Source organism: Neopelma chrysocephalum, unplaced genomic scaffold (assembly GCF_003984885.1).
Source record: "Neopelma chrysocephalum unplaced genomic scaffold, ASM398488v2 Primary Assembly neopelma1_80b, whole genome shotgun sequence".
Lineage (NCBI taxonomy): Eukaryota > Metazoa > Chordata > Aves > Passeriformes > Pipridae > Neopelma > Neopelma chrysocephalum.
In genome coordinates this window covers 11,596,392-11,668,480 of record NW_020897742.1, presented here as the reverse complement: position 1 = coordinate 11,668,480, position 72,089 = coordinate 11,596,392, and the positions used below count along the sequence as shown (strand labels likewise).

Sequence of the window (72,089 nt, the reverse complement as noted above, 5' to 3'; positions counted from 1 at the left end):
CTGGGCATATACCAACCCTAAACATCATTTCCTGCCCCACTTTGCTTTCTATGAAAATGTACAAGATGTAAAGTTTTTTGGGTCACTCTGGAGACCTATTAGTCTTTATGAACAGTCAAAAGTGAGCAGTAGAATTTTTTTCCAGACTGTTTTGCCAGTGTGTCCCAATAAAATGAGAAGGAAAAGTACCAATGTGCTTGCATGGTGAGAACAAGGAAACAACTGTGTTGCTCAGACCATCAATCTCACTGAAAATGTTTGTTCTGTACTAGATAATGTTGAAAAGGAGTTATGCCAATGTCTCAGATGCTTTGTACTTGCCAAGTCTGAAACAGTGATGTTTAATTAATTGTGGTTAGGGACCCCTGGTGGCCTAGTGGTTAGCATGCGGGACTCTCACCGCTGCGACCCAGGTTCGATTCCTGGTCCCCCGGGCAGATGGAGCTCATTAGCCCTGTGAGGCCATCCATCTATGAGAAGGTCACTCTAAACAAACCTACGTCCTGAGGACCTCACTGCCATTGTCCAAGCTTGCTTGGCCCTGGCAGATGAACCTTAGGATTAAAGGGTGGGCTCAGTTCAGCGCAGGCTGTGTCTCACCTAAAAAATCCATTGCGCAGGTTGGAAAGGTAAAAGACCTTTCCAAAATCTTCATTCGCGAAGACTGGCCATTATTATTATTAATTAATTGTGGTAGTTTAGTCTAGGCCTTCCTTGGTGATCAGTTTGTAACCAAGGAAATGCCCAGATTTACCCGGTATTCCCTACGATTTTTACGTAAGTCGGAGTATAAGAAGAAAGGAGGAGAGGCCTTCATCCTCTCTTTCCTTCTGGCGGTTTTGGAGGTGTGGGTTTCCCTGCTGTTGAGTCTGTCAGGTTGGGGAGTGAGGCCTGGTAAGGCCTTGCTGACCTTGGGAGGCGGAGGTTGCCGGCGGTCGTTCCAGCGCAACTTTCTGTTGTCCCAAGGAGAGTAGTAAGATATTCTTTTGCTAATTCTTTTAGTTGCTAGATCTTGGGCTATTGATCGTGTATATTTTATTTTAGTTTTGTTCCTTTTTCCTTCCCCCTCCCCTTTCCTTTTCCCTTTGAAACTGTACATATATTTCAATTGTATATAACTGTAATATAAGTGTAAATATATTTATATATATTGCTTTAGCTGTCTCTCTCTCGTTTCAGTTCTCTTGGTTTTTTTTTTCTCTCCCCTTGGTTCGGGGGGCAGGGAGGGAGTTCTGGTGGTGAGGTTTGGAGACTTGGCAGGGAGCCAGCTTCAAACCATATCATTAATATAACCAGTATATGGTTATTTAAAAGAATATTTTAGTATCAGAACCCATTTGCTTCCATTACCTGAGAGATGCTGCAGCCACAGATCAAACATTCACCTAATAACTATGCTATTACCAGGTGGACCTGAGGAAATTCGCTTAGGAGTACTTCAGGATCTGGCTGAAGGAGTTTGAGAGTCATTAGTGGTTATAGCTGTGGTTCCTGAAGGATTGGGTCCCAGAAGACCGAAAAATGGCAAATATCTTTCAGATGGAAAAGCTCAGGATTACCACTCAATAATGCTTAAAAAACATTCAACAGTACTTGACAAATAATCAGAGCTATCTGCAAACCTACAGAAAAATAAGAGGATAAAAAGCAGCTAATGTGTTTACCAGGAACAAGTCGTGCAACCAACCTGGTTTCCTTCTTAGGTGACATTACAAGCAGGTGAGCAAGCACTGTAGTGCATGGCTTCCATAAGGTGGTGGCAAATGATATTCTAACACACAAGCTGGGAGAATACATTCTTAAATGAACTGCAGTCATGAGATTACAGGTCTTGTCTAAAAACCTACAAAGAATGAAGAGTATTCTTTGAGTGTCTGGCAAAAAAGTACAGAACGGGCTGCTGCACACTGCTGTGAACAGGAGCTGCCTGATATTTTTACTAATGACTCATGTTATGTGAGTGGGAATACATAAAACATCAACCTCAGAAGGTCCGCAGGCACCGAAAGACAGGAGCAGAATTCACAATGATCTAAAAATCTGCCAAGTGCTCCAAAATCAGCTGTGGGATTCAAGAAGGACAAGCACAAAAAGTTTGATGCTTTGGCAGAAGTATCAGCTGTGTGAACACAGGGTGAGGAGCAACTCAAGATCTATGGAGTGAATCACAGCACTAGGCAGCAGTGTCAAACTCTTGCAGGAGCAGGAAGCAGCCTCATGGGGAGGTGAAGATGGGGGTGCAGGCTGCAAGGCATTTGAAGGGGTCCTCCTTCTTTGCACATTAATGGTGAAGGCCCAGCAAGACCGCTGTGTCTCGTTTGGGGCACTACCCTTCAAGGAAGATGTGGACCAAATGAAGAGAGCTCAGAAGAAAGTTACAAAAGTAAGAAGTGCAGAAAATGTGACCTGCACAGAAAGACTGATCAAACTGGTAGCCTGGAGAGGGGAAGACAAATAAATACCATGGACCCAACCATCTCCCCGGCAGCACTGGCAGTGGACACTGTGCCTGTAGAAGGCACCTCTGCTGACCCACAAATAGCAGGTGTTCTCTTTTTCTGACCTACCTGTAACGCTCTGTGTTACAGCACTCTGCAAAGCCAAGGCCACCCTGCTTGACAATGCCTTAGTGGATATGTAATACACGCTGTGCCACGGAATTATGCTGAAGACAGCTGATTTGGACAGGAAGCTCAGGGGTGCTCACTTTCCTGGAAGCTGCCAACACACCAAAAAACACTTAATACTACAGGATCACCAGAGGGAAGGGGCCTTCAAACATGCAAATAGGGGTGAGCCACCACAGAACTTTTTTGTCCAACAGGTTGGCATCCTGGGACACTGATGTGGATGGCTGCACTGCCAAGTGCTACCAAGGGTTTTCTGGTATGGGGGCAGTGCTGGGAAGGGGTGTTTTGTTTTCAGTTTTATTTAGTAAAGGATGCTCCAGCAAAGTTGATCTCCTGCTGTACTGCTCATTCTGACTGGAAAAGGGTCCATAATATTGGGAGGGGAAAAAAGAAAGTTGGGCTTAGATTTGTAAAGGCACTGATTACAAAGTCATGGCTTACTGTTTCAGTTGCCTTCTTTAGGTACCTCAAAGCTTGACCTCATGGAAATGAGCTGTACCATGCCAGGAGGGTAACCTCTGCTCCCCACGGTGGCAGGGGGAAGAAGAGAGACTGAAGAGCAGCTTAGTGAGTCTGCAGCATACTAGTTCCTGCTGAGGCAGCTACTTCAAAATCACAGTATCACAGAATATGCTGAGTAGGAAGGGACCCAAAAGGATCATTGAGTCCAATTCCTGGCCCTCCACAGGACCATCCTCAAGAGTCACACCATGTGCCTGAGAGTGTTGCCAAATGCTTGAACTCTCTCAGGCTTGATGCTGTGACCACTTCCCTGAGAAGCCTGTTCCAGTGCCCAACAATCTTCTGGGTGAAGAATCTTTTTCCAGTATCCAACCTAACCCCCCCAACACAACTTCAGGCTATTCCCTCAGATCCTGTCACTGGTCACCACAGAGAAGAGATCAGTGCCTGCCCCTCCTCTTCCCATCACAAGGAAGTTGTAACTACAGTGAGGTCTCTCCTCAGTCTCCTCTTCTCCAGGCTGAACAGACCAAGTGACCTCAGCTGCTCCTCATATGGCTTCCCCTCAAGGCCCTTCACCATCTTCGTTGCCCTCCTTTGTACTGAGCCTCCATCAGTGCTTGGACAGTACTGGTCCCTCAGGACCCACCAGGCAGTGGAAACCTCTTCCCAACACATGCATCCATCAACAGCCTCTGGACACACAGCTGGAGGAGAGCCAACGGTGCCACGCATTCATCCCGAAGAGTCCAGTAGCCAAAGCACCTGTCTCAGATGGATGTGACACCAAGCTCATGGCCAGGAGTTCTGTGTCTCAGCCCTGGCTACCTCCCAGTGCCAGCCACCTCCCAATCCCGGCCACCTCCCAGCCCCACGAGGTTCTCCCAGAAGCAGGCCTGGGGATGAGGCAGGTCCTTTCTGCAGGGCAGCTGGGCATGAGGACACCGAGGGAGCAGGAGCACAGCTGTAGATGAACAGCTAACATGGGAAAGGAGGCCAAAAACTTTGAACCACAGATCTCCTAGCACCTGCCCTGCTCTTTCCATCTCTCCAGAAACAAATGTAATTAATCACCAAGAATAGATTGATTGAACTGCAGCATAATAATTTATTAAATTTAATCAATTCTCCTTTCCATTATAACTTCTGAGACAGATCCATGATCTTGTCTGTGCTCTGCAGAAGATTGTTTGCAAGTGGTAAACAACCTCAGTTAACTCTAGTACCATACCCAGTCGAGTACCCAAACAAGTCACACATGGCAGGATTGCTCGGTTTGGCAAGTCTGCCATCACACAGGTGGATAGAGGCAGCAGTCTCATGTCTACGGTCACCTCTCCCTGTTCCAAAGATGTGGGGTTGCTGGAGCCATGACAAGTCTTTAACGTTGGACTCAAAGGTCACAGCTGCACATCCACGTTTCCCGAGGCACTTCAGGTACATCTCTGAGATCTCCATCGTATGAGCCCCACTTTGCCCTGCTGACTTGCAGGTGAAGGTGGTTTCCAGTTTTGGTGCAGGAGCCTGTAACAGACAGATAACATACAAATGCCAAAAATTATGTTTCGCCATTGTTTCTGCCTGTCAAAAAACTTCCTACCAAAAATTCTGTGTCAGTTTTTCACCAGAAGTTCTCACCAGAATTTTCCCACTGGAGTTTTCCTGCCAAAGGATCCTGTTATTGTTTATGGTTATCATATCTCTTCAAACATCTGAATAGGGCTGCGTGCCAAGAAACCACACACAACCTCCTTTGAACACTATAAAAGTTGAGGAGAAATTTGGGAAAAGTAGGGAAAGAGGAGTGGGAAAGAGAATTGGCTATAGCAGCTGAGAGTCTCCCCCCCACCTCACCCTCACCTTTTCTTCTGCTACCATATGCTGCCTCCCCATCACCAGAGACTGGACCTCTGCTGTCCATGGACCCACCGTGCCACCTGCGTTCTCCACCCTAACCATATTTCTGAGAGCCGAGAGGTGCAGCTGGACCGGGACCTCTGCAGAGCCTGGGACACGGCCAGTTTGAGCAGGGAAGCCCACATCCTGGCTGCATTCCAGAGAACTAAAGCTGTAAAAGACCTCCTGCAGCTAAAGAGATAACATCCAAAGCGGCAGAGACATAGAAAAAAAAAGGGCAGAAAACTGCTTCTCTCTCTCCCCCCCACCCCACAGACCAGCTCGACCGGAAAGGTAGTTTTTGGTGGTATCTTTTCTCTGCTTCTAAAAGTAATCTTAGCATTTTCCAACCTTTTCTTATTTTTCCCTCTTTCTCTTTGCATCTCTTAGCAATTAATAAAAACAGTTTTGGTATCAACAGATAACTTGTATGAGTTTTAATTTTGCTCAAGGGAATATTTGAATCTGAAAGTTCTTTCTGCAATATTTAAGCAGATTGTAACAGAGCCCAACTTCAGGTATGTAGGATATTCATTTTTCTGACATTTAACACACCGAGTGGGAGGAGGAAAGCTGTCTGTGACTTGTAATGTAACTGCTGTACTATGAAACATCATAAACCGTGCACCCAGATGTTCTTTTTTTGGTAACGGCATAATAATTTTATGCAAATATCTGCTCTTTTCAGTACTGTTTTTCTCCTATTCTGGAGTTTTCACTCTTTCTATGTGTCCATATCATGCCCGGTTCTAGTGTTTGATTTTAAATACATGTGATTTCTTTCATTATTCTAATTGTTGCACATGGCTCAATTCACCAGCCTGATTTATTTTTTTATATCAACTATTCAATATCATGCAACCCTAGTAACAGTTTATATGCCTAAGGTAAAGTTTATGTGATAGCAGAAATTCCTAGCTTATTTTTAGGAGTGGAGCTTTTATTTCATATGCTATTGATCATCAAGAGACAACATGTTATTGCAAGTTTCCTTTAACTGTTCCTATGGCACCAGCATAGGGGAAGCATGAAAATCAATATTTCAATCAATTATGTTTCTTTCAGAAATTTACATGCAAGTAAAAAAAAGATTAATAAATTTAGTGAAAACTTTGATTTCGCTGTTTATCTGCTGTTGAAATCTAGCTCTTCTTTTGACCAGCTTTGGAACAACTCAATGAACTTGGGCAAACGTCAAACCAAAACTATTTTTGACAATGTTCTGAAAATATTGGCCGCCTTTTTCAGTTGGACATGCAGAGGGGTTTAAATTTAGTAAGTTGCTGTCAAAACTGGCATCATTTTATCATGGCTGCAAAAGCCAGTCAACGCCCTTGCCGTGGTGAAGGTGATTTCCTCTGTGCAGGCCCCTCACCAAAACATTAAGTCAGTATAAATGAGCTCTGAGTGAGCACAGCTATCCTGCAGCCAGCAGCAGCGTGCTGGGAAAGAAAGTGGGCCTGGAGCTCTGGTCCTTAGGATCTATTTTGATTCACTGTACATCATTTTTCCACGTTGCCTACTGAGGCTCTTTTGAAAAATGATGTTCATGGTTCATTTTAAGTAACCTCTGGTGCCTCGTAGCCTTGCTCTTTGAAACAACTCAATCTGAATATCCATCACTGAAAGGCATTTGAGGGCAGATTTCCAGACAAGATCCTAAACCATCCCTGTGACATGCACATGTTCACAAATCCACCTGTGCAAACTCCTGTATTTACAAAAACTTTTTTTTTAATGCATAATTATTTTTGCCAAATCAGAAAATTCCTGAAGGCAGGAACAAGTGAGGATTCAGTCAACTCCTTCCATCTGTGCTTAAAAGATAAAGGAATATGTGGAAGAGTGCAGAGTGCTGAAAATGAGAATAAATCACCTCTTAGCCGTAGCTGCTTATCCTTTGAAGTCCCATGAAAATTGCAGTGTCAGCAAATTTAACTTTTCCTCCTTTTGAGAAGGGATGAGGTATTATCTTTTTTGGGAGCCTGCCTGGGTGTGACTGCCATTTACCAGCTGAGCACACAACGAGGCTGAGTGGTTTAGACAAATGAATAGTCTTTCTCACCCTGCCAAAAAACTGCCTCATCTGTGGAACACCTTATGGGAAATAAGGTAATATTTGAAATAAGGTAATATTTGTCACTTTGAAACAACTCTAAATATCTTTAAAGAAGGTAGATGCTATCAAATTGATGCAAAAGCTCCTGGGTGAGGGTCCTTCTGGTGTGCCGTGGTCTTCCACATTGATTCCGCTTGTAACACATCCTGCTTGCCAACATATCTTCAGAGAGAGTACGGTGGAACATGGGGAATAACTACCACCATAGGAAATGCGGGGGGACAAATGTGGGGGCCAAGCTTTTTTTAGTGGTCTAGTTTAAAGTATATGGAAACTGAAATTACAACAAGGCTAGAGTTGTGGGGGGCAGCTTCGCAAATCCCATCCATGTGTAAGTGCCATAGACCAAAGACTACTTCATAAAATGTGCATGATAGGGGATTTCTGGGGTGGATTTGTACTTGAAGTACTTCTATGTAGGGTGTGTGGGCTGTTTTCCCCTTTACTCTGGGCCCTCATTCCAATTTTGGACATTTAGATTTAGTGTATCTAGCTAAGTCCTGATTTAAGTGCATACGCTTATGCCACCAATGTTTCTTTAGCCGCCTTAAACATTTCTAGCACTTCAGATATCTTCCTCTGTAATGTCCCTTGGAAGCACAAGTCTTATAAATTCCTCTGTGTTGAAACAACACATGAACTAAAAGGGGATTCGTTGGGTTAACATAAAAAGTCTCAGGTCCTGCAGTGGGACATCGTGTCTGCATTCAAGTCTTCCCCACAGAGAAGCTTCTTTTGTCAGAACCACACCATGCACTGTCCATAAGACAGTCCCCAGTAAGATTCGTTGGCAGCTCTGTGTTCCAAACTCATGGTATTAAAACTGCAAGTGAGAGATGCTATTTGCCATGTTATGGCTGGGACTGCCTGCAAATGCCACACATACCCTCCCCGTGTGTCCTGGGTACTGCAGCCCTGCCACGGGATTGACCACGTGCTCACTTGTGTTGCCCCTGCTGCCAGAGAAGTGTCCTCATTTCACAGACACCTTACAAAATCGTTGGGAGGTTTTGGTGTGTATTCAGGGAGAAGAGCCAGCATAGCATCTACCGCAACAACCCCCTTCACTGAGGTGGTCCCAGAGCAGCACTGCAAGCCAAGATCTGCCCCTGTATAACAAACATATCCTCACACAGTCAAACCTACTGGCAACATATGGATGGGTGGTTGTTATAGGAAGGATTCAAGGTAAGAAAACTTAGCCCCATTGAGAAGTTTTTCTATACACTTAGTGGTATACTGAGTATATAACATACATATATTTGACCCATCGAAAAGGGCTTTTTTTACACTTACTGGTATACCCTGTGGGACAGGGCAGAGTAATACATCAGAATATGCCGCGGTCCGAACATGAGGAGGGGTGCAAGTAGAATGCCCTATTCACGAGTGCACACTGTCTTTTGTCAGCTCGGGAGGGGAAAGGGCCAGAACATAGGGCGGAGCATGCAAGCAGGGGAACAATTCAGGATAGGGACACAGGCAAAAGGGGGAGGAGTGGGGGAAGCAGGGAGCAGGTAGCAGGCAAACTCATGGCAAGCCTGGGCATGTGGAGGTTGTGCACTGTGTAGTGTGAATACAATGAAACTCCATAATAACAGTAAAGTCCATATGATAACTGTAAGGTCCATATAATAAAGTCCTGCCAATTGCTGTATGCTTTTCTCCACGCCTGGAACTGTTCCTATCCTGAATCTTGCTCCGTCACAGGAATACACTGTAATTAAACTATAAGCAGATGAAAACTTTCTCTTTACTAGCAGGATGTCAGAGAGAAACACTAAAATGAAGTGTGACTCTATGAGACATCGTAACTTGGGAGCTTGGGAACTGTAAATAAGTAGAATCTCTTTGAAGGAATAGCTGAATTACATCACGGAATATAAAGCAGAAAGCAGTTCAGTTTGTGGGATGGATGCTACAAGGTATCTCAAAACCCTCAATCCTACATAGCTCCAGCATTGCTCCATCAGTTTTGAAATATTCAAATTTTACTCACATTGATTCAACTCCCCTGAATTTGTTGGTACCCTGCAGAGGTACTGGAGGGAATGATTTGACAAGGTAGTCCTTCGGCATTGAAACTGATTTAAGTTTTTTCCTCTCTTGTACCTCAGCACTCCACAGGCAGCATAGAAGGTCTGCTGGCCATGACTGTCCTGGTGTTGACTTTATTGGGTTTGGATTAGGATCTAAATTTATGCAAATCTGCCATCAAGTCAACATCACAAACCCCATAATTTTGTGTTTAACCATTGTATTCTCCAGATGGATATCTTCTTATGTTGTAGAGGTGTTTCTGAATATCAATAATGAAAAAATTAGGGATGTTATTTAGCAGCCCATGTTTTATGTACCGTTATTACCTTACCCTTCTAAGAGTATGAACTTTCATAATATGAAAAAAATACTCCCGCCAATTTAAATGAAGAAACTAGAAGATCTGTCATAAAATCCATCTGAAAGCAGTTCTATGGAACAGCACAGAGGAAAATATACACACATTAAATAAATAAAAAAATAAACAAATCAGTAAAGACCAGTGTGATCAGATGAATGTTGGTGTGGTTGGAGACTGGGAGATCAATCACTGTTCTTGGCTGTCTCTACACATTTCTTCCCATGCCTAGTTGCCCAAAGCTGTTTCTCAAAATTCTCTGCCACCACTACACTGTCCTTTGCATAATAACTATCACTTTCTTTTTTCTAGAGAATCCTGAATAATTTGTTCCTGTGAGAAGTGACTACAATGGTAGGCATTATCTTGAAAGTATGAAAGAGCACATTTGCACAAGTAACACTTTCTGAGCACTTCAGATAATCAGCTATTCAGATGTTTGTATTGAGGCTGCCTCACAACTCTAAAGAGTGACGTGCATTGTCTTTATCCCAGAACATAAATCTCACAACTCTTTGGGAAATCTCCTACCAGAGCCAGCACTGTCAGGGAAGAAGCCATCTTCTGAAATCTTTACTCAATATTTCATTTTTGTCTGAGTTATTTCCTGGGAATTAAACACAATCCATAAAAAGAAAATAATAAACAACTGGGCAAATATGTCAGGGCAGGGATGTCCTGCAGCAGTGGGGTAACTTTAAAACGGCTGCTACATAATGCTTTTATTGCTGCCAATATATTTAGGTTGAAAATGCAATCAGTGGAAGACCAGTATTAAAATGAAGAGAAGCAAGAGCTGGACACCACAGTGTTATTTCTCATTTTGAAGACATGCTAGGGCACTTCTGTTCTCCTTATGCCTCCTCTTCAGGAGTCACTCTGCACTCTTTCCAGTCAGTAACAAAACTGCCTGTCACTGCAAAGGCACAAATCAAACCTGGCTCATGTATTTCATCCGAGGGGTTTATGTATACATATAATATTATGTCTAACAATAACAATACAAATATTATATTATGTACATACAATGCATACAATGCATATACTCTATATTATATGTATTATGAAAAATTTACAAATATAAAATAAAGTAATATTCGTCTATTATTACATGTATATTATGTAAACATTCTATATGTATATGTTACATATATTATATAAACTATATCGCATATATACTGTGGATTATATATTATAGCATATCTTTATATATCAATAGGTCATTAAGTAGCTATTCTTATATATATGTATTGTATTATTTACATGATAAAATATATACATATATTTACCTATTCCTATATGTTTCATACAATTGATATACAAAATATGTGCATGTATTTACTATATATGATTGCAGATATATTATTAATCAATGTATTTATATGAGGTATAAACGTAGAATTATTTAACTATATTTATTACTGTTATTATTATTGTTGCTGTTATCACTGTGTATTTATGGGTTCCCACTAAGGTGTACCCCATTGCATTTCTTCCAGGCATGGGGAGGCAGGAGGAAGACACACACCAGCTCCCCGTTGCTGTTGCCCAGGGCCTTGTCTGGTCTCACATCTCCACAGTGGCAGCAGCAGCAGCTGTGTTTCTGCACAGTCCTTGCTTCTCAGCCACACCAAGCCCCCTGCCCCTCATCGTCAGCTTTTTGGGACTCTATTCCCCCATCAACACCACCAACGCCAGTGGAAAATCAAGTGAAAAGCAAGCCAACACCTCACAACTGTGTACAAACCTAAGGAAAACAACTACAGCCTGTGACAGTTTGACCTACATCCTGTGAAGTCAAAGAGGACCTAGAAGTGGGCTCCAGATCCCTGGTCCTCTTGCTGCATTGGAGACCTTCTGCCATCTCTCTATCTTCTGCAGTGACTTCTCCTCCAGCTTAGCTTTTTACACATCATCCCGGGGTCTGATCCCTCCAACTCTGCTGCTGAGCTCAGGCAGCAGCCAGCCACCTAGCCTAGACCAAGACCTGGTCTGTCTCCACACAGCACACAGGACATCTGCCTGCCTGCACTGCACGAGGGCTCGGGGATGGACAAAGCCTTGTCAGCCATGTGGGTCCTGGGGCTATTCTAGAGGCCAGTCAGCACAGCCCTGTCTTTGCTCTGTGACAGACAGAGCCAGAGGCAGCCTGGGCCACATTTTGAGGCAAAAAGTTCACTTTCTTATTTTTATGCATTATTGTGTTAAAAAAACTCAAAACAACAAAACCTTTCAATGATTTGCAACAGGTTTTGCCAAAGTGTTCTATTTCAATGTCATGGTCTTCAAGCTCCCATCATCCTGTTGGAGGAATCAGGATTGCCCAGTTTAAATCTTTGGAAATAGTCTTTCACTAGGGACACTGATTATGTTTCTTACCGTTCACCTTAGGTTAACTTTTGCTTTTGGACATTTAATACCTATTACAAAAAAAATAGCAATGCAGTTGATGCAACTTAGGGTCATAAAACTATTCAGTGTTTTTTACTTCTAATCAACAGGAAATCAAAATCTTTTCATGTGTGACTTCCTCACCAGTTTCTTCACCTTATAACACTTCTGTAAAGCTTCTTATAAATGTTAATATACAATTACAGAGCTCATAGCTTCTTATAGGACTGATTGCTTCACCGTATAGAGCCTCTTCATCACCTGATAGCGCTTCTGTAAAAGGCAGCTGAAGACCTGATAGCAACTTGCAACTTAATTTTACTCAGGGCTTCACAGATAACACATCCTTCTTCAGGGCACTCTGAGGAAGGAGCCACTGCGCTGAGTCAGAAAGCTTAAATGACAGTGGGCTCAAGCACTCCAAGGTTACAGGTTTATGGATTCTCTTCCTGAGCACTGTCCATGCGCTACTTATCCAGAACCTCAGGAAATCAATAACAGCTCTGATATACAGCTCCTGGAAGGTATACAAATATATAATTATATACAGATATATAATTATTTTGGTTTATGGCTGTATATTGATATATAAAAACTCAAAATGGAATCCCAGTTTCTTTCTAAGATTGTCAGCAGAAATGCAAGCAAAGGTGCCATGTGATGAGGATTTGGAGCTACCAACAAAAACAGAAAAGCAACCTCCCCCCCAAATGCAATGAAACCACCCAACATCCAGATGTGCTAGAGCTGCAACTTTCTTGTATTTAATGTACTCATGAGATAAAGCAAAGGTATTCAATGGACTGATGTGTCAGAAACCAGAGCACTCTCAGCAGGCTCCAAGGCGCAGGCAGGGCAGCCACATGTGGAGAGAGTCGGTGAACTGCTCCTTTCTGAAGGGAAGCAGGAAAAAACACCAGCCCATTGAGCCTAGAGAAACCAAAGTCAAAACAGGAACTAGAGTAAGACTCAAGAGGAAGAAATGAAAGGAACTTTCAGGCATAGCCAGGAAGGGAAGGAAGCTGGGAACCTTTTCTGTCTTCTCTGTTATTCCTGCTCTCAGCAGGAAAGCAGTTGCATCACAGAGCCACCTGGGTTCATTGGCAATTTCTTCATTTATCTAGTAAAAAAGTCTTTCAAGGTATGTTTTTTCTTAAATTAATGAATTCATGCAAGAGAGCATAACCTCCTCACCTCACACAGCTGCAGAGGTTTCCTAAATATGCAAATACAAACAAATGCAAACTTAATTATCCTGATCCCTTAGCATAAGATTGTTGGTTATTTATTACCTTTGTCCATTCTGATTGAAATCCTGATTAAAATTAATTATTGAATAAGATATTCCTGTTGTTTCCTCAGGCCTCTGAGCTTGATGTTGCTCTCACGATTATGGACCTGTAGGCACGATATCCTTTGCATTTAATATGTGTTAGCTACAGCCCTGCAACAGATGGCCTGAACAGTTTTACTCCATGAGAAATATGTCTAACTCTCAGCGGACATCAGGAGTTACCATTTGTTTTCCATCAGTAAGAGACATGTATTTGGGCAATTATTGTTAAGCAGTTGAATGGAAGTGGCTTGTCAGTCCCTGGTGCACGGCTACATTTGTGTGAATCAGGACTAGTTCCCTTGAGGATGACAGGTGAAATCCAGCTTTTGGGAGCACAGTCTGATCTGAAGAGAAGCACTTGTATCTCGCTGCCTTAAAGCACAGTGTTGTGTTTGCCTTGAGCTGAATGTTTAACCAGGCCTTGTTTTTGCCACGATGTGAACTGGGAGCTGCTTCAGTGTTGCCCTTGTTTCCAGTGAGCAGACACAAGAGGAGGGATGAACACTCCTTCTTGTCTTTTGCAGTCAAGAATGGAAAAGTGAATTAGTGCAGGAGTGACTACTACAAATTGCTATTTTTTCCGATCACAGAAGGACTATACAAACGATTTCCAAAAACATCCCTCTCTTCCTTGTGCTATCCCATGAAGCCACACTGCTCCTGCTCTTTCAGCCTCCTTGGTGCTTTTTTGCTTCTGGCACAGTGATGTAAACAATTTCACTACGATTAAATACCCAAACTCCTGCATTTGGGATTAGATCCAAATAGTACTCTACCTAAATTAATTCCTGCTTAAGCCTTCCTATGTGGCCCAGTGTTTTGGCCTGCACTCTGCTGTTTAGTTGTTGTACTCCATAAAAAAGTATCACACAGGAGGGTAATTTCAGAAAAATTCAGAAAATAGGTGCTTTTGCCCGAGCCAGCACTGTGCTGTCTAACGGAAGACCATCAGATCTAGATGAAGACCCTGATGCTCCTTCTGTGGCACAGTTCCTTTAGAGTGCAGGAGTGATCTAATCTTATTTAATCTAACCAGTTACATTAGATCAAATCTAATCACATGTTAGATTAGACGCCTAGAAGAGATGTGTTAACCAGTCACATCCTCTGACAAAGAGCCATAAAGATCAGACTGGCTGCATTTCTGATGGCAGATCTGCCTTTGGGGAGAAAGAAGGTCAGAGAAAAGCCATAGGCTTCAGCTACTGGTGTGACATGATGGGAAAGCTGCTGTAAACCAGCCTGTGCTAGGACCACTTTTTGAACAAAAGTGTTGACATTGGACAGTGCCCTTGAATAAACTCAGGATATTTCCTTCTATTGCTGCAATAGATGTGCTGAACCCATGAAATATTGGTTTCAGGATGGAGGGCTTAGGAGAACATTCAAATTGTCTGTCAGTCAGGCTGTCATTGCTGTTGACAGGTGGTGATGAGAAAGCAGGCTATATATTTCTGTCTGTAATGTGATGGCCTTTTGAACTAATATCAGGAGACTATGACAAATAGGTTTTGCCTTCCTTGACTGCACAATAGACTAAAGATGTTTTTATTTGAATCAATTCCTCCTGTTATGGAATTCCCTATAGCAGCCTGGACTGCCTTGCAATCTGTGATGTATAACAAATTAAACTTGTTGTTCAGGCTCAAGAACTCAGAATAGATGATGGTATCCTTCTGAGACCCATTTCTTACAGCTGGTAGTTATTGAGGAATGTTTACTTGTTTCAAAATTTTTGATTGTGGTATGAACTGGTAAGCACAGAGAAAAGCCTAATGACTTGCAAGGAACTGATAAAATGCACATGTTCTTTTTGCATGTTTAATTGACAAAACAGCAGAGCACATGCAGGTGCAGCCTGGCCAATTCTTGTGCGCTCCTTTGCCTTGAAACCCTGCAGTCTATTTGACAAGTTTGGCTTGATTCCTGCAGATGCTGACTGAAGAGAGATCATCTCTGGGCTAGAAGATCAAGTTTGGGTGAATTCCACCCAAAACCAGCTTATAGTGGAGCTGGACCACAGGAGGAGTACAGGATCTAATTTGAGGCAAGATCTACCTTTACCCTGCACCCTGTCTAGGTGAAAGTAGGATTGTCTTCCCTGTGATGCTCAGTATTCTCTGAAGATCCAATGTGTTGTGTTCAGATAAAAAAATACTGTGAGCTTATCATGAGTAGCAGATAGGGGGAAAAAAGGTAATTTAGATTAAAAGCTGTAAAAATAGCCAGCTTTTCTGAATACCATCTTTCTTGGGATAAAAGAAAAAAGAATCCCCCTTTTTAATCACAGAAGGGAAGTGTCATGCAGTGAAGTTTCTTCTTCCTTATATTGTGGGTGTATCCCCCTTACAGCTCCCAGGCCATATTAGGGGTTGTAGGAGAGCTCTTCTGGACTCCTATTCCTTATGCTAATATTTTTTTACACTGTTTGATGCTTTGGCATTTTTTGTCCTCAAATGATAATGTTAGAGGATTTATTGTTTTGTGTGCATGACTAATTTTACAGATTTTACCTCTTCCATTGCAGCAGTTTGTTTACATTTCATAGTCAGCATAACATTGTGAATGCAAGGAATAATCTGTGAAGCTGATTAGGGATCTGGGTTTTAGCAAAGCAATAAACATGTGAAAGCAACTTGTAAACTTTTGTAGCTTCACTGCTGAGCTCTCCCCTTTACTACTTGTGTTAATTAGAATGTATGTAAATCAAACAAATGTAAATGTCAGCAACAACAGTTGTTAGCAAAAACGTAAGAGTGCTTCTGTTTCCTTCTCTGTTGTATTTTCTCCTGATTTCGTTATGAAGGAGCAGTAAAATGCAAGACTACATGATTTCTTTCCACTTTGTTGAAAGGAAATGTGCAAAGAAGTAGAAAGTTTTAAGCAGGAATGAGAGTGATAGAGAGGAAACAGAGCAGAAATTGGGGAAAAGAAGGGAGGAAAACTGGAAAAACATAATGGGATTTGGAAGTATGAAAGAGAAAAGGAAAGCCTCTGCTTGGCCACACTTGTTTCAGGGATTACTTTAAGATTTACAGCTTATTCATTCCTCTTTCACATGCATCCTCTGTGTTAATTACATTTCAGTGAAAACAATTCAGCCATCATTCATTTTTTTTTCATGTCTAGGCTTCGCAAATGAAGATTTGGGAAGGGCTCTACCCACATTTCCTACAAGCGCACTGGTAGCTAAAGAGGCAATGCGAGATAGACAAGTCCAATTGCAAAAGGCACAGCAGAAAGACTCCTTGGATGGTATTGGCAAGATACGATTCTTTCTGTGTTGTCTTTTCTCCTCTAGAGTGATCCTGTGTGCGTTCTCAAAAGAAGCAGCAGCGTTATAGATAGTGTGTCTCCAGACCTCCCGACTGGAGGCCGGAGTAGACCAGTTATGGTGATCAGTATGGCCAAGGCTGAGATGTTGTTTCAGGGAGTCCTTGTATCTTCTCTTCAGGGCTCCTCTCTTGCAGCAGCCAGTGGCAAGTTCACCATAGAGCACAATCTTGGGGAGGCGGTGGTCCTTCATCCTAGAGACCTGCCCTGCCCAGCGCAGCTGTGTTCTCAGTAGCATGGCCTCAATGCTTGTGACTGCTGCTTGTTCTAGAACAGATGTATTGGTCACATAATCTGACCAGTGGATGTTTAGGATTGTGCGGAGGCAGCGTTGATGGAAGCGTTCTAGGAGTCGCAGGTGGTGGCGGTAGATGACCCATGATTCGGACCCATATGAAAGAGTAGACAGCACTATGGCTTTGTAAACACTGATCTTTGTACTTTTCTTCAAGTGTTTATTTCGCCAAACTCTTTTATGGAATTTTCCTAAGGCACTATATGCCTTCGCTAACCTGTTGTCTATCTCCCCATCAGTCTTACCATCCGAGGAGATGAGGCTGCCTAGGTAATTAAACTGCTGGACTGATTTGAGTTCTGATTCGCCAATGGTGATATGGGGATGATGGAAGACTTTCTGAGGTGCAGGCTGATAGAAAACTTCTGTCTTCTTTAAGATGACTTCCAGCCCAAAAACCTCAGCAGCCTCTGCAAAGCAGGATGTTAAACACTGCAGAGCTGCTTCTGTGTGGGCAACGAGGGTGTCGTCAGCATAAAGCAGCTCCCGGACAAGATGATTTAAGGTCTTAATGTGTGCCTTCAGTCACCTTAGGTTGAATAGGCTTCCATCAGTACGATATCGAACGTAGATACCATCTTCATCATCGATGTCTGCCGTGGCCCTTTGGAGCATCATGCTGAAAAAGATTGTGAATAGGGTTGGTGCAAGAACGCAGCCTTGTTTCACACCATTGGTTATTAGAAAGGGCTCAGAAAGTGCATCACCATATCTGACTTGGCCGTGCTGATCCTCATGAAGTAAGACGATCATTTTAAGGAACTTGGGGGAACATCCTAAACGTTCAAAAATCTGCCACAGACCTTTTTTGCTGACAGTATTAAAAGCCTTGGTGAGATCAATAAAGGTTACGTAGAGACCTTTGTTCTGTTTCCTACACTTCTCTCGCAGTTGTCTGAGAACAAATACCATGTCTGTGGTGCTCCTGTTGGCTCTGAAACCACATTGGCTTTCAGGTAGAAGTTCTTCTGCTATAGCGGGTATTAGTCTGTTCAGGAGTATTCTTGCCAGGATTTTGCCAGCAATGGAGAGCAGAGTAATACCTCGATAATTTCAACAGTCTGATTACTTAATGTTAATGCCATACATTAATAAAAACAGTGGTCACTTGCTGTGGAAGACTCTTAGGCACATGTACCATTCTGAAACTGAGGAGAAGTAGTTAGCAACAGAAATTTAACCCACTGAAAACTGTTTATTTCTCAATACACTGAAAACTAGTACCTAACCTCAGGCTAGTTCTGTGGGAAAGAAATCATTGCAAGACAAGTTGTCCTTTTATGAGATAAAGATGTCTGTGGATGACAGAGGCAAGGACACTTGAAGTCTCTGTTAAAAATCACCCTTTGCATACAAGCATAGCAAAATACAATAATCTGCTAGTGATTTGGTAACTCGCACTTATGATTAAATGGATCAAAAAGCCAAGGGTTGGGTATCATTCCTCTCGGTGAGTAGACAGGATCTTGACAGATGGTTCTTTACTTGTCCTTCAGGATGGGGGGGGTGCTCCTGTCTCTTACAGCCAGTAAAGTCCTATGTTACCTACACTTTTATTCCCATTTTCTTCTATATGTGCATGACTGGAATGTTACAGGTGTTGGCAGGATATCTGGTAAGACAGTGAAATCATCTTATTTTCAAATTACCTTCTCCCAGTTTCTTACAAAAGCTTTTGGTATGAACTATGGTTTCATTTCAACAAGTAAGAAATACACCTAAAAATCCCACATAGCAGCAACAGATGCTTCACACTGCATCTTCCAGTAAAAGAAGAGTTTAAGAGCTTCTGCTGGATTTATGATGAGTAAGTCTGTGCCTTGGCCTAGGCTGTATTGAAGGCTATGTCACCACTGCCAGGCTTTAGCAGGGGCTACAGATGATTTCAGCAGAACTCATAATTTGGATATCAAAGTTTTCTGATTTCAAGTTAATGGGCAACTTTTAAATACCCAACTAGAGCCCTCAAATTCATCAGATCAGTTCTCATATTTTCATTCTTTCCATTGCAAGAATTTGCCTTGTGTGCAGTGATCTGTGCACCCTGCTCCATAGGAGAATATGAAGACAGTCAGCTATTTCTTGGATAAGACTATGTTTATTGGCAAATAATCTCTTAAGCACAAAGATCATACAGAGCCAATTTCCCATTTCATATTTCCAACTCTGGCCTTCAGCTAGCATTCTGTCCAAAAAGTGGTCTTCTGGTTTTCTTTCTGACTAACAAATGTAACTTTTCCTGTCTGCATGGCTTTCTGCTGAAATTCTGCCTGTTCTATAAGTCACACACACACATAAACGCCGAATTAATTAATTCCCAGTGTTAGTGTTTATATTCAGTCTGATCCTTGGCAGTCACTACCATTGCTTTAGGTCTGGCTGAGCAGTGGGATACTTAATTGTTTGCTCATTTAGTCAGAAGAGAGAGCAGCCAGCGTAACCATAAAACCCAGTGAGAATTGTATGTGACCAGCTTGAAAAACAAAGACATATTTGCTGGATTTCACCCAATTGCCTGCAAAACAATGCTTCAGCAGCGCATGCAGAGGGAGCTGCCATCTTCCAGGCTAAGGGGAAGGTACAACGAGTCTCTTGTGTGGAGAGCAAGGATACCCTCACCACTTCTTCATCCTACAGCGCCTGGGGGGCTGACACTGTCCCCAGCACTGCTGCTGCTGCTGCTTGCTCCTGCCACCATCTATTTCCACCAAGGCAGCTGTGTAATTAAAAAGAAAAATAAAAAGGAGAAACTCTGCAAAAGTAAAATAATTTAAAAAATGCTATTTAAAGCACTTTTTTTTTTTAAATAAAAGTGTTAATCTCTTGTCTGGAAGTTGTCCTATGAGCAACCATGAAAATATACCTAAGGAGCACAGCAAGGCTGGGGCCACTGGATGGCTTAGGTTGGGGTGACGGGCATGGAAACATGTTAAGCCAAGCATTGCCATCTGCAGTGAAACTGGTACATGAAACTTAAGAACAGGAAAACCCTGGATCTTACTTCCCTTGCCAGTTTCGTGCCTCAGATTGCCCTGTATTTCTGAGGACCACCTTAAGACATTGTTTAAAATGATGAAAAGCCTTGAGGTTCCTGAAAAGAAGACAATACCATTTATAACAGAAGTTTGTTTACTTCTAATGCTTCAGGTTATACATCAACAGGACTGTTTCCACCACCGCAGTCACTCTGCAAAGATACTGTGTGTTTCAACTAAATAAATGACTGGATGAAGGAATATAATTTGCATAGTTACTTAATATCTATAATTTATTCATTTTCAACACCCATTAACTCCTAATTCACAACAGCAATTTATTTCTCTGTACTCATTCAGTATTTATCTCTCTGCTATAAATAGCAATGGCCTATTTTTGGCCAGCCCTAGTAAAGAAATTAATAGACTGACTTTCTGGTTATTTTTTAATTGTCAGTCTTCTAGCAGTAATTTTGAGAGGCCCAACTGTCTTTTGACAGTTTTAGTGTTTTACCTTTTTGGTCTTGAGCTCTGATTTAGGTAAAGCTCAGGCTTTCCATTGTTGCTGTATGCTATAATTTTACTACACATCTAAATGTTAGGAGAGCTGCTGGCAACACACCCTCTAAGAGCACCTGTTTGAGAGCCAGGTGGTCTTCCTGTAAAGCCAGTGGAGAGAAAGTCTCTTCTAGAGAGCACTTCAGACCACCTCAGCTCAGCTCTTGCTCTGACTTGTCCTTCAAGAGACTGCTGACTGGAGAAACGGCAGCTACCCAAGTTCATAAGTTCACAGCATCAATGCTTTTCCTCCTGTGCTTTCAGACACCTGGAATCACAGAATAATTAAGGTTGGGAAAGACCTCTAGGATCATTGAGTCCAACCATTAACCTAACATTGCCAAGTCGACCACTAAACCATGTCCCCAAGCACTATATCTACATGCTTTTTGAGCACCACCACTTCCCTGGACAGCCTGTTCCAATGCTTGACCACCCTTTCAGTGAAGAAATTTTTCTTATATCCAATCTAAACCTGTTTGGTTACTAGCAAATGTATTAAATTGATAGTGGTCCTTACTGTAATGTATACAATAAACTGCTGGTTGACTCCTTCAGTCCAGCAGCATTTCTGTTCCAGCTGGCATCTCAATGGGGAGCTGTGCGGGGCAAACATGAAAAGCAAAAGCTACAAAGGGCCTCCTGGGCAGTGTCCTTTGGGCATAAGGGTACAGAGCTGACTCTGTCTGCTTTGTACTGCCTGGAGACTGCTGTAGAAATTTGGCACATTGTTCCCAAGCAAGGGGACAAGAGCTGCACAGTGTGGTTTGAACTGGTTGCATCCATGCTGTATTGCTGGTGAGACAGGGTTTGAGACAACACCTACCTGTTGACTGAGTTTCTCCACCTGACAAGCCTGCTGGCTAACACCAAGCTGGCATTTCTCTTCCTTGCCATTTTTTAATTGCCTATGAATCATCTTCAGTTAAGTTTAAGACAATGAGTAACTCAATGATGCAACAGAAACTACAGCTCAGAATTCATCTCTTCAGGCACATAAATAAAGCGTGATACCTTTGATTGATCCGTTGTCAAAATAACTGCAGTTAAGAGCAGCATTTCATTTCAAAGGGTTTTCATGTATTACTCAGGACTTCAGCAAAAAGGTTTTTCTTTACCTAATTGAGGAAAATACAGGTGCTGGAACACTCAGGGCTCACCTCCATGTGGAAATACACTGGAAGAGGTATTCCCAAATAACTGTATCTGATGCAGAAATGAGAGCCGTGAATATTATTCCAGAATAATCTTTTTAATAGCTATTCTGATTTAAGTCTCTGTGCAGCCACACGGTTTGTGAATTAGTTGTGAATAAGGATTAGAGTCAGATAGAAAAAGCATTCCTGTTCTGAAATAGGAGCATCCAGAGAGGATGTATGCCCAAGTAATATTCTGGAATAGCTATTTCATAGACTTTCCAAGCACTTAGGAGCCCTAAGGGCAGGCAATCCAAGGTCTTCTAGCAGCGTCAGAGTGGCCAAGTTTTGCATTGCTGTGAAAACTAGGGCAGAGCAGGGAAAGCTGCCACTACCAAACCTTCATGGAGGTTTGGTGTGCGCAGAAACAGATCCTGTCCATAAACACACATCTTCCAGCTCACAGATCTGCCTACACATGATACTGAATAGGTCTATGTCCATCAGTCCTGCCAGGATATTTCAGCTTGACCTCCTCTCTCTCTTGTGTTTTGGCAGTTATTCTTATAGAGTTAGCCCAAATACACACTGAATATTCTAAAAATATGCATTTTAATTTCTGCTTCTCCTTTGCCCTACAATGCCTTACCTTTAAAGAAATCCTCTGCATCTCTTTTTATAAGGCCAAAATTAAGTATGGTATCTTCTCCTCACTACTCACTTGGGAAGGGTTTACCTGAATGATTTATATTTTCTTTTTTTTTTTTTTTTTGAAAGAACACTAAGAGCGAGGGTGTCCCAAACAGATCTATGAGTCTGGAAAAAAGAGGGAAGTTCTCAGAGAAAAATTGTTTTTCTTTTCCCATTCCTCTTCTCTTTCCTCACCTGTCACACAGATCTGAAGAAAGATTGAAATAAAACTTCCATGTGAAACATTTTTTCTTGGACTGTACAATGAGATAATTTTCTGAGTTTCATTTACAGTATAATGAATGTATAAATGAAAGTATAAAACATGTGCATATTCATTTTCCTAGCTTCTTTTACAGAAATACAATTTCCCCTCTCTATTGCATTGCAGCCTATTTACATATACAATTATAGCTTTCCTTTTTGCTAGTGAGTCAACAGCCATGCCTTGTTCTAACTACTCCCATTATTTTCCTCTTGTTGCAGAAACATGTTAGCAAGTAGGTTATATATGTAAGTAACTTTAGGTTCCTTATACCTATGAATACAAAACAAATTATAAAATATATAAACCAATAAATAAATATAAATAATATAAACCAAAATAAAAATGTACTTAATTTTTAAAGATGTATAGAGGTTTTTTTAATCCACATAATATCTACCAGTTCATTTCATATCTACAAGATATATATTGTGTCTGAAAAATTAGATAAAATGTGGTTTGGTAAGCATGTAGCTATTTCAGATATTTCTAATATTTCCATATTTCCAATGTTCTGGAAGATATTTCTGGCAAATTTTGAACTTCTACACATTTTCTTCTAGAATTTGTATCTCTCTTGCTTAATAGGAGCCCAGCAGCCTCCTTACATCCCTGAACACAGGCAGGCAGAACTGACCCAAGGAAATGGCTGATGGCATATGATGATGCTGGAGTGTCCTTTGGGCAGGTGAGGCGACACCAGTCCCACACAGGTGAGTGGGAATTTCATGCTGGTTCTGCTCTTGGGGCAGCCCTGTGGCATGTGCTCCCCACAGGGCCTGACCACTTCCCAGTCAGACAAAAACATCTCAGGAGCCCTGTCATGGGTGGGAGTGAAAGGCTTAGACAAAATATATTAAAAAGCCTTGCTGTTGGGTCACGAGGTACAGAAAGGATTCCCTTTCTTTCTGAACCCCTTCTCAGAGAGGAATCTGGGTGTGGCTGAATCCAATCTTAGCCTTGGATCATGTCAACAGTTTAAATTTAAGGAATTACAGAGGTGTGATTGAATCACTTTTGTCCTGCAAGTTTTAATGATTGGCAAAATGAGAATATTTATATAAAATGAATCATTTATTATTACAAATGATCAGACAAAATTTCTCAATCAGATTTACTGCACAATATAAATACTAAAACTACAAGTAGTCCACCCAAGGGAGGAATCACCACACATACATCCAGAAGAACCTGACTGCAGGAGAGGGAATTGGACTTTCATAGTATAAAGCGATTGAGTGCTAGTCACACATTTACAGGCCAGTGACCAGCTTATCTATCAAATTCTGTTTCAAAAGCAGGATGTGTATTCAAAGTCTGGTGAACCAGCATAATCAACTCTAAGACATCACCCTGCCACCATCAGCTAAACTTGCATGATGGCTTGCATTGTATGTATTCTCTGATTAATTTTAGGTTTATGGGGTAGGCTATCCTGCCACAAGCACCTAAGCAAATCTGACCAAACCCTAGCTGAATGTTTGGAAGCTGAAAGGAAGCAGCTAGGATTGTTTGCTGATGGTAGGTAAGACTGGTAGATAATGGTAACAAAATATGAGGCAGAAATGCAAATTAGGATCCGCTGGGAAACAACTAGAGAGCAAACTAGAAAATATTATGCCATTACAGAAATTCATTATGTAACTGCATCTTGAATACAACATGCTCTTTTCCCACCTTATACAGTGAAACAGAACTTGATACAGGAGATGATGTCTGATGATGTCTGACCACGGTCATGATGATGCCATAGAAAGCAAGAATTGAAGGCAAAGAATGTGAAGGGACTTTGACTCATTACCTTGAAAAAAGTAAGAGTAATGTCAGATTTAAGGAAAGTCTTTAAAACCATGAGGAGCATGAATATAATAGTTAGGGAGCATCCACTCAAATCATCAGTTTTGAAATAAAAAAGAAGAAAAAACTTTTTTTATGCCCTGGAAAACAGAAATGTAAACATGTATTGTTGCAGGATAGGAAAGGCTGTGTTTTGTCAAGGATTAATAGTTTCACTAAGTAGGAGATTAGTGGAAGTTACATGGAAGGTGTACTTAGAGCAACACTGCTCTGTATTGTAATACTTTTCCCTGAGGAACAGCTACCAGCTGTTGTGAGCCAGCAGAAGGACAGATCTTTGGTGTGACTCACTGTAGCTGCCCTTATCTTTGTGATGAAAATCTGCTTTTCATTGATGGCTGCCCAAATCTTTGCTGCAGAAAAAATTCTTTAGATTCTGCCACATTCTGTAACGTAGTATCACTAAAAGGGAAACAGATGTTTCAGAATAATTTAAAAATAATAAGTCGGTTTTGAGACAACCACAGAAAGCTCACCTATATTAAATATGGTGAGGAAAACCCCACATTTTTTCTTCTGTAAGTTTACCCAAAGTTGGCCCCATGTGAGTCTATGGAAAGCAAGGATCCTACCACTGTTATTGCATATATTACTATCAGTAGAAAGAGAATCTCAATGTCTATGGTACAACCCATTCTTTTCAAGTTTAATAAAGAAACTATAAGAGCTACTCTTCCAATTTTATGCTTATCCTAATTTTCCAAGTCCCTTTACATGATCCTGAGGATGGCAGATATTAGAAATTGTGGGGGGGATGGTACACCAGCTAACAAAAAGCTTTTAAACCCTTAGGCATTTCTTACATTGCTGAACTGTGGCACTCCTTCCCTCCATTGCTCTTGCATGTCTGTGTTTTCAGAGGGATTTCACACCATATTTCACACAGGACACAACTAAGTGCTAATTTTGAAAACACAAGATGGCAACACCATCATAGGGGTGGCATTTCAGTGCACTTATCAAAGCAATATAGTTCTAGTGCAGAGACAAAATGTACAGACACAATACAAACCTTGATAAAGTATGTCTAAGTGTATGTATGTGTGGAAATATGGCCCAATGATTGCCTGAAATTGCAAGGAGAACAGCCATTGTGTTTCACGCCATCTGTCTTGGAGATGTGGGATAGCAAAGGTTTTAGGGATGTTTGTTTTTCCAAAGTTTTCAGAAGAATAGAAGATATCTGCCCAGTCAAAAAACCAATTTTTTAATATATATTTCGTGGGGCAGTGGGAAAGGAAAGAGTCCTGTAAAGTATGGAATGGGATGATTACTACTTCCTTTCAGATCAGGGGAGGGCTCTGATCACAGAGGTTTGGAGTTCAGCTCAGTGACCTTGAATATTCAAACTTCACAGAGCCACTCATGATCAGAGAGCCACCTCTTCCCAGCTGGGATAGTGGTCAAGCCACCACCTTGGGTGGGTAAGAAATCGCTCTCTTTGTCACCCTTGCTTAGAGCCGTCACCCCAGTGCCCTGAAGCTCATCTGGATATGACGTCTCTTCGGTCCTTCAGGGACAAAGACACTTTTTAATGATAGAGGGAGTCTTCATGAGCTCTGGGAGAACAGGAATGCGAATACAGAGTGGATTTTTTTTTTTAATGTTCTGCTTTTTCCTATACAGCACGAATTATCAGTATGCTCCGAATGTATCTTTTTCTTTTCCTCATCCTGCTGCAAAACCACACTCAGTGTTCTAAACACTCATTTATCTCTGGTTTTGGTTTTCCCTGAAGGATATCCTGTAGACCTTTAAAAAAAAAACCCACCCAAAAAAAACCCCAAAACGAGAAAAACATTTTATTTTGTAAAAAAACACAACAAACCTTTTATTTTCTTTTGTTCCTGGATGAAACTGAGCCTTTTGTACAAAGTAGGGTGCTCTTTCAGGCTTTACTGCAATTCAAATACAAAATACTTCTATACCTCCACTGCAACTTTTAACTAGCTTCACGCAAAGAACAACAACCAACACGCCTTACTGGTTTTTGTCATCAAACATACTCACTTTGAAAGTTTTAATCCCCTTTTGGCATATGTTCAAAGACAGCAGAACAGCTCTGTTGGCTGGCACCGCAAGAGGAAGATGCCCTATTCCCTCAGGAACACCCCAGGTGGAGCAGCAGAAATGCCAGTGTGGCCAAAGCTGCTGTTGTTTCTTAGTTGCCCACAAAAGGCTAGACCTGAACCTAGAAAACACTGTGCTCTGGTAATATTGGCTAGGAGTTTTTAAGACTTACACAATTATATCAGCAAATTATACTGACAAAAAACATGATACATTTTTTCCGACCTTTTTGCAGTTTGGGAAATGACATTTAGCTCTACCAACAAACCCCACAAAAACAGGGAAAGGCTAAACCCAAGGGGATCTGACAGCACAAGGAAAAAACATTGTACTGGTGGTTGGGATAATTTGGTGATCCACTTGGATTGGCTTGCTATGGTATTTTAATCTACAAAAAATGCATATCATTTCCTTGTTGAGTTGGAAGGAAATGAATGTGTGTGATGTGTTATTACTGCTGTTAATTCAGTTTGTGCAGGAAGGTACAATGGGCTCACTGATTTGGTGTCATCTGCTTCAATCACCAGCTATCAGGCACTGAAGAGAAGGTAGTAAGTACTTCACTGCCTCTTTTGTTCTCCATAGACTATTAAGTCTTGAAGACAAGGACTAAATCTCAGACATACTTGTGAGGCAGGAGAGTATTTTCTGTGTATTGGTATATAAATCTCAGGGAGTGTCCGATGTTCTGATGTTTGCACTAGTTCTGATGCCTCCTGTACACAAGATTTTCTGAAAGCTAATTTGAGCACCTCTGCCTGACCCAGCATGGATGTGTGCCTCAACCCAGGCTGTCTCTGCTGTGGTTAAAGGGTGGTATGGGATCTCTGGAGGGCAAAAAAGCCTCCACCTTGCATCATTAGTCACTTAGCATCCTCACTCAGCCATACCCTGGGCAGTGCAAACAGAGGCCTCATTTAATGCCCACCCCACACGCTGTGGCTAAAGGTACCCTTTAAACTATTTGGCAGCAAAGCAAATGGAGTCACCTGCTCTGCTCCACTTCCAGCATTGCTCCACAGCCTTCAACAGCACTTTGCTTTATGTTCAACTGCTTACAACCACGCAAAAGGGCAGAAAGCCCCCACAAATATGCAGAAGGGAGTAAAAAGTTACTCCCACACTTCATTTCTTTCCGCAAGCTTCAACATTTACAGTGTAATGGGTCTGCTGACTACAGCCCAACATTTTTATGTTGGCGGTTAGTATTTCTGCCAGAGTGTTGCCAACAGCTGATCCAAAAGAATGAGATTTAGGGAGTTATTTCACCACACAGAAAAGAAGAAAACATGGTTTTACTATGATTCACTGAAAGCTGTCACATAGATCTTCCAAGGTCTAAAAAAGGCTAACTGCTACTAATAGAGAATTTCGGAGGGGTTGCTGGTGTTTCAGATATCCAGAGGTTTCAGACAGCATCTTCAAAACTGTTAAGTATCAAGCCAGTTCTTTCCTGGTGCTGAGGGGCTGCAGTATTCCCAGCATTCTTTGAAGATGGGGACATCTGGAATTGTTCAGCAGCTTTAAACTTCATCCCCTTTAGGTGTCTAAGCATGGATTATAAAAAAAAAAAAATAGTATCTAGATCTTCAGATATTCATCATTCTTTTTTCCCTCCTTAAATATGCTAAAATAGTCCTCCCTTGAGCTCATATTTATGAATAAAGCCTGCAAGTTCTCAGTCAAAACTCTTCTCAAATAAGAAATATAGAATTTGATTGAAGTGGGTCACTGTCATTATTTCCATTATGTCAGGCTCCTAATACATGACCTCACCAAAGCTCAGAGTAATAGTAACAACACTACTTTATAGTTCTCCCGTACCTGTTACTCAGGAATTTCAAAAAGCACTTCTGGAAAATTGAGTCAAGTAACAAATGTAACCCACATAGTTATCTTTGAAAGGCTTCTCCTAGGTAAGTAGTATACCAGTTTTGCAAGTGAATGAACTGAGATTTGGTAAGAGTCACAGAAAAAAACCCAAATTTAAACTGGAGATAAATGACTGCAGTACTAACAAATAATTAAATACTTTGCATTTTGTTTTTGTTGTCTGAACTTTTCATTCTCTGATGTTTGTTTATTTGATCTGCTTTCTTCCCTCTTCCCAGGACTAAGGCAAACATTCTTCAAGCTTTGATTAGATTTAGATCTCTCTCTTGCTCCAGCTTTGTAAGGGAGCAAAATGAGGTGGTTATAATACTGAGGATCAGGTTGCATTGCTTTTCTCTAGCTTTGGTTTCAATTATCCTTTTTTTTCGGGTTCTTTTTTTCCCCTTTTCACTTGTCTTGTGCTTGTGTTCTGCCCCTGAAAGTCTGTGTCTCCATGTGCTGCCAGGTGTAATACTCAGGGGGAATTCTGTAGGGAATTCTCCTGGGCCATATTGTGACTGCCTTACACCCGGCAGGCATGGGGATGCTTTCTATGGGAACAGAAGCAAAGGGAAGGTGTGCCTGGTGCATAACTCCGGGGTGAGCAGCTCAGGTCCACTATAAAATATTGGAGGTCAAGAGCTCTGCTTTGCAGACCTTGCCCAGTTGACCTTTAGAAAAGTCAGATTCTCCATCCTTCTAGTATTTCCAAGGATGAAACAAACCAACCAAACAAATAAAAAGACAAATGAAGTAGCTTTTATCACTAGAAAAGAATATTTTTTTACTAATTGAGTGATTCTATACCAAAATATACACATAAAAATGGCTTGTCTATGTAGGTTTTTTTAATGAGATTTTTTTCCTATAATCCCATACCGTTCCATACACAGATCAACATTTAAGGAAAAAGGGGGCCACACAAAGCTCTACAATCTACAATTTTGACATTTTCACCTTGCTCTGTTACACTGTACCTGAATATAACAAAATTTTTAGCTCACTGAGTAATGCTAGGCACTTTGGATGTCACATTATACACCAGCAATTATGGACTGAATATAACATTCAATTTTTCACTTTTTTTGCTTTCTACAGCTCATGTCATAACCTTTTTTGTCTGCTTTATTATACCATAGGCTAAATTATTATCAGCCACAATCTTTTCAGCAATGCAAGTTCAGTAAGAATTCACTAAGTTTCAAATCAGTTTTCATCTACAATGTCATAGCTTCAAGACACAACTTGCAAACCTCCCTAAAGGACTAAAATGTTGTGTTGCAGCAGCCTGGTATCATTAGCATAGCCACTGGCAGTGCTAGGTCATAAGCTTTAGATTTCTATACAACAGCTTACAATGAAATGTCTTATGAGAAGTGGCTGAGGAAATCAGCAAGAAAGTTTTGAATACCAGTGTTTTTCTGTGATGAGAACATCTTCATTCTGTTAGAAACTGCATTTTTTAAGGCACTGTAAATCATTCTTCCATGTCAAAGTTAAAAAACTCCATCTTCTAGGAGGCAAATACTACAGTAAGACATAGCACAAAACTATTTTCTTTGAGTATTTATGCTTTTCATAACATTACTTACTCATAGATACCTCAATCATTCACAGGTGGGAAATTTAAGACAGCAGATAACAAAAAGGGTGATAGATATTAGTAATGGTGCCAGATTTCTTATAGATGATTTTAAATTTATCAGCATATGGATTTCTAGCACAATACCACTGGCAGTCATTTTGACAAATGCATAAAAAAAACCCTAATAAATGTTCCATTAAATAGAAACTGTGACTTCTTTGCTTTTACTAGGGACAGTAGTCTAGTCTTGTTCATTCTGAAGTTGAAATTACAGATCACTGCAATCATAGATCTTCTTTATTATCCTACATTTGCAGAGTTGGAGCAGGAAGTGAAACTGGTGTCTTACCCTGGTATACATGTTGGTGCTATGGGTGGTACTCATGCTATCAACCAATGCACTCGACTAAACTGCCATGTATCACTTTATCAAGGTAAGGAAATTTACTGGCAAAGCCACTGTTTTTTACTAGTTAAGCTGGTAAAAATTAACATTTACCCTGCTGCTGATCTAACTTTGTGAGCAATGTCTGCCTGCAGAGAAAAGCCAGTGTACCTGTACAGGAAAAATTAGGAACTTCTCCGTATGAACATCATGTGGGCAGTGGAACCACAAGGAACCTGTACTCATTTAGACTGTACTGAATTTCTGGAGTGCAATTCATCATAACTTGCATCTCTAGTAAGCATAACTAGGAAGTACTCATTAGAAATGCAGCTGCCCTACCAATATGGGTGGATAAGGAGTAGTCATCACCTAAGCTGTGTTTGCACAATTTAGACATGGTGCTTCTCATCTAAGATTATGCAACATTATTAACTTCTTCTGCCTTCAGGAAGCAATTAAAAAAAAATCCACAAACAAACAAAAAGCCCAAATATCTTTTGGGCATGAGGCATGTGAGCTATTCCATGACTCACATCATGCTTTATAACCCCTGCCTGGGATAGTACTGAAAGGCAAAAGCTAGGCTTTATTAATGTTGTATTCATTTTTCCACAGACCCTCAGGAGAAACACCAGTGACTTTTTTCATAGAAGGGGGTCAGCACTAGGATGTTTATTTTTATTGACTAAATTGATTGATTCATATGCTAGTGTAATTCACTTGTTTACTTAGGCATTTCCCTGCAGGCTCACTTAATGGAGAAAATCTCTGCATATATGTATGACTAGCAGAATTTTTTTAACTTTTATGTAATTAGGTTAAGAATTTTCATTTTGTTTGCCTAGTTGTTGTTATACTTATTGTCAGGAATATTATAATGGCCAAGTCTTCAAAAATTACACAGCAAAATTATGCCTCCAGATCTCTGCAGAACACAAGCATCAAATAATTAAAGAAAAATATGTAACATTTTGTATATTCAAGTACATGCTCCCTAGGGAATTCTCATTCTTTCTTGCAGTGGTGGTGCAGAGGCACATGACCTCTGCTAGGCAGCAGCCAGATGTTTATAGAACCATCACAGGAGGAATTCCTCATTTTTGTGGGCTCAGGTCCTGCCTGTTGCAGGGCATGAGGAATACTTGCAGTGGGTTAGGCTGGGCACACTGGTCACTGAACAAACTGGGAATTGATGTATCACCACTGGGTCTCCATGTTGAGTTACCCATTAGAGGGCATCACCTTTGCTGCATCTGTGCAGACTGAAAAGACTTACTGAGGTCCAGGCAACCAAAACTTCTTTGAGAGAGCTTAGCAAAAATAAGATTGTTTTCTTCTTAACACTGGGTTGATGAGGAGGTAAGGCAAGTGCCAGCCTCCCATCTCCTGTCAACTAGGCTCTGCTAAACCCAGGGATGCTGCGGTGCAGGGAACTTGCAGGGCCTGTGCTTAGGGAGTTGTTGTTTAAACAGTGATGAAAGCTGTATTTCTGGATTGCAAACCAAGATTTAGCTGAACAGCAGGTACCTAGATCCCAAGACAAGTTAATGGGGTGTGCTGCCTTCTTTCTCTCTGAATTTACCTCACTGATAGCTTTTCATCAGCTTAGACAAGAAAGATGTGGTGAAACACTGTATCAAGATGCCAAGCCTTTCTTTGCAAAAAAAGCAAAAGAAGACTATTAAAATCTATCATGTACAAGTTGATTAATTTGGTGGCTTGATAGCTGAGTTATTCTGTGCCATCTGAAACAGTTCAATAATTGCCTTTAAAGGCAGGGGCAAACTGATCAACTGCAGGCTCCTATGCTGCCGAACTCATCCAGAAACCTTGCACAGGATGACTAAACCAGATGTTTTTTGCCTTGAAATTCAAAGGTAACTTTACTTACTAGGTATTTCTTAAGCAAAATGCAGGATGACTGATGCACACACGCGTACTGGCTGCTTACCTTCAAGATCAAAATCAAGATCAATGCAGAATTGCCAAATCTGATACGAAGTTTTAAAAACAGTTTTACAGAACCAGGATTATGAGGTTACAGCACTACACAACAACACAACAGATGCAATACAAGACACAGCAGGCATGCCTATTGTAAATCTAAACATTAGTCCTCACTGGAAATGTAAGCTTACTATTTTTGATATCAATCTTAACCTTTCCTGAAATTGAATTTTTCAGTCCCAAGTAACTGGTAGGGTTTTTTGCTTTTTGCTGTTTGCAATAGATATAAGTTCCTGATCAAGTAGAAAACTATGCTATATAGTAAAGTATCATGGTATTAAAAGCAAAAGGATTTATGCAAAGTACATATTGAGTCCACTAAGCCCAGGAGGAGGATACAGTGGAATTCCAAAGATGCTAGTGATTTTACAGCATAACTGTAATATGTGAACATATAAACTCATCAATAGTGGATGAAATAAAGGCAGGGAGAGCTATGAAAAAAAAGATAATTATTTTAAATCTAAATAAAAACTATGCAAATTTAAGTTACAAAATTCTTATGAGAAGTAAGTACTAGGATGCATATTTACTCACAGAAGATAAACTCTTCTAACTGAAGCCTTTGCTAAAATCTCTGAACTTTCTAAATCAAAGTAAGCTTCTTAAAGCATAAGCAAATTCTCAGCCAGTATAAATCTCTCCAGCTTTAGCCTAAACTGAATTCCTAGATTGGAATTATCCCCTTGTGGCTAAAGCAAGCTTTATGTTCCCAAACTCCCAAATGTAAGGGACAAAGTCTCTGTTACCTGACCTCCGTTAAGCATAATACACACAAAACACTATAAGCTTTCAGAAGGTAACTTTCTCATCTGTATCTGCTTTACAGTAGACCTTTCTGTTAAGTAAAGCTGAGCATGTTATTAGTGAACACCTGGGGAAAAATTTGGATCTGAACTTTTAAGTGATGTAAAAAAGGTGGAAATTTTAGATTACTGTAGATTTATGTCTCACTGAGGATACACAAAGAAAATTGTAAAGTAGCAAGCTGCCAGTTTCCTCGGTGATTGACACTGGGTTTACGTGCTAGTGCATTGAGAATGGAGACAGACAGTAACTGACTGGTGAAAACTTGATGATTTTGGAAGAACTTTGTATTTCAGTTTTGGTTCTGGAATAGCTAAATGCTGAGAAAATTATTGTCAGTGAAGGGGAGGTTAGAGACAAGAAAACCTCAATGATTCTATGATTCTGTGAAATCTAACAAGACTCAGGCACATACATTGTTATCTACATAATTGGATAAATAATATCAAAATAGAATTTAAGAGCCTAGTCCAACATCCACTATATTTCTTATGCCTTTAATTTAAAACATTTTTTCAGAAACATTTTAGGTAAATCTCTGTCAGAAGAAATTGGGCTAATCCAAGGTCTCCTTTCAGGTTGTGTACTGCCATGTTCAATAGGGAAAAGAGATGAAAAAAATCACTCCTTTAACTAGGTTTTGAACCAATGGAAGTGAATCTTTCTCTTGTGAAATTTAACTGGCTAACAAAGTCTCATTTTTAATATTTATCTCAAAGGTATAAGAGAGAATAAAACTACTTGGGTGTATTATTAGTGTTTTTATTAACAGATTAGTAAACCTCACGCGCTTGCAAGAAACGTGGGTAGAGCCCTTCCCACATCTTCGTTCGCGAAGCCTAGCCATGAAGAGTAAACCTCAGATTAGGAACATCATGACCTATCCATAGAGAAAAGTCTTAACAAGAGCTAATCTGGTAAAATACCTGTTTAGATTACATCGATATTTCCACACTGCATATATGCAGGTTTTTTCCTCTCCCTTCTGTATGAAGATATTTTGAATCAAAATACGCCTCTGATAAAAGTTTTCTGGGCCTTTAGCAATGACAACAACGAGGCCAAGATTTCAGCAACTTGGCCTAACCATAGAAATAAAAAACAACACAGTCTTGCATCACTAACCTGTGCATGGGAACATTTTTTTCATGCTAAAGAAAAATAATAGGAATGGCAAATACTTTAGGTAAATTTAAGCAAATGCCACTGACTCCTGCATACTTCACTAGAAAACTAGTTAATAATCAAAACTGAGTAATGACTTCTGCAGAAATATTTATAGCTCTCTTCCAGACTCTGTCATTATCCAGGGCTACAGAGGAGTTTCCCATATTTACATGTCAGACTAGCCTTGATTATGTAGGAGGATTCAGCAAACTGACCTGAATCAGCTACAGGTGTGATTTTGAAGTGTATTAGTAAAACTGCCTTTAATCCGGTGTGGACTTTGCTTCAGAATTAAAGCATTTTTAATTTAATTTTGCATATTTCAGAAGTAAACAAACTGAAATTAAAGAGTAAATTCAAGACTAGGACTACATAAGTGAGGAGTAAATATAACTTAATTCAATTTTTAAAGACTTCCAAAGTATAGTAAGCAAAACTCTTAATTGCAAAATTTTTTGTCCCGAATAACAGATACACATGCAGTTTTACTGAGGTGATAATAACTTCCTTTAAAATTATTTTGAATTTTCAACTTCCATGAATAAGAGGGTTTTTTTCTACAGAATTCTATGGAAAATATACGGGCACAATTTCATGAGCCATAACTCTAACTCCATCTGTCACACAATTGGCTCAGTTTTGTTGCTTAGATAGCATATTGTTACTTTTCCCAATGCCATTTAATCTTTTTATTTCTTATTGCAGTTGATTGTTTTAATTTTTTTAATTAGCATTCTATACCTCCACAGTATGCTTCTATACTATGTACAGTTCTATACTTCTTTACATTAGAAACCAAGGACATTTCTCAGATTCTGGACTCCACAGGCATTCTCATAGCCACAGATTATAGACTGCCAAATGTTTAAAAGGGCTGGAGATTATGTGTCTGTATCATATAATAACAATAACATTTGAGATGCTTAATGTGGTGCTTGGAGTAGACCTTTATCTTTTGCCAGCAACAGAAAGTTAAATTACTGTAAGTTCCATCACCCTCTGAAAATCTTTGCTAGAGGAAACTCACACCTGAGTGCTGGGCACTCTGGCTGTGTGCAGAGCTGGGTGGAAACTAAAGGGTTCTCTGTGTGGTTTTCTTTTTCATTACAAAAAAGGAAAAAGAAAAAAAAAAGGAAATATATTTTATGGAACACTGGAATCACTGGAAGAAGTTGAATCCATAGTGGAAACTCAAGGAAGAAAAGTCCGTCAGGTTTTTTAAAAACAAAGACACTGATATGGTCTCTAGAAACTGATGCTTGGCAGGATATTCCAGGGGAAATACAGAACTTGCTCTGTGCCTTCTTTCTTTTCTTAAAGACCATTGTCAGAGAGAAGATGCTGTGATAAATGGACTTTTGGTCTGATTCAGACATACTGAAGCAAGTATCCATTTTTTTTTCCAGAAGGATGTTTGTCTTTTAGCAATATTGCTTCTCATTCCTTGGTTTGCATCTTCTCTATTGTTTACAAACATGGCCATTGCTACAGCTGCACAATAAATAGCCTTACACATTCCCTCCTCTTCAGCGTGAGGAGATTCATACTCTTACTCTTTCTCTGCAGCCAGAAGCTTGGTGTTTAAGTGTCTTCACAATTTATGTAAGGCCTGCCTGCAATTTGGGCTAGCAGTGGAGAAAATAAAAAGTATTTCTCAAATATGAAGCTTTCATATCACATGGATCAATGCAAAGCAATAGAAATAAAAACCACAATGGGACAATTGCTTTGAGGGAACAGAGCATTGTGGAACTGGAGGATTATAGGAAAAATATAAATGAGGCAACATCTATGTTCCTGTTCTTCTGTAGGCTTGATAAAAGCTTCTGTGGCTTTGGGAAAGTTGTATTGCTCAGATGAAAATAATTTTAAGTTTTAATCTCTTAAAAAATGTATTTGTAAATACACAACACAGACTACTTGTTGACAGTTCTGCAACAATGCATGGTAGTGTAGATGTGGAATTGGAAAAGAAAGTGGGCTAGTTGATAAACAACAAGAATGTGAAGTCAGGACATTGCTGCTTGCTTAGTAACAGCTTTGACAGAGCTTGCTAGAAGAATCTGTGTATTTTGGCTTCCAGCATGTATAGCACTTTATTGTTAATCATGTTTTGCTGTTTGATTCCAGTAATAGCAAACATTGAAAATGAGGGGGGAAAAAAAAAAGATTACATGGAGTTTCTAGCTATGAAGATGTTATTTGAGTAATATCTTGTCAGGATTAATTCATTAATATGTAAGTGAGTACTTTCAGATCATTGCACTGAAGCTGCACTACAAAGGAAGTATGTAATTTGTTTTCTCACATCCAAAGCCTATTATTAGTATAGCAAATAAAGAACATTTTAAATGTCAGGAAAGAATAGAAGTTACAAATAAACAAAATTCTGTCTCAAATCACACATGACATATAAAAAAGTAGGCTTCCTCACTGCAGAACAGTATTTTCACTCTTTCCTACATTAAAGAATATTTATTCCTCAAACACATTTTCATTAATTATCACTTGAGATGTTAGTAACACAATGGGCAGTAAACACAAGACCTATTCATCAGTCTCCTGCCAGTTACAGCCAAAGTGGCCTTTCATGCCACCAGGAGACACAAACTCAAGGGGGGGATCCCGCCAACTGCAGCATCTGCTTCTAGTCCTTCATCTTCTCATGCTGCTGGTGGACAGCAACGTCCCAGGAGCGACTGATGTTGTTGGGGACTGCCCTCCTCCAGTACCCATCAATCTATTTTTGAGTTCATGACACACACACTTTCCTTTTAACTCTTTTTGTCCTCTGTAATCTCTTGTTCTCCTTGTATTTCTTTTTTCCTCCAGCCCTTTCTGCTCAGAGGGCTTGAAGGTTTGGTTACGGTTGGGCTAGCACCTGGCTCTAAAGAGGGAAAGACAGCTGATGTGGTTTAAACAGGACTTAATTAAAACTTCTTAGCTCCTTCCTGCATGGTCTAGTGGGAGCTTATGTGCTCACTGCATCACTGAGAAATACTTGAAGAATAATTGGCCCCAGGAGAGTCATATACTGGTGCCTTGAGATTCCCCCTTCACATTGAGTAGTTCCCTTTGTTATCTTCCCACTGCTGGTGTTAACCAGCAGAACAAGCACTGAACTGGAATGTTTCTGGAATATTTTTCTTTGCCAATCTCTTTTTCCTGTCTGTCTTTTCAGGGATTTTTTTTGGTGAGAAATATTCTCACAATGCTCTGAGCAAGGAGAGAATGTGGAGGTGAGCCTTGCACTCTTCAGAATCCTTGTGCTGTAAATTTGGATCAAAACTGTAGGTAAGAATTGAGTCTCCAAAGAAAACTGTGGCCATCTCTGCTATAGCCTGGCATACCTCTGTAGTGCAGAGATGTCACTCTTGGTTCAGAACTGCTGCACTGGTAAAAAGCTGTGTGGGCAAATCAGTCCCCTTTTTTCCCTCAGTACACTTTGTTTTTCTCATATAATAGTGAAACTACAAAACAAAAGGCCCTACCTGGAGGGCTTTGCCTGTTTGGAGCACATAGAATCATAGAGTCATAGAATCAACTGGGTTGGAAAAGCCCTCTGAGATCATCAAGTCCAACCCTTGATCCAACACCGCCATGGTTACTAGACCATGGCACTAAGTGCCACATCCGGTTCCATCTTAAAAACCTCCAGGGATGGTGAATCCACTGCCTCCCTGGGCAGCTCATTCCAATGTCTGATTACTCTCTCTGTAAAAAATTTCTTCCTAATATCCAACCTAAACCTCCCCTGGCACAGCATAAGACCGTGCCCTCTTGTCCTACTGCTGGTTGCCTGGGAGAAGAGACCGACGCCCACCCGGCTACAACCTCAAGGAGTATTATCTGTGAAAATATTGCAGGCTGAGATCATCAGTTTGCCAGGCAGAGAAGGCCTGAATCTGAAATCAAAGTTTTATTGTTGATTTAAATAAAATGCTGGGGAGGTTTCATTAAGTTTAACTCTTTACTGTTTCTCCTGCAAAGCAGATCACCAAGTAGTCCAGAAGATGATGCATATTTGATTATGTTTACTGTTCTTGTGTCAGTTTGGGCAATCACTCTCATGAGAAAAACCACATGTACTCTGTGGCTTAAGTATTCTAACCTAATCTCCCAATTTTTCATTTTCATTAGATTTTGGTAATCCAAAACTGTAAATGCATTAGATTTCTTGAAAAACTGTTTCTGAACAACAAAATATAAAATACAGCATAGCTCAAAAAATTGAGAACTGCACCCACTTCGGATTATGACATTTCTTTCCTGAAGACAATGAAACTTTAGTACTTACAATCTTCTGAGTGCCCTTCTAACCAATGTACGTATTGCAGAGAACAGCACTGTTTCAGGTCATTTTATTTTAAATCTTTTGTGTCTAGGGAAAATTTTTGAAAATACTTGTGGAAGAGAAAAGGGATGTAAGATCAGAAAGGTTAGGTAGTGGTGTGCTTTATCTAATATTCTATTTACAATAGAGGTCACTGCCAATTTGATGCTTATTGCAGCAAGAAATCCTGCAGTAGAAAATAATGGAATATATTCTCATGCTATTAAAATCTAGCTTGTGAAAATTAGCACATTCTTTGAAATCTGAGCCTTATATATCATATTAGATTTTTTGGGTTTACTTGTGTTACCCGATGTTCTTGTTACCCCAATAAAGTTCTTATCTCTTGAATACAGCTTCAATTACAGTCTTCGGAAATGAATTCACACAGTGTGTAATTACACAGTTGAAAAAATCTATTTCCTTTTCCAGTTATAAATGCATTATCTTTTGACTAAATGGATGTTTCCTTGTTTATATCTGATGAGAAGAGGCAATTCTATTAGTTCTATCCACCTTCCCAATTTTTTCCTGTGTATGTTCATTCCATCTCTTCATACTTATGTCTGGTTTAAAGCTCAGTATTAATCTATCTTCATAACAGTATTTTTCCATGTCTAAGAGTCTTTGTCATCAGTTCTGGCCTTCTTCTATTTTTGCTATGTCACCCCTGGGGACATAAAACCTCTATAATAAATCGTAATGACAAAGTATAAATTAACTTAGCATGCACTTGCACGCAATAATCTGCTTCCTCTAAGACTCTTCGTATTTCTTGAGCTGACTTACAGTTCATTCAATCAGCTGTCAATTTTTTTAATAAATGTACTTTCAAAAGTATTTTGTTTTTGTGTCTCACACATTTTTTTCAGACAAAAGGCCACATTGAATATGTTACATGCCAAGCCACAAAGCTTTCCTGTACATGTTAGTATTTCGAATCGAATTGATTCTGCTATCAGTAAGAATGGAGTTTGGTTACAGACAGAAGATTTCCTTACCCTTATAGGATTGGACCTCACCTTTCTATCGGTAAGGCTTAAAATAGTCATAGAAAAGTTAAGCGGCTTGTAAAACAGCTATATTTTACATTATGTTTTAAATAGGAATTACACTTAAGTCCCAAGAAAGTAGTATGCAGCCTTCTTCAAATTGCTCTAGAACAGATTTTTCTCTAATAAATGTGACTTACACACATGTATATATATAAGTGAAATATAAGTATTTCATTTGCATGAGCTTGGACATTGTGATGACTTGCAGAACTCATGTCATCCAGAATTCATATTCATAAAATATATATTACATATGTTTTAGCTTAAAGTTTGCTAGGGAACTGCTCAGAAGTATGGGGGAAAACATGAAGAAGAAAGTCTTGACCTCCCTGGACTCTGTTATTGCTAGTTGCTTAACCTTCCTCCCCTTTTGCAGTTCAGAAGATACAGCCCTTGTGTTGCTTATTTTTGTGAACTTTGATATGGCTATAGCTAGATGTCCACAGGAAACACCCAAGAAAGTTAAGATAAAGAGAAAAAAACACACAGTATTTCTCCCCACCAATTAGAAAGGGAGAATAACAGATTAGACATCTAGGCATTTAACATTTCATGAGATAAATATCAGACTGGGACTCTGGCACTATCAGTGTCTGGAAAGTGAAAACCACTTGGGGGTAGAAATCCAGAAAGGATATGTGGATACTATGACACCTATGGTACGTTCTGGCACAGTGCTATAAAGACAGTCTTTACCATAAAATGGCTAACAATGGACCATGGCAGAAGAAGAAGGATGTCTCTCTAATGCTCATGGTGCATGCCTAACGCTGCTGGGAAGGGGTGAACCTTGTCTTGCTGGCAATGGTCTCTAACAGCTTGGTTACTCTCAGTACCAAGTGCAGCTAAGAAGGTTGCCAATGGTTGCGGCAGTGGTGGGTGTGTGATCTCCAGCCCAAAGTGAGTTTCATTTTGCTTATTGCTTAGAGCAGCAGTACTGCAGCTGTGTTCAGGCAGTCATAGCAAGGTTAGTCTGTCAGGGAGGAGTGACAGACGCCTCGCATGAGATACTGATTATGGCACAGATGAGTGAGAGATGCCATGAACAGCAACAGGGATTTGAAAGGCAAATGCTGAGAGCTGTTGGTATAGATTTGGTACCTGAAACCATTGTCCAGAGAAGGTCAACGAAGCTGGTGGAGGGTCTGGAGCACAAATCTTATGAGGAGCAGCTGAGGGAGCTGGTGTTGTTTAGCCTGGGGAAGAAAAGGCTCAGGGGTGACCTTACTGCTCTCTACAACTACATTAAAGGCGGCTGTAGCCAGGTAGGGATCGGCCGCTCCTCGCAGGCAACTAGCAACAGGACAGGAAGACACAGTCTTAAGCTGCACCAGGGGAGGTTTAGGTTGGACATTAGGAAGAATTTCTTCACAGAAAGCGTGATTACATACTGGAATGGGCTTTCCAGGGAGGTGATGGAGTCACCGTCCCTGGAGGTGTTTAAGGAAAGACTGGATGTGGCACTTAGTGCCATGGTCTAGTTGACAGTGTGGTGTTTAGTCATAGGTCAGACTTGATGACTTCAGAGGTCTTTTCCAATCAAATTGATTGTGTCTGATTATGTGTGTACCTGAAAGCATGGCCATATCCAAAGGTCCTGCAGCCCGGAGTCACTAAAGTATGCTAAAGTCACTAAGTGCCATGGAGTTATTTGGTATCATCTGTGTACTGCTCTTTACTTTTCCCATTTTTGCTCTCTGTCTCCTGAGAGTCTGGTTTAGTCCAGCAAAAGAACTCCACCCTTTTCTTTCCTGGGTGAGAGCCTAGAGTAAAAGAGCAAAGGAGAAACAAGTTTTTCAGTAGCATAATGCTTTGCCAGGTCATGAAGTGGCTGTTAAAGCTGTGTTGTCTGCCTTCACTTTCAAAACAGCTGTCTTCCACGGCAGTCAGAGACAAAGGTTGCATTTTCTGTTACTTTGCTCAATCTTTTTTCCTCCAGCTCTGTTTGTGCTCCCTTAAGGGAGATGGGATCAGAGTTCAGAAGTAGAATCATCAATTTTTCCTCATAATGATATTTATAAAGATGTTCATAACATTTTAAATACAATGCAAGAAGCTTCTCAAACAGGGTTTCACAGCTTTCCCCAGCATATAACTTAGGGATACATGACAATGTAGTTACCTAGAGGAAGAAGCTTTGTATTTAAGTGTTGTGTATTCTTTTTCACCCTAGGCAGATCCAGTCAGCAGATGTCAGTTTCTGAATCTGGAAAAAAAATTCTTTTGATTAGATGAATATAATTAATTTTAAAAGGAAATAATAAATTTGTAAGCCCAAAGTCTGTAGAACAGATCAGCAGAAAATAACACTCTTCTCTGAAGAACAAGAGATAGTGCTCAGCCATGCCCTGGGGTCTTGAAGACCAATAGAAAATCTGAACTGAGATTCTCACCTCTCTGAAGTCAACTGGACTGGTTTTCAGTGACCGAAGTAAAGCCAGGATTTCACACCAAAGTTCAAGATCTTAGGAGAAAACCTAAGGGGGAAAAAAATCAAAATTAATAAAAATAAAGAAGACCAAAGGCATGTAGTTAATTTTGTGTGTATTGGGAATGCTGTGTGGATTTCTTAATGAGACTAAAACTGAGCAGAATCATAAGTATTTGTGGGATTTAAGCCTAATGGTAGAGCTGGTGTTTCGGATAACCATAAGAAAATAGCATAAGGAAGGCATTGGATTAAAATGGTAGGGTCACGTAGTGACTAATAACTTATTTGATCTTTTCAAGGTTTAAATACAGAATTCAAATCAAATAAAAGGGTTGGTTACTAATTAGAGTTGCCCAAATGTGGCAAAGTAAATTAGATTATTTTTGTTTATACATTTGAAGGAGTGAGAGGTTAAAGAACTAGTTACAAAACTGACTTGGTCTTCTAGGGGAAACCCATGCTAAACCTGATCTGTCTTTAATAACTGAGAATGTTTTTTGTCCCCTACTCTCTTGAGATTTGGTTAATATTAATGCAAGATGTGAAAGGAAACTCTGTGCTTCACATTTTAGTAGCTTTTAGTCTTGCAAGAGAAGGGATAGAAAATGAGATAAGGAAGATTTTGTTTGAAACCTTATTGCAAAACTAAAGGCTTTTACAGTCCTCCAAACACTTGCGCACTTGCTTTATGCACATTGATATAATTTTGTGAAGCTCATTTTCAAGACAGAGGGTTAAAATTGCACTGGTGTGAATTCCATGATTTCAGGTTCAAGTGAATGTGTCTTTTGTGCAGTTAGCTAATACATTATAGTTAGCTACACGGCATTCCTAAGTCATTACAGAAATCCTCAATCAATACAAAAGTGAGTTTGTAGTTTAAAACCATGATACCTTTGAAGTTAGCGATTGTAGATAAGGACGTTTTATGACAGAAAAACTATTTTTTTCATTGATTTGCAAATCTCCACTCTGTGGATGTCCACATGCTGGGAGTTAAAGGCAGCAGACAGCACATGGACCAGCTGGCCCGAAGGAGCTGCTGTTCCAGCCCCGGGGTCAGCCTTTTTCCGGTTAAGCAGGTAGGAGCACATTGCAGCCAAAACCACCGTCAGCAAGGCATTGCTGCTGCTGGGCCCCGAGGAGATCAGGCAGTCAAAGCAAGACTTGCAAGTCTGTCATGAGGGGTCCTTGAGTGTTATGGCCTTTCACTAGTGAAATCACCAATGTTAATCAAGCAGAAAAACCAAAAATTGTGTCTTAAAATAGCTTCCCAGTTCTTTGGACATCTGACCCTAACTCATTGTTCAAAATAATAGACAAAGGATGGGGATCCTAGCACATCCGTCTGAAAACTAAGAACTGACGAACATAGCAGCAGGTACATAGGGCACTAAATCTAGATCATTCAGCCATAAAACTGGGAGCTCCTAGTACTCAATGAACTCCATCTGGATGCACCAGGCTTTTCCACCCTGGCTGCAGGGCTCTGCTGGACAAGGGAAGGCAGCATGTGGTCCAGGCTGCGGGGTATGGCTGTGGAACTTGCCCTTCCTGAGAGGCACCCCAGGAGACTCGTGGGGGTACACTGGTCGTTACACTGGTGGGTACATGGGTGGGCAAACCGGCAGGTACCCTGCCAGGTACCCGGTGGGTAAACTGGCAGGTACAAGGGCAGGTACATTGGCAGGTACATGGGCGGGTACGCCAGGACCATATCCAGTGATGTCGGGCCATCTATGGCGCTCTGCGGGTGCCCCTATCCCCCAGAACCCAGACAGGTCGGATTTCACCTCAAAGTGCCCGGCGTTGCCCTGACGAACACCCTGCGGCCCCCGCTGCTCGGGCAGCGCCATCCGCCCATCCGCACCCTCCACAACACCCGCCGGAGCTAGGACGGTCCTTATCCCCGGGACCCCCTGCCGTGCCGCGGGAGGCTGCGGGGCCAGGGCGTGGGTTCCGCCGGCGGGCCCGGTGCGGTTGCCGCGGTGATGACGGGCAGCCGCCCCTGCCCGTGCACCCGCCCCGCAAACATGGCAGCGGCGGCGGCGGCGGCGGCCCCGGCGAGGAGCGGCAGCAGGTGAGGAGCGGCGCGGCGGGGAGGGGAGACGGCGCCCCGGCCCGGCCCGGCCCTGCCCCGCCCGCCCCGCCGCGGACGGACCGTCCGCGCTCCCGGCTGCATCGGCAGGCCGGCGGTGAGGGGCGGGCTCCCGGCGCCGCCAGCAGCTCCTCCCTCCTCCTGGCCCGGGAGCCCCCGGCGGGGTGACAGCCCTGCCGAGCGCAGCCGCCCCGGCCGGGGCTGCGGAGGCAGCGCCGCTCCCCCTCGGCCCGCTCGCTGCCGGGACCAGCGGGGCGGGAGCCGCCGCCCCCGTGCCCGCCATGTGGAAGCTCAACAAGAGCAGCAAAGTTCTGCTGGACGACTCGCCCGAGGAGGAGGAGACGCATCCCCGCGGGCCGCCGCCCGCCGCCGCCGCCGCCTTCGCGGCCCCCCAGGTAGGAGCGCGGAGCCCGGCTCGGAGGGGTCGGAAGGCTCGGCCCCGCTCCCGCTGCCCTTCTCTCCGGCGGCATGAGTAATCACTTTTCCCACTTTGGATGTGCCGGCAGCCTGGCCCTGGTCGGAGCTGGGGGTGTTTGCGCGGATCGTGCGACTGTCACCCGATTTTTGGGGTGCTGACTGGCCTATCCACCTCTGTTTCCTTCCAGCAGCCGGCCTCCGGCATTGCTGGGACTTGCTGTCCTTCATTCCAGTGGCTTCATACCACAGGGTACTTTCTCTCCCGGCCCTAGCCAGGGGCACTGCAACCCATCTGTAAAGCACAATGCATTAAACAGGGATGTTTAAGAACATACCTTCATTTCCGTGTTTGTGTAGAGCACTGATGTTTTGGCACGATTGCTTTTTTTCTATGGTTTCAGTAACAGTAGTTGGCTATCCTTAATCAGCCGCAATGTTATTTGAAAGCTTTCATTGTTAAATGATGAGTTAAATATCAAGTGACCTTCTCAAAGTATTGGTCGCCTAACAAATACAACCTGAAGGGAAGGGTATCCGTTGAGTATCAGGCAAAACAACTAAAAAAATGTTTGTTTACTTGCTTTCAAAAACTTGGTAGCAATTAGGCATCCGTCCAGCTCAGAAGCCTGTTACGCTGCCTGATACAGCTTTTGTTGCTGAACTGATCTTCTGTTGCCACAGATTATCTTTAGATGTTATATGAGAGATTGCAGGACACCTGCATATCTGAAGTACGCAGTTGCCCGGGGTTGCAAACCAGTGAGGTTTCTATTCAAAGGAAGGTATAAAAGCCCACTCAACTTCCCACCCCATGTTTGTCTTGCCTGGCTTGCTGGAAGAGCTGGAGTGTGTTTGGATAAACTACTCTCTGCTTGAGTTCCTGGTTGACAAGTGCTACGGGTTGTCAATATGTGTGGCTACTGCTGAAGAGCAGCCTCTCCCAGTCACAGCAATTATTCTCTCTATCCTCCAGTAGCCAAAATCACCAGTTTAGTCTTGCCTTGCCCTTTCCCCTGCACTGTAAACAGAAGAGCCCTAACTCTTGCTACTAGTTTGACAGCAGCTGTGAAGATTCATATGGATGATTAGCATCTTCTCCTGTGGGAGAACAGTCAATCATTTTGGAGACCCCCTTTGTGGGAGGAAGGGGGATTGTGGGGTTGGAGGCAACCTGAAGTACCTCCCACAGCCTCTCATGCAACACCTAACCTCTCCCTCCTATAGATCCTATCCTCAGGTGCTTGGAAACTTCCACTGTTTTCCTTAAGCTCTTGGCTTGTGCTGTTGTAGCCCTCCTAGACTTGCTTAGTTCCTGAAAATCCTCCTCAAACACCAAAGGTCACTGAAAGCTTCCAGTAAATCTGACTGACTCTTCACTACTTCTCTTCTCTACCATAAATGCTCCAAGCCCCCTTTTAGACTCCTGACTATAGCCTCCCAGTCAGAAGATGATTCTTCAGACTTTTGTCCAGACTGTTCTCCCAGTCCTCTACTTAGCAACAGAGGCTGGAGTTTGGTTTTTTATTGGTTTTGGGGTTTTTTGTTTGTTTGTTTGTGTTTCTTTGTTGGTTTTTTTTTCCAGTCCAATTGTTTTTTACTATCCTGGGCCTCTGTTCCTTTAGTAAGAATCTCAAGTTATAATGGTGATGACGATTTCTGATGCAAATGGTTTGCATTTTCATCAATTTTAAGAAAAATCCTTTTCAAGTCCCAGTAGCACTGGATTAAAAGAAGCTGATGTCGGTATTGGAGGTGGAAGATGAAAAATAAATTTTTTTAAGTCACTAAATGAAATATTCCTGAAAATCAAGGATTCAGTAAGGTTAGTACAACTGTAGTGTGGCTTGGCACAGAGAATGGAGTGAAGACCATAAGCTATTAGTTTTTTTTCCTGTTAAAATCAAAATGTCTCGAAAGAAACGCAACACTCCTCTTGCAATATTTAACTGTATTTATTTTAGAGTTTATGTGCACTATAAGGAAGGATAGACTGTATGGAAAACTATTACCACTTTATTAACTTTGTAATTCTCATGATCAAGGCAGCTTCTAGATCAGCTACAGGTACAATGTGTCTAAAACACATTTAGACAGGTGTCAAGGGGAAAGTGTGAGGTAACCAAATGCGCTTGTTCAGCTTGTTGTAGCTGAACTGGTTTACGTGCCCTGCTTTTAGTGTTTGACATTTTTGATGTTTCATAGAACCTGTTCTTTCTCCCAGTAATATGATTTCAAGGCACTGAAATCCAGTAATGTGTAGGGGGATTTGGTAGTGGTCTGCACTTGGCCCCTGCTTAATCCTGATGTGCAACACCCAACTCCCTGACTTTGGAGGACAATAGCCCCATTGGAGCTTGGAGGAGTTATGGGGCCAGTTCTCGTGGTACCCTAGCTGTGCATGAGAATGTCCCAGTCTTCCTCAGCTCTGTTGTTGTGATACAGCCTGCTGTGAATGAAGGATTACCTTATCAAGAAGAAGACAATCCAGGACTTCACTAATTTTTTTCTTTAGGGCCAAAATCCAGATAATTAGTTTGAGTGCCTTTTAGTAAATTAAGAAGCCCAGCAATAGATTTCATGCAACAGAAAGTTGACTGTTAGATTTCATTTCCTCTAGGTTCTTTTCTGATAAATCATTTAGTAAAAGAGAAGATGAACTGGTGTCATCATGTTTTGACTTTGATTTATGACATCTTGTTTTTCCCAACAACTGTCTTTTGTCTTTATTTTCAGTTTTAATAAGCAAGTGACAAGAAAATCCTTAAGCTTCTACCAGTCATGCTATAAATAAGGCTGAAACTTTTTACTTCAAAGACAAGAAATTGGTAGTCTCATCTATGTCATTAAAGCAGACCAGGTTGAAAGTATTCCAGTGTAATGAAATGTTGGTGCTGTATGTTGTTTCTTTAAAGCTGAGAGAGTGAAGGACTTCTCACTGTGCAATCTAATAATTAGGACATTTCATTAGCAGACAGCAACAAAGAATTAGGCTACTATAAGTTAAAAATAAATAAACAAAAAAACCCCTAACACAAAAAACCCCTTTGTTACTCTAGAGCAATTTTAGTCATCCTATTTAGATATGGAAGCCTGATCTGGGCTTACTCAAGCAGACATTTGAATTTGTAGAAGTTCGTAGTTCTTAAATAGGAAAGCTTAGTTTGATCTGTAAAGAGAAGTTTTGATAGTTTTGGTTTTGTGTTATATGGAGTGGTTTGATTTTGTTCCAGGGGAGAACAAAAACAAATTTTAGAACATGAAAATTGCAAGGGAGGGAACTGTCAGCCTCTGGCCACTTTTTAGCAAAAGTTTCTGCATACATTCAAGTACTTTGAATTGTTAACACTTATTTAAAATAGTAGGGTGTTTCCTGAGATAAGAAAGACAAGTAAATTTTGAAACAGTATTTGTGTAAATAAATGTGTGGATTATTGGTTTTTTTCTTTTTTAAACTGGACAGTTTTAGACTGAATCTTAGAAGTTAATTTTAATTTATGCTTTGAGGCATAAGTATTTTTAATTTATGTAATGAAGGTGCTTTGTTCATTTAGATTATAATTAATGCATTTAGGCAACTTAACATGCATACATAGTAAACACTTATAAAATGAAATTAATGTGCTTTTTATATGTCTCTCTGAAAATATGCTAGAAATGTACATAGTGGTGCCAAGCTTGCGTCCAGTTTGTAATATAGTCATTATGTTTCAAACTGTAGTTGTATTTTTGGAAAGGGAAAAATGCTGGGTTTTGACTTCTGGAAGGCACTGTTTTGGCAGTTTTGCTAAGTTCTCCTTGATTCAGTCCTGCTGTCATCTAATCAGTGCTCAGAGATGTCAATGCTGTGTCAATATCACATGTAACTCTGACGTAAAATGGCACTCAGCTTCAAAACACATCTATATATTAGGGCAGTGGATGGGTATCAGGCTGGTCTGTATTATCTAATGCAACTCTTATCTTTCATATAAAAATATGTCAGGACCTTAGCCTTGATCTGTTCTCTCTGATTATATTTTTTGTTATGTTCAAAGAGAATATGTGCAAAAACATGTTTTATGCTGAATTTTGTTTAGACTTGCTCAGGATGTTTGGAAGTTGGCTATACAGAATTTGAGTTATATATTTTAATGAAGATGTTAAAGTCTTTGGTACAATTTTAATACGAGCTTTCATCTTGAAATGAGTCAAACTCAGACAGGCCCTGAAGGAATGGGCGGGAGCTGAGCAGCATTTCTTATATTCTACTAATACGTAGAATAAGGGTATTTTTTAATTAAAAAAAATATAGCAGTCAGTGCTAATCCAGCTAATGCCTTTCCTTCACTTTCTAGCCATTTCAGGCTAGACAGTGTCTCAGGCTTTGCCTGCAGTAGTCTAATAATTCTGACATACCTTTTCCTCTCTGCTAGCCTGTTTTTTTCTTTTCATTGAAGTTGTTCTTGTGACATTTCAGTGATATTTTTCCTGGCTAAAATCCATCACCTGTATTCTGTCATCATTCTCGAATGTTAGATTGTGGGACTGTCAGAAAAGACTTTCCTGAGCCTTTCCTTGGCCTGCTTTTCTTGCTTTTCCTCCTTCTTGTCACACACCATCTTTCAGCAGCTTCTGGAGTGGGTCCTGTTTCCTTACAATCTTCGTGGAGCTCTGTAGAGCTGACAGTGCCTTTTGGGGCTTTAGGCTTTCTTTTTTTTAAATCCTTTTCTTTTCTAAGGTGCTTCAATTTTTTATTTATGCTGTCATTTTTTACACAGTTGACTGGGATCAGATATGCTTCTCACCTCTTATCCCCTCTCTGTTGGCTTATTCTGACTCTTAGAAGTCCACAAAGCACATATTATCTGGTTGGTGTCCTACTATAGATGCCATCAGTATGTATCTTTTTCTTTCAGTCAAGCCTATAAGGTGAAGGTTGTTGGTGATTTTTATCTATTGTGCAAAAGAGAATTTGTGTCCTGGACTTCACTGTTGTTTTCTCTATGAAGTCTACATCAAGTCTGCTTTTGTAGTATTTTTTTAAGTTATTATTTTTCTTTCTGTCTAGACAGCTGAAATTCTTGTGCAGACCCTCGCTTCCCATCCTGATGGTGATTACTTCCTCTGCAGCTTCTAATACCTATGCTGTGTTTTCCCATCTCCTAGTCCCTGCAAATCCCGTTGGTGATATTAATGTTGTTGCTTATGGCATAAAGTTTAAGTTCTCCTCATCCTTCAGATTCCATTTCTTCAGCTGGCCTGTCTTTGTTTCAGGAAATTTACATTTAAATCTCTGTCCTTGCTTTCAGGGTTTTTCTTAGTATAGGCCCTTCCTCTCCCCTGTTTTTCATTTTTATCACTTGTATCTTTCCTCGAGTCAGTTCTGCTTTACTGGCTCTTATTGCCTCTGTTTGCCGGCAGCTGCCTTGTCTGTCTTCCTCCCCTCCTGCCTAACACAGAATTATCCTGTTTCACCTATCCACAAACCACTGTCATCTTCTCCTCTGCATCATTGCTTGAGATCCACTTTCCCTAATTTATTTGTTGTGTCTTCATGGAACTTTGTGAGGTTTCTGGAGCCATACTCTCCTACTGGTGCTGAACTTCCTACCATCAATATACAAACTAAAATATAACGGGTTTTGAGAAAGAATGAATCATTTTAATTATTTACTGGTAAAATAGGTTTATAATTTTCCCCCTCACTTTTATAGAAACTATTTGCCAGATTGCGTGAGGACATCCATAACATAAGTGGAGTTAGTAGAAGTTACTGAACACTTTACCAGGTACACTATCTTTCAGTTCTGTCATCGGAGGTACATTTCTAACAAGTTTTGCCACTGGCTCTTTGTGAGGAGCTCCAGGACAGGTCTGTGTTAACACCGCAAGGTTGATAAAAGCCATATGTCAAAAGGAAGCGATGCATGTGCTGGTGAACACTGTACCAAAAAAGGATGCATTCAACCTGTTTTGCAGAAATAGAACTAGGAAAATATGGCCATTACTCATGCAAGACATTTATTAAAGACATGTAATTTAATGGCAAGCTCAATGACTGAATAAAAATTGTGTGTCAGCTACTGTCTTTTGAATTTGCATCTGTTGGTTTGTTTTCTGGGTCATGAAAAAGCAAACATAAACTTTTACTATGGCTAAGTTGTTAAAAATAATTGACAAATTTTTAGTCGGAAATTTCAGCAAAATTGAAAACTTCACTGACATTTTTGAATTGCTGCAGAAATCGAATTAAAATTGATTATCTGACCCTCCTTGTTTCAGCTTTGACACTGATGGTATTTTGATCTTAATATAGCTGTTTTAATTTTGTGAAACATATTTGAAATATTTTAAATTAGGCAAAACTAAATTCTTAATGACATATAAGCTTTTCTAATATTTTCAAGGTGTTCAATCTTTAATATTCTTCCAAAAATATTTCAGAGAAGCAAAGTCTGAATAAGATGTGTTATAACCACCTACTACAGAGATGCACAGTAATCTGAACAATTAATAGAATAACCTTGTGTATTGATGTAAGAATAGAGAGAATAGGAATCTGGTGTTCCAATGTTTCCCTTTGTAATGCCAATAAAATGCAGAGCTACAGAAGTATTCTTATGTAAATACTTACATTCTGAGATTAATCTTCTCTGGTACCTTTGGCCATTTATATCAATTGGCCGTAAAAGTATGGAAATAATTTAGATATTCTGTTGTAAAATGTAATGGAATGTGAAACAATAACTGAAATAATTGAATGAAACAGTTTGTGAAAATGCTGAACAAGTTCTTAACAGCTGGATGCTGAAGGAAGGAGCATCATCTTTATTATTAATACTGAATAAATTAAAATTATTTGAAATATGGAAACCAGTTTTCCTATGCTTTCACCTTCTGGTTGGTCTGGGGACTAATAGGTAGTTATGAAAGACTCGAAGATGGAAGCAGTTTTAAATATGTTTTATGAGTTGTCTTCTTTATGTGAAGTAGTCACCCAGACTTTAAAGTAAGTGGAGTTGTTACGACCCGCCCAGGAAAAAGGGGAGGGGGGGTAACTCAGGTTTTAATCAATACTTCCCTTGGGGTGGATTAAAGCAAAACGACACTAAATAATCGGTGCTTGAAAACATATATTGCCAAAATTTATTTTAACAATTTTGCATCATCAGGTAAGCCAGCGTTTTGGGTGTTGTCATATAACGATACAACATAAAGATAACCTTTGGGAGGGGGAAATGCACAGGGGAGAGACGAGAGGATAAGAGTAAAGAAAAGATGAGAGTGAAAAAGAAATGTATATAGTCACCGCCCACTGGATCCCACGATGCAGCTTAGCCATCTTGAGGGCGATGGTCACTCACTGAAGTCAGCAATGCAGCTTGGCAACCTTGAGGGCAGTGGTCACTCAGTGGATCCAGGGATGCAGCTTGGTAATCTTGAGAGCGGTGGTCTTGATCCGCAGGCGGTGGGGGGGGAGGAGAAACCCCCCCCCCCAAACCCCAAAGTCACCAGTCAGTTTATATACCTTCAGCATGCTTTTTGCAGCTCCCCTGAGATGAGGAGTTGTTTGCCTTTTTAGGGCTTAACGTCTTCAGCACTGGAGGGAGGGGCGGGCCCAACTGCCCACCTGAGGTATCTTCTTGCCTTTTTAGGGTCCAGCTGCCCATCTGAGGCATCTACTTGCCTTTTTAGGGTTCAATACGTTCAGCTCTGAAGGGAGGGATGGGTCCAACTGCCCATCAAGGCATAATGCAAAAGTCAAGAGCCTGAAAAAGTCCCTTGGCAATCTTAGAATGCATAAATCATTAACTATTTCAGTCTCTGACAGGAGTGAAATAAGTTATTCTGTAAATGGTCTGATGAATTATATTTTAAAAGCATATTTCCAGATTAGTGTTGTCTACTAAATATATTCATAAAATAAAGTATAATTCTTTAACATACTTAGATTTTTACATTTTCCTTTTTTTAATTTTCAGTTTTGCTGAAGACTGTCAGAGCAGATTTGCAGGATAGGAATCACTGTCACTATTTAGTTACAGTGGCATATTTAATGATTTATTGTCATAATGTAGATTTTTTTCTAAGTGTGGTGAGCACTCTGGAGTGGAAAAGTATTGTTTATAGAAGAGAAAAATGAATTTAAAATGCCAAATTACTCTTGAGCAAGACTTTAGAAATGCCTAGGTGAATACTTTTCCTTGTTGACATTAACAAGCAATTTTCAATTTATATCACCTACCCAGATGGCTTGTTTGATTCACTCACTTGCCTTAGGGACATACAAATGGAAGACTGAGATCTATCAGTAGATGAAATATGGGCAAGGCTGATCAAATTATCTTGATCTCAGTCTAGGCTGTCTCTGCCAGAAAGGAGCAGAGGCAATTCATGGTTCAGCACTGGGGGAACGTCTGAACACATAGCCTCATGTCCGAGAAGAAAACTGTGTATGACTGGGTAATGCAGTCTCTATTTGTTAAAATTGGAAGCCTTGTTTATCTTTAAAGGCATGTTTAGTTTTGTGTGGGTATTCAGGTACAGTTCAGCTTTGTTTTTCAGCTGTGTTGAAGGAATATATGTAGTTGTTTCAGTGCCCATTTACATTTGATCACTGTTGCATCAATTTCCTGACACAAAGCATATATCCATCCATTGAATTTTTCCAGGTGTGTGTTATAAGTGCAGCAAGGAAAATGAGGCCAAATACCACTGATCTTCTGCTGATAACTTTCTTCTTACTTATGTTTGAGTGTATTTTCTGTGGATTTGATTCAGTTCTAAACTCAGATAAGCAGAGTGACTTTTGCATTAATAATCAGCTTTAGTCTTCTTCGTTTCATTTTACACTATAATAGTAAGATCCTTCTCAAACCCAAGGAAATATTTTCTTTTGTTAGCTGTATTTTAAGATGGTGATCTCCTCTTCCCAATCTGTGCTGTTTCTGGTTAGGCTGTGTATATACAGTTGTTCAACTGTTTGGTTTGTAATCAGTGTTTTTGGAACCTTTCCAGCTTCAGAGGTTAACTTTCAGGTTTGTGATTTCCTGAGTGATTTTTTTAAACTATTTTTTTAACCTTCCCCTCCCCTATCACTAAATTATTTAGTAGGGTTTGTGGAGTACTGGAGATTATGTTAAATTCTTCTCTGGAATGTATCTCTTGAGGTGTATCCTTTGTTTTGGGATTTTTTTCCACTTAAATGGTACTTCTGTGGTACATAATCTAATTCGTGCTCACAGGCATGATAACCTAGACTTTATATTACACTCAATCCTTGGTGAGGCATGATGATAGGCAGAGGGGATTCAATAAGTCAGTAGAAGGACCTACTCTTTTAACAGTATCTTGTTTACTCTTATCTGTGCTCAGCTCTGACAGTGAATGTGTGTGTGTGTACCATAGGAAGGTTCCACAACTGGGTAGAGAAAATCAATAATCTAGCATTTTATGTGCTAGAGCAAAAGAAGGGCATACAGAGCGAGATGATGCTATTATTTGCCTTAACTCTTCAATGTCCAGCATTCCTCATCTTGGCCTGAATTATGAAAGTGAATGATCTAAGGAGACTAATTAATTACTTTACCACAAAGGAAGCTGAGGGAAGTAGATTATGATTTTGATCTCTGTACAAAAAGGTTTGTGTGCAAGTTGAATTAGTCCCTTGAGTACCTTATGGTTTGCAGTATGTCCAACAAAAGGGCACTTGTTTCCTTATGAAAACACACTGCACATACCAACCTTCCCCTGCCAGAACTGGAGGGCTACTCAAGTTGCTGATCAGCATTTCTCACTATCGTTAGCATTTAGTCACCTATTAGTATCTAAATACTGTAATTGGGGTCTATGTTTTTCTTTTAAATTGAAGTAAAAAGTGAATTGTCATAACTCTAAACTGTCCAGATAAAATAGTTTATAAGTGTTCAGCATCAACATGTGTTATACAGCATGATAAAGAAAGCTCATCTTCACTCTTTACATGTAACGGCACAGTAGATGGTTCTCTAAAGAAAACTTGAAAAAACAAATGGTAAGCTCCCTGATCTCAGAATGGTAATGCAAGTAGAGAATATGTATCAGAAGAAGGGTGTACTAATGTGTATCACTTAAAAAATACAAATTATTCTGTGGGTAACAAGTGAAGGTGGGTTGTATGTGACTTCTCATCTTTTTTCCTCTGTTCTTCCCAGTGGTGGCACAGATCCTCTCCCTCCCTCTGCTCTTTCCCTCTGTCTATTTTTATTTTATTTTATTTTTTTTTATACACAACCCATTCCTACTGTACAGTGTGCAGGTCCCTCCCTGCAATGTGGGCCATGGATGGTTCTGAACCCCTACACCTGCTCCTCTTGCACTCTCTTCCCACCATGTGGCATTAGTCTCCTCTCTGCTTTTCATAAGGATGGTTTTTCCACAAAACATTTCGAAATTAAGTTTGCTGGAGACTGCTGAACTCAAACCTACAGGCTGTTTTCGATCAATACATGGGATATATGGATGGACATCACAACCACACTGCCGTTGTCCAAGTCTCCTTTCCTTCACAGTGTATCTTAAAAGGATGCTTTGGATACTTGTTAGGTCTTCCACCCCCAAAACTGTGTTTTAGGGATTAGATTCTCACCATTCTTTTTCTTGAGGGTTTCATATCTTTTAAACTTTGTATTTCGTATCTTTAAACTTGGTGTTGTCCTCTAACCATCAGCCTCCACTGCATGAGTATAGTTGCTGCAAACTTGTGTCTCATTCCGTATGAGGTAGCACTCTATATCTGTGAGTAGTAACACTGTATTAACACAGCAACACAGTCCTAGTTGTCCCTCATTTAGAGAAGCAAATACCTCCTTTTGTCTACTATTTATTGTGAATTACGTCGTTGGTTAACAATGGTATTCACATTTTATTATGCTGACTCCCTGGCTCTATGAGGTGCTTGTTGCATCTCATGGTTTTCCCCTAAAAACTTTCACTGTGAAAATGCCTTGCACCCTTGCTTCCTTGTGTTCAGGCTTGCTAGAGGGTGTATGCCTTCACACTTCTGTTTTTTCTCTTCTCTAGTAGAACATGATGTATGCACTTTCATATTTTTATTATCCTTCCTAAGATTCTTAGAGAGCTGGAAGAATTAAAATGAGAGGTTTTATTTCTTTGGAAGGTACTAACAGTGTCCTGTTAGTTCTGGAGACGGTATTGTTGGTTGTTGAAACCGGTAGCTCTGCCAGCTCTGGATGTCTGAAATAATTTTTTCTCTTACTGTATTTCCCCTTGGGGCTTTCCTAGTTCTTGTTAATTTTTTTTTCTTCTTGGGAAAAATTTGGACAAATCAGCTGAGGTATTCTCTAGCTTGTAGTGTGTCCAAGGAGAGATGCCATCATGTTAAGTCTAAGACCTCATCCGAAAGCTTGAGAGCTGGGAGTGCTGAGAGGAAACAGGTAGGCTTCTGAAATGGTATGTGTGAGGCATTTCCATTTAAAATGTTGCTAATGTTTTTCCTTAAAGGAGAGAAAAGAAAAACCCAAAAAGGGGGGAAGTAATTAAATTTAATTTGAGAGTACTAGACAAATCTTAACTTTGTAATTTTTTGGTATCCCATCTGCAATAATGTCCTCCTGTGTTAGACAGCCAACTGAAATCTAGAAGCTAAATAACTTGTTGAGATCCACAGGAAGTAATATTCTCATTTTGAATGATAATACGAGTTCCTGATTTTGTGTTCTGCCCCCACAAGTAAAGCTGACTATCTACAACTTGCTCTATTCCAACACACAATTACTATTGAACTATAGTGTTATGGTCTTCATACTCAATTCTAGAAATGCTCCATCCTTGTCCCCTGTATAATATAAAGTCTTGCCTCTAAAGTAAATAGAAACAGTAGTATGCAAATAAATAAATAAAAATGCCTGGGATTTGAAGCTGGTCTCTCAAAATGAAGCTGATACATCTGGGCCGCCACATGACTAGAAATACGTAGCACTTTTCTGCCGGCTTTCTCACCTCTTTCTGATGCTGTTAGCAAAGTGAAGGAGGTCTTTGGTAATGTATAGAAGCTGGGATACTGAGTGTTTTGGGTGTCTTGGGATATGTATGTGTGGAGTTACCAAAAACAAAAACTAAGCTTATGGAGCAAAGAGCATATCAACTCCTTAGCATTTACTTTAGTTGAAAAGGAAGGAGTGATAACTTTGATTTTTGAAACAGTGAGTGTGTGATGTAAGCAAAATATGGACCAAAGTGAACACTGGAGGTTATATGAAACTGCCACTTTGAAGACACTTTCCATAAAAGATGTGTTCTGCTTTAATTCTGAGGGGTTTTTTTGAAACTGGAGTTAAATATTTACAGTTATACACAGCTGTTCTGGTTTTGTACTTGTGACTGTTTGTATTTGGAGTCATATGTAGAGAAAAAAAAAGTAATAAATTTCTCATTAAAACACAGAGTGAAGAAAGTGAAAATTGCATATTTCCTGAATTCTATATCCCGCTTCCTATATATTTGGCCTCTAAAGTATTCCCAACAATGATCTTACTTGCCTTGTCTTGAAGAGAGCATTGATAGTAACAGGATGGCCTGACAATACTAAGACAGGAGTTTAATTCAGAGATGGACAGAAATGCTTCCCTACTGAATAACCTTCACAAGCATCTTTAGCACTCTAATTTTCTTCTGAAATCTACAGTTACAAATGGAGGGGAATGCAGGCGAAAGTCTGTCCTTGAGTCAAATAAATGTAGAACTTTTTAATGTGAAGGAGGAAAAAGTCTTGGGACATTCCTCTCCCTCCAGGCCACAGACACTGCATAGACCATCATCTAGTATGATATTTAGAAAATCAGTGGTGATCCAAAAAATAGAGAAACAATCATTAAGATCAAAATAAATTTTTATTTTTAATTGTACTAAAGTTGTTATGATAGAAGGGTGTTCTTGATCTCTCTTTGTGGTATGGGGTCTTTGGTTTTTTAAGGGCTTGATTTTGCTTTTTACATCTGGTACAATATTTTTCATCATTAGAAGTGTAGTTTTCTTCACGTCTTATTTTATTAGTGGTGTTCACTTAATTTTGCATTGTGATCATATTTTGTCAATTTTATGATGGCCTGAATAAAATAAAAGCATTTATGAATAGTCTAAAATGTGTCAGGGCGCGGGCCCAGACCGGCCCTGGAACGCGTGCTTCATGGCAGCGCGGGCCCAGGCCCGGCCCCGGGCGCGGAAAGGAACGAGAGAGGGGGAGCTTTGCCTGTGCAGACAGTGCCATCGTGGGAGATGAGAGGGGGAGCCCCGGAACACACAGAGGAGAAGGACAACTCTAAACCCAGGCAGATGGAGCTCGATCAGCCCTGTAAGGCCATCCATCTAAGAGAAGGTCACTCTAAATAAACCTACGTCCTGAGGACCTCGCTGCCACCGTCCAAGCTCGCTTGGCCCTGGCAGATGAACCTTAGGATTAAAGGGTGGGCTCAGTTCAGCGCATACTGTGTCTCACCTAAAAAATCCATTGCGCAGGCTCGAAGGCCTTACCCACATTTGCAAAGCCCTGTATCACCAGCGTGCTTGTAGGAAACGTGGGTAGAGACCTTTCCCAAAACTTCATTTGCGAAGACTGGCCATGATGAAAATGTGTCAGTGCTGATTGTCAAACCAAAACTGACTATTGGCCTTTTTTATCTTTATCATTTTTTGAGAATAAAGACCAGTTTCTTCATGATGAAGTGTCACCTTCAGTGTCACATCTTGCAACAAAGAGAAATACTTGTTCTTTGAAAGTGTAACATTTTATATATATTTCAGTCACTGTATGCTAGTTACCAGTTTTTCATGGACATCTGATTAAGGAAGATATTTATATACTTCATTGATGACTTTATAATTATATATGATCCTTGGTCATGGGGTTCTCATTGAAGTATTAGCAGTGCAGTATTAGTTGGAAAGTTGCCTTATTTTCTTTCATTAATGGTATCCTAATTTTTTTTCTTCCACATGATAGATATTAGAACACAAAATGAAAATAAGAAGACACAGGAATAACTGAAGTCTAAAGAGGCACTAAAATCTAGCTGCAACTGCCAAAGACAACATGAAAAGTAGAAGAGATCTTATTCCATTATATGTAGCTCAGCTGGCTCTCTGACCACAAGAGGTTAAGAATTTTATTCTGTATCTCTTTCAGGAAAGAGAAATAGGCATGCAAGTTAATTTTTTTTTTACCTTGATATGTGTCCAAGAATCTTCTTTAATGTTCTTAAAATACATAAGTGGGAGATGAAAGAACTGGAAGTTATTATGATATGCTAGAGCTTGTTTTGAAATTCCATAGGTATAGAGAAAAGTATTTTAAAATAGGTTCATTAGCGTAACAGGATACTTTACATTAATATGTATAAACTGAACATCTGTCTCTGTTACTTCTTTTTGTTCTACTTCAGATGCAGCATGATTTTCATTGAAAATAGTAATTAGATTGTATTATACCTTTTTCTACCCCTTTGAAAAAATATAATTTTTTAATGAAAACATATAATACCATGTATTTTATACCAGATGATAAATGTTTAGGGAGAGACTCCTAAAACTATTTTATATTGAAACTTTTTTGCTCCTTCTTTCAGAAAGGCTTGGTAAGTGTGTGCTTTGACTTAAAAAAATCCAAACAAATATGTCACCAGGCAAACTATTGAGCTGCAGTACTTTTTGTTTTAAAATAAAACCCTCTTGTCTTAAAAATGTATTCACAAGAAAGCACCCTATCCTTCTTATCTTCTCTTTCTGAAAGCAATTCTGTATTTTATTTGCTTGTTTTGTTGTCTTAGAAGCACTCAGTACAGTGATACTCCAGAAGTTCTAAAATCTTTAATACGTTAATAAAAGGCTGATGAATTACAGCCTTTTGGTATGCACATATCATGAATAAAATAGTCTCCATGTTGAAGCATTATGGTGAAGAACAACAAAGTTTTCAAAGAAGAAGGTAGTGGATAAAAAATGTATCTGCTTTTTAGGGAAACAGCCTTCCTGGTCTCTTAAAGCCTTAATTTTAAGACAGTGCTGATGCCCATTTGCAGAGGAAAGCCTTTGACCTAGGTTTGGAGGTTTAAAATAGGAGCTAGTCCGAATGGCTACAACTGGAGTTGGAGAACAGTCTTAGATCCTGCTCTTGCAGGAGGCTGCCCACTGAGCAGTGAGGACAGGCTAATTGCAATGCTGAATTTCTCTAGTTCCCTCTCAACAGCTCTCTTGAAAGGCAGGTATAGCTGGTTAAAAAGCATTGTGACATCTGAAAGTGAGGAACTGTGAACCCTCTAGTGGTGCTCTGCAAAATGCAGAAATCTGGAACTTGTATTCACACTGTGCCTGGACATATGACTTAGAGAGCAAATCATGAGGAGCAGCTGAGAGAGCTGGGGGTGTTTAGCCTGGAGAAAAGGAGGTTCAGAGGAGACTTCATGACTCTCTACAACTACCTCAAAGGAGGTTGTAGCCAGGTGGAGGTTGGCCTCTTCTCCCAGGCATTAGTAATAGGACAAGAGGAAATGGCCTCAAGCTGCACCAGGAGAGGTTCAGATTGGACATCAGGAAGAATTTCTTCACCAAAAGTGTGGCTAAGCATTGGAACGAGCTGCCCAGGGAGGTGGTGGAGTCGCCATCCCTGGAAGTGTTCAAAAAATGACTGGATATGGAAATTAGTGCTATGGTTTATTTGACATAGTGGTGTTCTGTCAACGCCGGACTTGATGATCTGGGAGGTCTTTTCCAAACTTAATGATTCTATGATTTGGCTTCTACAAAACTAATCTTGGGGGCTCTCACCTATGTGCTGAGCTTCTGAGTTAAAAGTACAGCAGAGACTTCATCTACAGTTGGTTTTAGGCCAGATTTTGAAAAGAGACAAAGAATTTTGAATAACAAAATAGATCATGTTTGAAACCATCTAAGGAACCTGAATGTGCACAAATCCATGGAACCTGATGAGATACATCTGTGGGTCCTGAGGTGGAGGTAGTGGCTAAGTCACTATCCATCATTCTTGAGAAGTTGTGGCAGTCTGGGGAAGTTCCCACTGCCTGGAAAAGGGAAAGTATAACTCCCAATTTAAGAAAGGGAAATAAAGAAGACCAAAGAATTGCAGGCCGGTCAGTCTCAACCCTGATGGGGCTATATCCTGGAGTTTCATTTTTTGCATGCCACAGGATAGAGTAACCGCTGATCTGCACACCAGAGGCCGGCTGACTTGAAACACGCCTCTTCCCCTCCCACCACCCAATGCTTTAATATCTGTAAGACAAATTTGGAGAGGAGAGGTTTTTTACGTTTCTCTTATTTGGCTTCTTGTATGTTATGAGTGGGCTTCCTATAATGTGGGAACAACACTTTAGTTCAAGCTGATTGATTTTTTTTTAATTGTTAAACACTTAGTTGTAACTTTATTGAACTGTAAGGTACTTATACAGAAAATTCCATCTCTAGCTTTTTTATTTTAGGTTCTTTTTTTTTCAAGGGGAGGAGTGAGGGCAGCTGTAGAACAAACAATTGTTTCTTCTCAGTCAAGGTCAAGAGGAAAATCTGTTCTTTTTGTTTGTATTTATAAAAAATTTCTGCAAGCATTTTGTAGAGTGCCTCTACTTTGCTGGAGAGTTTTGATTACCAGTTGTCAATCCTCTGTGAAAATACTTGTGAAGGTCTGCTAAAACATGGCCCAAATATAAATTTCTGTAAATCTCATTTCATACCTGCTGAGCAGTGACTTTTTAGGGATTAGCTGCTTAACTACACAATGGCATTGAACATGCTGATTCTCACCACAGGTATACAGCAAGAATCCCCTGTAATTGCTCTTTTTAGTTGCTAAGACTGTCATGTGGCTTGTTCTAGCCTGCAGAGAATGACTTCTGTGCTCCAGAGCCCTGCTGGCCAGGCAGTCGGGAAGTAGAAAAGTCTTAACAGGAATATATTGAAAGTACAGGTACTCACTCATAATGCAGTCAGAGTAATATTCAAACATACTTGAATTTCTTGCTTTGAACTGTAGGCTGCTTGTCTTGTATCTTGTCTTGTACCTCTTGTCCCACATCTCGTTGTTATTCTTTGAATTGATTGAATTCTGTGTGAATAAGATGTTCACATATATTAAACCCATCCATCTGATGCCTGAGTTTACCTGTTTTCAGCTAAATTTACACAATTGTCCTCTTTAGTATATGTTCATCTATATCTGCATACTTTTTGTGTAATTTACTTTTAAAAATTGCTTTAAGGACTGAACTACTTATTTAGTTTATACCCAGCTGTTAGCGTTCCTGGTTTGTTGCATTTTAGCCTAATTTTTCATGAACCTTCTTGCCCTCTAGCAGAGTTCTAATTATCAGCTGTTTACCTTTGACAGTAAAATTAACTGAAGTGTCTTCTTTGTGATGCTTTACTGTTTCCCAGTGGACTCTTTGATTGTTCATTTGTTACTCACTGCTTGTTTACCTATTATGAGATGAAGAATCATTTAAACATCAGAATTTGTTGATGTGGTGAAAAATGGTGTCCTTAAACTAATTTTTGGTAATAATACTTATCAATTTTGTAGGAGACTTCCAATTTAAGAGGACCTGTCCCATTCTGGGGCATTTAATAAAGTTAACTATGAGTAAACATTTGCTCCCTGTTTTATCTAAAGAAAGAAAAATTGTAGTCAACATATACAATTTATGTACAGTTGATTCACTTGAATCAATACAGGTAACAAAACAGAAGTCTTACAGTGAAGGTTGAGTTTACAGAGTGAAGCTTAGGGGGGTGAGTTTGGGGAAGCCATACTGTATGTACAAAGTTGTATGTATGTAAGAAAGTTGATAGATGACTGCAATTTTCAGAGGGTGCTTCAGCTGTTATAATAGTTGCTGCTGCAAAAAAAGGTGCTTTTGCCCCTAAAGTCCACATGCTTCGGAGACATCTTTTAATGAGCTGATTCATAGCATTAACCTAAAAGACTGTAAAAAAATGAGTGAGTTAGATTTCTGCTGGCTTAGTGAGTTGAACTGGTTTTCCACAGCATCACACGGGGGATGGACTGGGTTGACCCTTTTCAGCAGCAGTGTCTGATAAACCAGATTTGTCACCTTGTGAGACTTTTCTCTAGGAATCTGTCTGACAGATGGGCACTGATACTGAAGCATTGGCAAAGCAGAGGGGAGGAACTGGGGGAGAGAAATGGCAGACAGTTTGAGTAGGGATACAGGCTGCATCTTTTACATGATGTTCTAGAAGTGACTGCTTGTACTCTCAGTTTCAGATGATACTCTAATTAAAAGACATCTTTCTCATGGGGGAAAAAGAGTACTTCATTAGCTGGAGTTTCCTCTACTGAAGGAAAAGAATCTGTGCTCTGGCTTGAGCACTTTAGATGCCTGTTGGGACAGATGATGATGATAGTCATCATAGTTGTCATACTGATAGTGGCAGTAGTCTGCCACTTTTTACATTTCAGGTGACTGCAAAGGGGATTTCTGCAAAGGCTTTCACAACCTAAAGTGGAAGATATGGGAGAAACTTCATTAATTGCTGTTCTGATAGGCATACTCTGTGCTGTCATACCCAAACTGGTATGAGACCAGTCTGTATTCCTACTCCAGAAAACACTGAAATGGAATCTTGAGAAGTTTCTTCTTTGTTTTACATTGACATTTTTGAAACATAGTAGACTGCAGCATCCAACCTGATTTCTAAAGCTTTTGACTTTCTAACATCTGATGTTACAATTGCAGTCCTTAATAGTGCTATCTTTTTTTAGCAATCCCATAAGCATTTCACTGATTTTTTTTTACTACAGTTTTGACTGTACACCTGGTTCTATTCCAGTGGTATCAGTTAATTTTGATTTTCAAAGATGAACTTCTCTAAGCTCAAGAATAGCCCAACTTATCAAGCAGAGAAAGAAGTGAAGGTGGCAGGAGACATGAACAAGATGTTCCTGAAAAATCTCAAGCATAAAGGGGAAGCATACAAGAGGTGGAAGCAGGGTCAAGTGACCTGAGGAGAATATGAGCATGCAGGGTTGGGGTTAGGAAGGGTTAAACCTACCTAGAGTTAAATCTGGTGAGAAGAATGAAGAGCAACAAGAAAGGCTTTTGCATGTACACCAGCAACAGAGAGAGTGTAAAGAGTCTGACCCTTCTCAGGGTGCTTAGTGAATGGGCAAGAGGCAATGGGCACAAACTGAAATAAAAGAAATATCATTTAAACGTAAGAAAAAAATGTTTTCACCATGAGGGCAGTCAAACCCTGGAACAGGTTACCCCAGGAGGTTGTGGATTCTCCAGCTGTGGAGATATTCAAAACCTGACTGTACATGATCCTTGGCAATCTGCTGAAGCTGACCCTGTTTTCAGCAGTGTGGTTGCACCGGATGGTCTCCAGAGGTCCCTTCCAGCTGTAAAAGTTGTGTGATTCTGTGAACTCTGGATGTTGAGTTATTTCTTTTCCCACTGACACATGGAAAAATACTTTAAAGGTTTGAGAATATAAGCTTGTTAGTTACATCTATAAACCTTTTTGAAAATTTTAGTAGTACACTTTTGAGTTTTGTGTAGACAATTACATCAGAAAAACGAGATACAGAGCTTCACAAGAGGATTGATGCTTTAAGACCATATCAGTACTGTGTTTTCATACTTTGCATAACTTCAATAGTTTTACATAAAATATGTCTCCAGTGTGGTGAGGAGTCAGCTTACTGAAGTGTCATCTTGCTTACTGACCTTCCTTTGACATCCATTGCAAGGAAGTCAATTGTTCTGGGATCTGGGTCTTTTTCCAGGTGCTCTGTTAAATTGTAAGAAATTCCCAACTGATTCAGAGACTGGCCCAGGTATTCTGGCAGTCTGTCTGCGCCTGTGGCAACAGGAGATGGTGTTCAGGGAGAACATAACTTGGATAGTGTCTAGGGCCTCTTCCCCTAACATCAAGAATCATTGTTTTGAGTATTAGAGGGTGCATCTCTCTAAATAGGGGGGATTGATTTATGGATCTCCTTTCTGAATTTGTGATGGTTCCCAGGATTTTTGGCTATACAGCTGCTGCATGTCAAACTGATGGTTCCAGAGAATGCTGACATCAAGATCTCCTTCCTGAGCTGTACGTACCAGCAGATGCAGTTGTAACTGTTCCAGCTGCATTGGTGGCACTTGTCAGTAGGTTTAAAGGCTTTAAAGAACTCTGGAAAGAAATACAGAAATGCAGCAGGCTATCCTGAGGGATTTCTTTAGTATGTGACAGTTACATAAGAGCAGTAATCAAAAAACAAGGTTGTGGTCTTAAAAACAGTTCAGTAGTTACAAAGAAGCTTCTGGAAGTGTGAAATAAGTATTTCACCTCCTCCTTTGCTAAGGTTTAAATTCTTTAGTATGCTGCCACTGAGAAGACAATCAAGATTGAGCTGTTGATTCCTGTTCAGTTGGGAGAAAAGATGTGTCAGGAGGTCAGTGGCGGTGTAGGCAGGTGTAGAAGAGGAGACTTAGAAGAGACTCTTCTCTATGCTGAACAGCTCCAGCTCTCTTAAACTGTGTTCATGGCAGCTCCAGCCCTCTGAGCATCTTTGTGGCCTCCTCTGGCCATGTTCCAGCAGGTTCACATCCTTATTATGTTGTGGGCCCCAGAGCTGGGCACAGCACTCCAGGTGGGGTCTCATGAGAGCAGAGTAGAGGAGGAGAATCACCTCCCCCGACCTGCTGGCCACGCTGCTTTTGATACAGCCCAGGATGCTGTTGGCTTTCTGGGTTGCCAGCACACATTGGCAAGTCATGTTGAGCTTGCTGTCAACCAACACCCCTGAGTCCTTCTCCTCAAGGCTGTTTGCAATCTGTTCTCCACCCATCCTGTATTTGTGAATAAGATTGCCCCACCCAGCTGCAGGACCTTGCACTTGGCCTTGTTGAACTTCATGAGGTTCACACGGGCCCACCTCTGTCCTGTCAAGGTCCCTCTGAATGACATCCCTTCCCTCCAGTGTGTCAATTACACCACACCTGGTGTCACCCACAAACTTGCTGAGAGTGCACTCAATCCCACTGTCCATGTCCCTGACAAAGATGTTAAACAGTGCCAGTCCCAGTACCAACCTCTGAGGAACGTCACTCGTCACTGGTTTCCCCTTGGACATTGAGCCATTGACTGCAACTCTTTGAGTGCAAACATCCAGTCAATTCCTTATCCACTGAGTGATTCATCCATCAAATCCGTGTGTCTCCAGTTTAGAGACAAGAATATTGTGCAGGACCGTGTCAAATGCTTTGCTGAAGTCTGTGTAGAGGACACCAGTTGCTCTCCCCTCAGCCAGCACTGCTGTAACCCAGTCATAGAAGGCCACCAAATTTGAAAGGCAGAATTTGCCCCTAGTGAAGCCATATTGGCTGTCACCAATTCCCCCCTTATTTTCCATGTGCTGTAGCATACTTTCCAGGAGGATCTGCTTCATGATCTTGGTGGGCAAAGAGGTGAGACTGACTGGCCTGTAGTGCCCCAGTCTTCCTTATTTCTGTTTTTTACAATTGGGGGTTATATTTCCCCTTTTCCACTCAGTGGGAACTTCACTGGACTGTCACAACTTTTCAAATATGATGAATAGTGTCTTAGCTACTTCCTCTGCCAGTTCCCTCAGGACCTATGGACTCAAGGAAGATGAAGGATATTTTTAACCTACGAAAAGCTAAGTGGTTTCTCAAGTTTTTCTGTCTTTTAAATTTTTGTTTTATTTTGTTTTGTTTTGTTCTTTCTTGTTTTAAAATGGATTACTTCCTTCAACAGTCAACTTCCTGAAATTCTTCCTTTTTATGGAAGTTTGTTGTGGATGGAGTACTGTGCAGTGAGAGGAAGCCCAGTCAGAGTAACAAATCCTCATATGAAACTTTTTACAGAATTTACCTGAACAACTAAAACAAGTAACAGTATTAGGCCTTCATTGACTAAAATTGAATGCTTAGACCACCATTTGCACCACAGAAGCATTAAATGTTGAGTAATGCTTGAAGAGGCTGATAGTTAAAGACGAGGATTTTGAATAGCAAGGTATCTGAAGGTATCATCTGCAGCTTGCCTGGTTTTATTTTAAGCTACATATTTTTATGTAGTATCTACATATTTTTAACTTAATTAAAAATAAAAGTGTATGTTTAAATTAAAGGGTTTGCTTATTATAAGCTTTATTAATTTTATTGTCAGAGTGGGAAAAAATATATGTAGAAGCTGTTGTTTTATTTTATGAAGCCATGAGGAATGCTGTGTTTACAGTAAGATTAGGCATGCATTTAGGAAGTGGTGAGTTGTGGTGAACCTGGCTCTTTTGTACCGGGTCTGTCCATATCCCATAAACAAGAGCTTGAAACTGCTCTGGGCTTGCTCAGCCTTCCCTCTTCAGAGTTCTCCAGTGCTTTGCCCATAGCTGGATCCATGTTTGTATCTTACCAAAGTGACACTGAGGCTAGGCTAGACCTTCCTCCTGATCCTAAAACAGACCTGCTATGCCTCTGAGTTGGAGTAGCTGAAGCAGTTCAGATGTGAGTAGGGAAGGTGGGTGAGAAGTGAAAGCATAGGACACAGTAAAACAGGAGAACAAGGTATGGAAATACTCCATGACTAGCATGTGGTAACAACAAGGGTGCTGTGTTACTCCTGTGAATGGTAGAGCCTGTGGGTTTCTGAAAGGTGAGGAGTTGGCAGTACCAGTATTTTCCTGATTTTTGTGCTCAATTGGTAGGTGACATCTTACATGTTTTAAGGCCTATGTGGACATACCACTTAAACTGTAATCAATGAAAACCTAAATGGCAAATTGATACTAATTTGCACCTCTGAGTTCTGCAAAAAGGATGAAGCAAGATGAAGCATAATAATAGGTGATGAATTAGCCTTTGCTTGTGTTGACAACTATTTTAATGTAATCAAGTAACACTGACTGACTGGCACTACCATTCTTACTGGACTCTGTGAGGAAGAACAGCAACTTTCAAATTCTGTGCGTGCATTTTTTATAAGCATGCTATCAAAGTAAAAATAACCTATACCTCTTTATTTCACATTGGGGAGAGAGGTTCAAACCTTTAATAAAGTTGAAAAAGTAATTTATGCTGCATGCTTAATGGTCACAGGAAATTTAGGGAACACACTGTAGTGCACTAGTGTCGCATGTTACATGTCACTGGTGAGCTAATGCTCTTACCCTTTTTGCTTGCAGATCCAGAAGCTGTAGTTTTGGGGTTAAATCTTAAGAGTTTCATAATTCATGTGGCTGTCCTGTCTGTTGTGACCCCTTCTAGCAGTGACAGTTTATTTCATTTCTGTCTACTGAAGCTCTTTAGACTGTCTTCGAAGCTTCCTAGATTCACTTCTTACTGTGATATACTAAAATGGATCCAAGCAGCTCCTGCCAGCAGAACATTCAGTAGCCCAGCTGTACTCACTAACGTCACAAAATCATCAGTGTTTTGTATTCTCTTCTTAGCAGGAAAGAGCTCTTGGTGCAGTAACCCAACCAGCTCTTTTCCAAAGCACGGCCATTCTCTGCAGCTGTACCCGAGCCGCTGTGCTCCCAGCAGCACCACACGGAGACAGGAGATAGGGCTGCTGCTGCCCATCAGCCACCCAGAGCCAGCAGTGGCAGTTGTACTCCGTGCTTGTAGGTCAGATTCACATTTATGAGAATGTTTACTTCTCTATATAGGTTCAAGGTGCAAGTTTCCGGGGTTGGAAGGAAGTGACGTCTATGTTCAATAAAGATGATGAACAGCAATTGCTAGCAGGATGCAAGTCTCCAAAATCCAAAGGGTAAGTAAAACCAAGTGGTCTATCTGCTATTAAAATGCACTCACTGTAACAGAAAATAGCTGTGCAAAGTAATAAAGCTAGACACTGAGAACAGTAGTGTTCAACTCGTGGAAGTCAAATCAGCAAAGAAAGGTTTAGGTGCATTTCAGAGTTATGTATATGTTAGGCTTACAATGAATAAGACATGCTGTATTTGGAAAGGACAGATGTTGTTGTTAACATTTTTAGGTTTGTCAGGAAGAAAAGGGAATGTAGCTGCATAATAATTTTTTTTACTGTAGAAAAGGAGTAAAGGCTTCTGAGTAAAAGGGTCATTCTTACCCTCTGTCTTTTCTCTTAAAGATTAATTATGGTTGAGTTTACAAATTCCTTTTTTTACATGCCCTACTTTCTCTTTTGAAGTCTTACTACACCTAAAAAGGTTAAGTGGGGTAGCTACACTAGGATCTGCAAGTCTTCCTTGTCGGAGCTGAGGTGGTTACTTGGCGTAGTTCTGCTGCTGACACGATTACAGCTGTTCTCTGAACAGAACAGATCTCTTCCCAGAGCAGACTATTTTGCTGTTACAAATATATGTAGGTTTTACCTTCATGTGCTACCTAACTACACTGGGTACAGGCACAAACCAAGTGTGCCACATATCAGTAGATCTGTTCCAGCCAAATATTAGATTTGATAAGACTTTCTGTAGTAAGCTTTGTTTCCAGTTTACTTTGAAATATATGTGTTTCAGAATGCAAGGGTATATATCTACATGTAGGGGGTGTTTGTATATAAATAAACAACATAGAATATAAAAGCATATATTTCCATTTCCATATGAGCCTGTTCAATAAAACTTCACAAAAGTTCCCAGCTATCTGTGTACACTTTTATGGGTGTTACTAAGACGCTAGGCTCCTCTAATGATGCTTGCAATTGATGCTGAATATAAGAATCAAGTAACACAGTGAAGAGAGCAAAAGTATTTAAACAGAGTTACCACAGATGTGGAAAGCTATTTTCGTATTATTATGAAAACTGCCTGTTTTTTAAGTTTAGGATATTTTTCTTTAACTGTATACCACAATTTTTACTTTACTTTTAAAGAAAAATGGAACTTTTCAAGTGCACTACTTACGAAATACAAGAAAAGTGTTTGGAGTATGTGACTGTTTTTAGCATGATGAAAATTCTGAGTAATCATAAATTCAAAATTCAGTAAAGTAATTTTAAAGGTATTGATTGAGTTGCTTCTATTTAAATATGAGGGAGCAAAGATTTCATGGATGGAAAAAAGCTCTTTTAATAGAAATATTAGACAAAGATTTAGTGGTGGGTTTAGTTGTGGCTAAGGAATTTATATGCTACTAGCGGATAATGTTTTCAATTTGCTGTTTAGCTTATTGAACCCTGAAGGTTGTGTTCAGCCTGTCATTGTGGCCCATTATATGATTACGTACATAACCCTGCACAGAAAATTAACTGTAAACATTCTACATTTCTGTAATTTAAATATTCCAGCTGCAAATATGAAATTATTAAGACTGAAGATTCTTAATGGGATAAGAAAAGTAAAAATGAGTAGCCTTACAAATGTCTCTTTGAGAGAGAAGTTACAGTGAAGGTTGTTATTTCTTGGGTCTGGGAGGGGGATTTTGAGAGTTCTTACCAGAAGTACAAAACAGCTGTTTTCATGATATTGTATAGATAAAGCTGGTATCTTTAAAGTCCTAATACTGTCCTAACAGTACATCAAGTATTTTAGGGTATAGGGTTTAACTGGCAAGGGGGAGACAGGAATATGAAACTGAGGGACATAGTGAGTGAGTGTTAAAGCTGGTGTTAGAAAGGACATTTTCATATTCCTTCTATTATCCTACCTCTGGGGATTTTTTTGTTTTGGTTTGGGTTTTGTTTGTTTGTTTTGTACTGTTTTTTGGTTAAAGTCCTAAATAGTTTTAATGCATCCTAAAATACTTGGTACATTTCCAAAAGCAGTTGTGTGTAATTCACCCCTGAATGGGGGTAGGGGTGATGGTATATATGTAAGTTCTTTTATAATAGGAAATGACCATACTCAGTCCTCCCCTGATTTATCGCTGTAAGATTCTGCTATGTTTAGGCTTACATGCATATGATGGTGTTTTTCCTGAAGTTGACAGTAATGGATGATTAGACAACTTATTAGCATCCCTGACTGTAAAATATATAAATTAATTGAATGCTTATTAATAACTACTACATACATTGTAAAATGAAGAAATTAATCACCGCACTGTTGTTTTTTTGTAGAACAAACCTAAAGTTAAAGGAAGAGATGAAGTCTGAAAAGAAGCCAGGTTTTTGGGACAGTTTGGTGATAAAGCAGAATGTTCCACCTAGGAAACCAGATGAGATTGAGGGATGGGAACCACCGCAGATTAGCACTGCTGACTCTACCAGCAATGCAGCAACTCCTTTAAGTGACTATACAGCCTGGTCAGGCTGGGAAGATGAAACCAAAGGCTCCACAAAATACACAAACCTGGCCAGCTCAGGAAACAGTTCCCGGTGGAGTATCAAATCAGCTGGAAAGCTGGTTAGTATTAGACGTCAAAGCAAAGGTAACCTTACTGACAACTGGGAAGAGCTAGAATGATACTGGTAACATGAAATACTTTATAGATAAGAAGAGAAAGATTCCATGATTTACTCATATGTTTAAACCAAAATCAAATCTGCTCGATCTTGCACCTTTATACAGTACTTTGTTTTATTCAGATTGTTACAAATTTTTGCTCACCTGATAGTAAATTTTCTTATTACATTGTTAAATAGCTATGTTTTCCACACTGAAAAAAAGTAGAGAATCTATTTTGTGCCTATATTTCACATTCAGACTCTGCAGTATGTTGGATTGTTGGTTTTACCAAAAAAAAAGTAATTCCTTAGTGAATGTATACACTGGTTGTAAATTTGACTGCCTTATGTAGGAAGTTCCACTAGCTCGAGGTCCTGTTTCTTTTCTGATGTTTGAGGGTCACTCAAAATTTTAGTTTTGATGCTGTCCCTTTTTAACCAAGAATACTGATCTGTCACTTGCAGGAGAATGCTTGTACTTAGTAGACTGTTTTCCAAATCTTCAGCCTCAGCATATGCTTCAGCTTGTGCACACAAGATGCTTCCTGTCACAGTATGCTATACTGTGTATGAAGTGGGAAAATACTATTCTAATATAGTTCCTTCCATTAGAAGATTGTCACCAATAGTCAGGTCAAATGGGTCTTCCAGAATTTGGGGGGGGGGGGTTTTGGTGGGTTTTTTTCCTGTTTGTGGGGGGGGGGGGGGGGGTAAGCGTTTGGTTTTTTTTCTGGTTTGTTTGTTTTTGGGTTTTTTGTTTTGTTTTGTTTGGGGGTTTTTTTGTGTTGGTTTTTGGTGGGTTTTTTTTGTTTGGTTTTGGGGTGTTTTTGGTTTGGTTTGGGTTTTGCTTTTCTTTTAATATTGAATTATTTTTTTTGACAATTCTGAGTTTTTCAGTTTTTAAGATGCATGTTATGCCAAAAATAAAAATGATTGAAAATTTGGAAAGCGGCAGTGAGTAGAGCATAAGATGATCTTGATATTCTGGGGGGATATTGAATCTGGATCTAGGTATAAGTTGGTTCTTATGGAAGGGCATATGTTCTCATTTTTTTACAATAGCTGATCCTTGTTCTAGAAACAACTTTTTTGTTTTTTGCTGTGTTGTTCTTTCCCCCCCACTC

General features: G+C 40.3%; 1 protein-coding gene and 1 long non-coding RNA gene across 2 annotated transcripts; one reads left to right on the top strand and one right to left on the bottom strand.

Annotated features, from left to right (window-relative positions):
* Nucleotides 1–41,743: 41,743 nt before the first annotated feature.
* LOC113970906 lies at nucleotides 41,744–44,049 on the bottom strand. Its single transcript, XR_003535377.1, has 3 exons — nucleotides 43,850–44,049; nucleotides 42,019–42,102; nucleotides 41,744–41,831 (listed from the first exon to the last, which is right to left on the bottom strand). It is a non-coding gene; the product is annotated as an uncharacterized LOC113970906 (long non-coding RNA).
* Nucleotides 44,050–44,158: 109 nt separating this feature from the next.
* On the top strand, nucleotides 44,159–71,719 carry TDRP (testis development related protein). Its single transcript, XM_027690334.1, has 3 exons — nucleotides 44,159–44,549; nucleotides 68,261–68,364; nucleotides 70,639–71,719. The coding sequence occupies exons 1-3, from the start codon at nucleotides 44,436–44,438 to the stop codon at nucleotides 70,982–70,984; spliced, it is 564 nt and encodes a 187-aa protein (XP_027546135.1). The 5' UTR covers nucleotides 44,159–44,435; the 3' UTR covers nucleotides 70,985–71,719.
* The last annotated feature ends 370 nt before the right edge of the window (nucleotides 71,720–72,089 follow it).

Excerpts from the sequence above, each read along its gene's own strand:
- TDRP (XM_027690334.1), top strand. The coding sequence starts at position 44,436 with ATGTGGAAGCTCAACAAGAGCAGCAAAGTTCTGCTGGACGACTCGCCC. Across the intron at positions 44,550-68,260 it reads CCGCCTTCGCGGCCCCCCAG|GTTCAAGGTGCAAGTTTCCG; the intron begins GTAGGAGCGCGG and ends TTCTCTATATAG. Across the intron at positions 68,365-70,638 it reads AAGTCTCCAAAATCCAAAGG|AACAAACCTAAAGTTAAAGG; the intron begins GTAAGTAAAACC and ends GTTTTTTTGTAG.